General features: G+C 41.5%; 5 protein-coding genes across 10 annotated transcripts; 2 read left to right on the top strand and 3 right to left on the bottom strand.

The window, feature by feature from the left end:
* Positions 1-8,724: 8,724 nt before the first annotated feature.
* Positions 8,725-11,823, bottom strand: LOC144700217 (S-adenosyl-L-methionine-dependent methyltransferases superfamily protein). Its single transcript, XM_078571670.1, has 4 exons — positions 11,566-11,823; positions 10,849-11,077; positions 10,093-10,245; positions 8,725-10,013 (listed from the first exon to the last, which is right to left on the bottom strand). Exons 1-4 carry the CDS (start codon positions 11,767-11,769, stop codon positions 9,352-9,354), a joined length of 1,248 nt encoding a protein of 415 aa, XP_078427796.1. The 5' UTR covers positions 11,770-11,823; the 3' UTR covers positions 8,725-9,351.
* A 5,545-nt stretch (positions 11,824-17,368) lies between these two features.
* LOC144700216 (nuclear transport factor 2-like) lies at positions 17,369-20,955 on the bottom strand. 2 transcript variants are annotated; one of them, XM_078571668.1, is made up of 9 exons: positions 20,718-20,955; positions 20,501-20,638; positions 19,813-20,122; positions 19,002-19,252; positions 18,767-18,923; positions 18,578-18,699; positions 18,241-18,306; positions 17,797-17,872; positions 17,369-17,708 (listed from the first exon to the last, which is right to left on the bottom strand). In XM_078571668.1, exons 1-9 carry the CDS (start codon positions 20,772-20,774, stop codon positions 17,521-17,523), a joined length of 1,365 nt encoding a protein of 454 aa, XP_078427794.1. In that variant the 5' UTR covers positions 20,775-20,955; the 3' UTR covers positions 17,369-17,520. The 2 variants fall into 2 exon arrangements, with proteins under 2 accessions (XP_078427794.1, XP_078427795.1); XM_078571669.1 differs by having other exon boundaries at positions 19,002-19,249; positions 20,718-20,954.
* A 333-nt stretch (positions 20,956-21,288) lies between these two features.
* PRP39 (Tetratricopeptide repeat (TPR)-like superfamily protein) lies at positions 21,289-27,523 on the top strand. 3 transcript variants are annotated; one of them, XM_078571664.1, is made up of 15 exons: positions 21,289-21,409; positions 21,874-22,092; positions 22,156-22,230; positions 22,496-22,593; positions 22,922-23,151; positions 23,612-23,779; positions 24,886-25,243; positions 25,667-25,810; positions 25,925-26,077; positions 26,155-26,271; positions 26,357-26,437; positions 26,509-26,658; positions 26,845-27,108; positions 27,189-27,278; positions 27,342-27,523. In XM_078571664.1, exons 2-15 carry the CDS (start codon positions 21,915-21,917, stop codon positions 27,438-27,440), a joined length of 2,205 nt encoding a protein of 734 aa, XP_078427790.1. In that variant the 5' UTR covers positions 21,289-21,409; positions 21,874-21,914; the 3' UTR covers positions 27,441-27,523. The 3 variants fall into 3 exon arrangements, with proteins under 3 accessions (XP_078427790.1, XP_078427791.1, XP_078427792.1); XM_078571665.1 differs by having other exon boundaries at positions 21,293-21,356; XM_078571666.1 differs by lacking the exons at positions 21,289-21,409; positions 21,874-22,092; positions 22,156-22,230; positions 22,496-22,593 and adding an exon at positions 23,360-23,479 and having other exon boundaries at positions 23,011-23,151.
* A 71-nt stretch (positions 27,524-27,594) lies between these two features.
* Positions 27,595-29,761, top strand: LOC144700215 (Tetratricopeptide repeat (TPR)-like superfamily protein). The gene has a single exon (XM_078571667.1). The coding sequence runs from the start codon at positions 27,595-27,597 to the stop codon at positions 29,290-29,292; it is 1,698 nt and encodes a 565-aa protein (XP_078427793.1). The 3' UTR covers positions 29,293-29,761.
* Positions 29,762-53,478: 23,717 nt separating this feature from the next.
* LOC144700213 (uncharacterized) lies at positions 53,479-56,145 on the bottom strand. Of its 3 annotated transcripts, none has more exons than XM_078571663.1 (6): positions 55,943-56,145; positions 55,744-55,856; positions 55,564-55,641; positions 55,337-55,414; positions 53,866-54,650; positions 53,479-53,774 (listed from the first exon to the last, which is right to left on the bottom strand). In XM_078571663.1, exons 1-6 carry the CDS (start codon positions 56,033-56,035, stop codon positions 53,740-53,742), a joined length of 1,182 nt encoding a protein of 393 aa, XP_078427789.1. In that variant the 5' UTR covers positions 56,036-56,145; the 3' UTR covers positions 53,479-53,739. The 3 variants fall into 3 exon arrangements, with proteins under 3 accessions (XP_078427789.1, XP_078427787.1, XP_078427788.1); XM_078571661.1 differs by having other exon boundaries at positions 53,852-54,650; positions 55,943-56,144; XM_078571662.1 differs by having other exon boundaries at positions 53,852-54,647; positions 55,943-56,144.
* Between the last annotated feature and the right edge of the window lie 950 nt (positions 56,146-57,095).

The following is a 57,095-nucleotide window of genomic DNA, read 5'->3' as shown; positions in this document are numbered from 1 at the left end:
GAGTGACCACCAAGGAGTGATGAAGACAAACCAAGGGAGGGAGACAGGAGAAGAGAGGAAGAGACAAGAAGAATGAACAGAAAACTCATATGCATATCAATTGAGAACAGGTTTGCCCTCTATATATATAGAGGACAAGTTACATGTTCAGAGATATGAAAGGTCTGGAATATGAAGAGCCTTGAACCTTTTCATATTCCCCAAAACAAGCGTTTTCATATTCCCCACAAAGAGACAAGAGGGAAAGGGTTCAGTCTTTCCATATTCCCTTCCTTTATTGACGCTTGACTAGTCAAGCCCCCCCTCTTCACATTCCCGTAATGGGGGGGTTTACAAACCCCAACAATGTTCTACGTGAAATACATTTTATTGTGGTTGTTCATCTTTTCTACTCTCGTTCTCCACCTCTGTTTTTTCTCCAGTTCGTGAAATACATTTTAGTGTGGTTGTTGCAGACAGGGCGAAATTCCTTCAAGTGGTATCAGAGCCTGACCAGAAGAACCTGAGAAGATGCTGAGACGTGGAGAAGCGGCGGTTATGGGTCCTCCCTAGGTGCAGGCATTGTTGGCAGCGGCTCACTCAGGACGTCGAGTGAATCTTTCTCAATTTCTCTTCCAGTCCTCTCTAATAACAACTACCCTTTATGGGTAATGTCCACGCAGATGTTTCTGGAGGCTCATAGGCTGTGGGAGATGATCTAAGAGGATAACTTGCCAAGGAAGAAGGAATCGACAGACCCTGTCCTTTCTCTTCAGTGCATCTGAAGACATCCTCGTGCAACTTGACATCAACAAAACTGCCAAGAAAACGTGGGGAGCATTAAGGACAATGAACATGGGCATGGCTCGTGTCAAAAAGGGCAAGGTACAAGCTCTAAAGCAGGAGTTTGAAATTCTAGTTATGGCAGTAGAAGAACCCATATCAGATTTTGCTATTTTCCGGAGTTGTCAACTCAGATGAGAAGCCTGGGTGAGAAAGTTGAAGAAGGAGATGTTATTGCCAAACTTCTTCAAGCAGTTCCAGAAAAGTTTAACTCCATTGCTTCATCTATAGAGAAATTTGAACTCCATGACTCTTGAAAAAGCAATAGGGTCTCTTAAGATACATGAAGATAAGCTATGGGAAAGACAGATGCGCAAGGAGGAGCAGGCTCTGTATTCTGATGCTATGGGAAATTCAAAAGGCAGCGAGGATGGTGTTTTTCCTCAGAGCAGACAATGTTGTTGTGGTTGTGTGTGTGGGAGAAATAATGATGATTGTGGCAAGGCAAAAGAAGGCAGACTTTGAGACAAATCGAGAATCAAGTGTTACAATTGTAACGAGTATGGACATTTTGCTTCTGGATGTCACAATGAGGAGGAGAGAGCTCAACTTGTAGAGACCAAAGAGAAACCCAATTCTGTTCTTCTTTTGGTAAGTTATGATGGTGTTGAGGAGCTTCTTAGATGCAGGATGACTAGATGTGACTAAGCTAGGTGATGACGGGAACTGGATACTGGACGACTAGGGACGACGGGATAAACAGCACCACAAATCACACGATCGAGTTTGAAAACTAAATCCGGTGAAAATACTGATGATGCAGCCCCTCTCCTTGTCGAGGGCGGGAGTACTGTCTTACAACCACTATAGTGATGCAAAGCACCAAAATCAATAACTTCGAACGGGTGATCGCTAGAAGATTCAAAGGCCTATTCAATCTATTTGCTTGAAGATTCAAAATCCAAATCTAATCCGAAGGCGGTGGATGAACACTCAAAGAATACTGGACGAAGAACACAGCACTAAAGAGTGTAGAAGTACCTCGGCAGTCAATAATGCGTGAAGAGGCTACGGGGAATTCTCGACGTGTCGTTGGTGGGACGAATGAAGTGTGCTTAAACAGGGTGTCACAGATCCAACTGCGCGGTCACTTGGCGGGGGGTCGCCCCCTTGTGGGGTGCGGGGCAGCACCCCAACACCTAAACGGAATGCGCGGTGACTAGTGACTGCGAGGGCGTCCAGGGCACGACAGGTGCGGGTTGGTGGCCAGGGATTCTGCGTGCACAAGTAGATGGGGCACGGCAAGCGCCTGCGTGGGGCGGACGTCTATGCGGGCGAGCACCTACGCGGGACAGACTCCTGTGCAACCGGGCGGCCTATGCGGGCGAGCACCTGCGCGGGCGGCCTGGCGGGTGGGCGCCTATGCAGGGCGGACGCCTATGCGGGCGACCGGGCGGCCTGTGCGGGCAAGCGCCTATGCGGGCGGCCTGCCGGGCAGGCTCCTACGTAGGGTGGACGCATGTGCGGGCAGCGCTTGTGCGGGGCGGCCTGGCTTGGGGCAGCGGCCTAGGGCACGGGGCGGCCTGGGCGTGGGGTAGCGGCCAAGGGCACCGGTGGCCAAGGAACAGGGGCGCGGAGACCAGAGCGCTGGGCGTGGGCGGCCGGAGCACAGGGCAGTGGCCAAGGGCGCAGTGCGCGATGGCGATCAGCGGTGGCGGCGACCTGAAGGGGACAGGGAAGATGGGGCGAGTCTTCCAGGAAGAAAAACTTCAATTCTTGAAATAAACTCGCTAAGTGTTCTTTTGCAACATTGGCCTACATATAGGCCTTGGAGGAAAGAGAAAATAAGAACTAAAATAACCGTCAAGGATGAGGCGATGTGTCAACTCGTCACATCACGAATGGTTCTACAGTTGTCGTTGGCGACGTGTCATGACGGGGGATATGTCATGCATAAGTGGAGGCGCATCCATCGTCTGTGCGCTGATGTGGGCGTCATCATGGTGGTTCTTCAGTTGACGTTGATGACAAGTTAGGATGCGAGGCGTCTCGGATGACGGTGGCGGCGCATCCGAAGGTGGTGCATTGACGTCGTCGCCACCATTCTTCTTCAAGGTTCACGTGGCCGACCTCTTGAAGAAAACATGTGGTATCTTGATACTTGTTAAAGCAATCAAATGACTAGGGAAAAGGGCTTATTTCAAGATATTGAAGAAACTTCAACCCAAGCTGTCCAATTTGGTGATGGATCAAAGGTTGAGATCCTTGGCAAAGGTAACATTACCTTGCAAAGTGTTATCAAGCAAAAATCTGAAGCTTTTGAAGCATTCAAAAGATTAAAGTCATTGGCTGAAGCAGAAAAGTCTCTGAAGATCAAATGTTTCAGATCAGATCGCGAAGGGGAATTCACCTCAGATGCATTTACCAAGTACTGTGATGATCATGGAATTGACAACAGCTAACCACCCCTTACTCTCCTCAGCAGAACGGCGTTGTTGAAAAAATAAACATGACCATTAAGTATATGCTCAGAAGCATGATTAAAGAACAGAATTTTGGGAACAAGCTGTAAGTATCTATGTTTATATTCTGAATAGTTCACCTTCTAAGAGCCGTGATGCTGCCACTCCATTAGAAAAATGGACTGGTTCAAAACCAAGTGTTGAGTATCAAAGGGTGTTTGGCTCTTTGGTGCATGTAAAGGTACTTGGAAAAAGATTGGGGAAGCTTGATGATAGAAGTCAGCCCATGACTTTCATTGGCTATGAAACTAGAACAAAGGCATACAGGTGTTATGATCCAGTTCCCTGTAACTTTGTATCAGCAGGGATGTGATTTTTCAGGAAGGAAGTCAGTGGAATTGGGGAGAAGACAACAAATCCAAGAATGAAGGTACATATAAAATTTCCAAGTTTTTGGATCTTGTTGTTGATATTTTGAGCAGATTGTTGAAAATAAATCCGAAATGGAGCATCGAGAAAGAGTTGAAGCTGACTTTGATGAGAATCCTATCTCTTAAGAAGATCGGGCAAGAAAATTCAGAACTGTAAATCAGATCTACGGTGAAACATCTCAGTTGAATGTTAATCCTGAAACTTGTATGAATGTCACTGAAGAACTACTGAACATTTCAGAGGCCAACAATGACAAAGTATGGAGGCATGCAATGCAAGAAGAGATGGATGAAATGGAAAGGAGTCATACATGGGAACTTTTTCAACCACCAAATCTCTGCAACCCCACTGATCTCAAATGGGTATTCAAGACAAAGAAAATTACAAAGGTCACGTAATCATAAATGAAAAACTGGTTGTGAAGAGATATTCTCAAAGGTATGGCATCTATTATGATGAAGTATTTTCTCCAGTAGCAAGGATGGAAACCATCAGATTGCTGCTGGCTCTTGCAGCACAAGAAAATTGAGAAATACATCATTTAAATCTTAAATCTGCATTTCTAAATGGTGAAATTGAAGAAGAAATTTATGCATGACAACCAGATGGGTTTATCAAGAAGGGCAGTGAGCAGCATGTACTCAAGTTAAATAAAGCCCTGTATGGGCTGAAGCAGGCCCCCTGCTTGGTATTTGAAATTAAAAAAGTGTTTATCCCCTCTTGGATTCACTAGAAGTGTGCATGAGCATGCTGTCTCTTTCACCATATCTATATTGATATCTACACCGATATCTACGTCTATATATATATAGACGTAGATATCGGTGTAGATATCAATATAGATATAGATGTAGATATAGATATAAGTATAGGTATCGGTATAGATATAGATATAGGTATAGGTATAGGTATAGGTATAGGTATAGGTATAGGTATAGGTATAGGTATAGGTATAGGTATAGGTATAGGTATAGGTATAGGTATAGGTATAGGTATAGGTATAGGTATAGGTATAGGTATAGGTATAGGTATAGATAAGGATATGGATATGGATATGGATATAGATGTAGATGCAGATGCAGATGTAGATGTAGATGTAGATGTAGATGTAGATGTAGATGTAGATGTAGATGTAGATGTAGATGTAGATGTAGATGTAGATGTAGATGTAGATGTAGATGTAGATGTAGATGTAGATGTAGATGTAGATGTGGATGTGGATGTGGATGTGGATGTGGATGTGGATGTGGATGTGGATGTGGATGTGGATGTGGATGTGGATGTGGATGTGGATGTGGATGTGGATGTGGATGTGGATGTGGATGTGGATGTGGATGTGGATGTGGATGTGGATGTGGATGTAGATGTGGATGTAGATGTAGATGTGGATGTGGATGTAGATGTGGATGTAGATGTGGATGTAGATGTAGATGTGGATGTAGATGTGGATGTGGATGTGGATGTGGATGTGGATGTGGATGTGGATGTGGATGTGGATGTGGATGTGGATGTGGATGTGGATGTGGATGTGGATGTGGATGTGGATGTGGATGTGGATGTGGATGTGGATATGGATGTGGATATGGATATGGATATGGATATGGATATGGATATGGATATGGATATGGATATGGATATGGATATGGATATGGATATGGATATAGATTAATGATTTTTTGGAACTAATGAATTTATGGATAATATTTGAGAGACAGGTATATATCATACCAAATATACATGCAAACAAATGAAGTTGACGACATTTATTCAAGGATCACACACCAAAGTCTTCTATTTGCTTGCGTCAGGAAATTTTCTCCCCCATTGTAATGCCTTTAACTTGCACTAACTTGACTTCGTAGAGAAACATTTGATGGATCAAATATTGAGCTCTTTTCACTCTGGATACAATTTAGGAGTTTGGAATGTGCAAAATTAAAATGGAGAAATCATATATAACAATGTATGGCTTGTTGTGCATCAGTATGTCTAGATTAAAGCAGTCAACTATGAAGATATGTATGCTATGGTAGCTAGCCTGGATGATTTTTGAATATTATGACTTTTTATGATTATTAAAAAATACTCCAAATGGATGTAAAGAGTAACTTAATTAATGGAGAAATAAAGTGACAACTGTACGTAAATTTACTAATTTGTAATATCAAAAAACATCTGAGTGGGCATTGAAGTTTCAATGCAATAAGCAAGCACTTTCAGCCAGGTCTAAAAATTTATGTAGATACTCTTGGGAATCAAAGAGGCAGTGTAGACAACAATCTCATCATTAAAAAAGCAGAAATGAGCTTGATGTTATTCAATATCTACTTTATTGATATTATCTTTAGAATTACAAATCCAAATACAAGAAAATATATTTTGTGTCTCTTGCTGATAGATCTTGAGGTAAGCCTTCTAGGTGAACTTATCTACTTCATCAGACTTTAAACATTGGAGAAGCAGAATGGTAGTTTTATATGACAGATAAGAGTATACTATAGAATTGTTGAAAAAAATCAAAGTGGAGATTGATAACATCAAATAAAGTCATTAGATATATGCTTTTATACTTGGTTTTTCCACTTATCTGTAGGTTTACACACATATTATTCTCCATTTAGGGTAAAAATAAGTAAACATTGAATTATTTTATGAAGTCATATGAGATTCACTTGCTTTTAAACTAACTCACTTGACATCACTAGTAGTAAATCCATAAATATGAGACTTCATAAAATGAAAAAACTTCCCCTCTCTCAAAAGTTTTTTAATTTTTATCTTTTATTTGAGTTTTCAGTTTGACTCATTCAAGTCTATCGGAGAATAAAAAGGAGGCATCAAAATCTCTCTCTAGGAATTTCTAAAATTTCTATATCTCTCAACCATCATAAACCTTTTGTGAAAATAAAGTTTCATGTGTTATCATATTTTTAGGAATAAAATAGTTTTTAAAAATCTCCAAACACAAGCAAGTTCAACAGAGTATTTAAAAAATCCTTTCAAGCTTGGGTCACTTTCTTTCCCAGTTTTGTGGGAAAGAAACAAAACGGCGGTCTGGAAATTGTGTAGTCAAAGACCTACTTGGGAGTATTGCATGTTGGAAATTTGGGTGGGCCATTTTGAGTTCGAAATTTACACCAAAAAATATGATCCCATAAGACCTAGAATCAACTTTTTGTTATTGTTTCACGGAGCTATAGGAGAAATAAGATTGTCCTACTAAGACTTGGAGATGAGAGATCAATAGGGATATCAACTCTTGAAGCTATCTACTATTTAATTTTTAGTTTTTCATCAATTAATAAATTATATAAAAAAATTAAAATCCATAGGATCCAGATTAATGTACTTTGGTGTATAGGTTGTGGAGATGCATCAAGAAAGGTGACATCTACTAATCATACTAAGCTTTTTTTTAGGGCCTCTGTTTCTTTAATCCCCAAAATCTCAAAAGTAAAAAGGAGAGTAAAGAAAAAGAACGAAAAACCAAGACAACAAAAAGAGAGAAAATGAAGGATGGAACTAGGCGGCCAACTTAGAGAATGCTTTGGAGGCCATCTCAAAGAATGCTTATGGGCCTGAATCAAAGGAGATAGTGCTTTGTTTATTGGTAACAGAGTTTGGTGGTCAAAAAGGTCAGAGCTGAAATTATTTTTTTAATGATATCTATATTTTTTCCTTACTACCCGTTTTTTTTGGCTTGGAAACAAAGGTTAGGGCACATCACTTTTCTAGCCCGGATATACCCTAAATAAGAAAAAAAGGCCTACCTTTTGTCTTTATGTATATGTTTCCGATATTTCAGTTTCACATGCATTCAGGACAATCCTTAGAGCAGCTCAGGTGATTGTTCTTATGTAAATTAAAATTAAAATTTCACAATCATGTTTTTTCCTTCATATAAGGTACATGCATAAATATCATGCGCTTTTCTCACTTCATTCATATCATACATCTATGTTTAATTTCATCCACATTGAATCAATTTCAATCATGATATTAGAAGCTTAATCATGCACATATACAAACCAAATGGATATTAAACAAGTTGAACAAGGAGGCAGCCATATTATCTCATCTTTGTGAGCCCATCTGCTCTTTGAGAGGTAAAACATGCTAACATATAGTCCAGTGGAATGACCACGTTACGGGGTTTCTTCCCCCTAAAGTTTGTAAATGTAGTCATTAATGTTGACTAATGGACGATGAAACAACAGTAATGCACAAAAATGGTTTTCTAATTAACTAGTCAAGATCATAGAAATAATTTGATCACAGATCATTAAAACTGTTGTACACCATTAGTAGAAAGCAAGAAGCAATTTGATCGTTGCATATCGCAGGAAGAAGTTAGTTTTTTCTGCAAAAAAAAGATTGAATTACTCCAAGCATCAAAACAGGAGTAGCTTTTTATTCACCCTTCCCGTTTCTCACTTTCATCTTTGGATGCACTAGAAACAAGGCGGCTTATTATTCAGCCTTAGTATTCAAAAGAATGCCGCAAACAAGACATTTCAACTTATATGCATTATGGAAAAAGGGTATATGAATCAAAGATTTAATGTGGGTTCCACTTTCCTCAAAAGAACAGGTCTTGAACAAAGTATTTCATTAAATAAGAATTGTTGTGTAGGATAAAAAGGAACCTTGAAGAAATCTTATGTATATCCACCATGTCTCATTGATATCCATTTGCCTAAAAGGAGAAACTTGAACTTAGCGTGCGAGATAGACATTGATTCAAGTCCAGTAGCAAACTCCTTGCATATAGCCTTGACTTGATCAAGTAAAACAGTAAGATCAGTATGAGGGATTCTAATATGGAAATCAAGCCCAGTGAACTTGACAAGGAGATTCAGGCAAAAATTTGAAGACGTGATAAAACCCAAACACTTCACAGCCAAAGTAGACAAGAAGATGAACATCAATTGAGCAACAGGGGACCCAACTTGTTAGAGCAACAAATCCAACTTATTGCAACACAATTATCTTCGTCTTTCACCGGGAATGACAAACATGAACAATATCTTGTAATGCAGCAAAAGTAGACAAGAACATGAGCAATATCTTATTGCAAAACAACTATCTTCCTCTTTCACTGTGATACGATTCCTATAAAAACATGAAAGGAGAAGAAGGGCTGAAAGTTAGTATGCCAGCTGGCGCTGAGCTGGTCAACTGACTAACAGGTTCTTGAAAATAGCTTAGAAAGGAAATAAAGAGAAGGGGGTTATAAATAAGGGGAAGAAAAAGGACACGGAGGCATTGGACTTTTCTTGGAGCGGGTTATTCTTGAGGAGCGGGAGCTGTTTTCGGCGGAGGCTCTTCAGGGATCGTGGCTGCAGAGAGGAACAAAGAAGAAGTCTTGGGGGTTCCTGTACAGCAAAAGCGAGGAGCAGAGGATTCAATCTGTAAGTTACATTTTTCCAGAAATCTTTTACCATCCGATACGGTTGAGTATCAGCCTGATGGTCATGACATCCAGGACCAATGACGTCGAGGCCTCTCAGCTGTTGTAATGACGCCCACCGCCTCAGTCAATTTTAAGGTTTAGATAAATCTTTGGATCATAAGGATGACCCAACAACCAACTGCAGAGCTGCAAAAAAAACTACAACCATATATGGGATCAAATTGAATGAGAAATGGCGAAAAAAAGCCAATCCAGACTCTTAAAACGGTTTTCTCTTCTGTATCAATTAATCTCTGAAAATCCCCGTTTGAGATACTCCACACAGGGAAACGGCAGATCTAAGAGATCCTCAACGCGATTGCCAGCAGTGATGAGGCCGCTCATCAGAGACTGTGTTTCTGCAGCAGGCCTGTGGCGGCATGCCACCAATGAGATGTTGCAGAGCCAGGGAACAGAAACCTTGAAAGCGGTCCCAACGTGCCGTTTGTATGCCCTGCACACCTGCGACACGTACTTGCCCATAGGCAACATCTCGCCGTCCAGCCAGTCGGTGGCAATGCCACCCATTGCAATGTCAGCATCTGCGTGGAGGTTCACCACGGCGACACCATGAGCAGGGTGGAGCCGTGCCGCTAGAGAGCGGAGGAAATCACCGTCAGGGTCCCAGAGCTTTTGGGGAAATATGTCGTCTCCATCATAGGCATCAATGATCGCGAGATCGTAAGGAATGTGAATGCCTCCAAAAGCGAGGAAGTCACTGGCATCTGCAATGTGGAGGGAAAGCCTTCTGGGAATAGATACCGGCCAGATATCTTGGTTGGGCATATCAACAAGGTTGAAGGAACCAGCAGAAAGTTTATTGACTTTGCAGGCCGGGAAACCCATTGCTTGGATGGAGGCAGCCACCACGATTGGATCAATCTCCACAACGTCAATGATTGCACCTGATAATTGAAACTGCTTGAAGCCAACATGTTTTCTGAAAAGAGAAGTCAAATAGATACAAAGGAAGAAAATGATGACCTTGGAGTTTGCTGGCCAGGAAGAGGGGAAGGCTTCCGCCACCATGGCCGATGCACAAGATTCTCATGGTCTTGCTCCCCAAAATTGCACCGGGAAGATCAAAACCAAGTGAAGTTAAAGTAGATAATCCAGCTGACAGCATGCTCTTAAGATCTGTAAAAGAATGAGTACAATTACCAGAATATTTGGTGTTTGAAAATCCAACGCCACGCCAGTTGATGACCCACCAGGTAGTACAAGAAAATAAAAATCACATGCAGAGTATAGATGAAGTCCCAATCCCACAGGAAAGCAGTTTAATTCAGTACTACCTTTCAAAACATTTAAGTCTAATGAAATAATCACGACCAGGCCCTGAGAGTTTGGAAAATGGACAGTGGAGCAACCACGTTGTCAAAGAGAGTAAAATCCTTCAAGCTTTCTTTAAAGAGATGGAATCCTAGTCATGCAGCGGGTAAAGGCCAGAGAACTTGATAAATAGGAGATCGACTGACCAGGCTTAACAAGAAAAATCAATGAAACCCATGAAAACATACAATCTCTAATGTAGGAATCAAGGAAATTCATGCCCAGAGGTACTGATACAAGCTCCCTGGTTCTAGATTAGATAATGGCAATCATCTCAAAAGGTACTTAAATCTCCAGTGAACCTCGGTATTAGTTGATATAATCAAAGTGGTAATTCTAAGTAATCGAGTGTCCCAAGTGGTCTGACTGAGAGATTAAATGAGACAAAAATAAAAGAACGGATGTTACATGGAACTGCCAGGCAATGGGGCTCCTGCATCAGATACAGCGAGCCAGGTTTTGACTGTCGGTAGGCTGACATGACTTTTGCGGCACTTTGGCGGGTGTTATCGTTAAAATGTAGCACCCTCCATTGATAGCCCAGAACTCTGAATTCGGCATTTGGGTCTGATTCCGGATGTAATTTAGAATATCTCTGTTGAAGTCTTTTTTCTACTTCCGGCCACTGATCCGAGGACTGCAATAAATAAATTAAACAGAGGTATCGCGTTAAACGTCACTTAACCTTAAAAAAGAGAGAAAAAAGGCTGGTGCTACGTGGAAATCAAAGTGACGCACTGCCTTAAGCTTCTAAAAATTTACTATCATTATAATTTTCATCAATTCAGAGAGCACAAGAATTAAATGAAGAAAGATAAACTAGTAGCTAATATCCCGTGAGAACTAAGTAACGAATGCCAATTGAGAATTTTAAGAGAAAATCAATACAATCGCTCACAAATCTGGTCGATAAAGCAGTTGTTTTTCTAAGAAATTCAATGAGCTAGAGCAAAATACTCTCTGAATTTCAAATAAAACAATTTAAACAGTAACGGGTTCATAAAGATTAAAGATTTCCTGACATTACCGGTGGATTCATGCGGATCAAACCGCAGAATCATCACAGCACCATCCATTGAAGAAAAAAATTAGGAAATACAATCGACCAGGGATGGAGAAACGAACGGGTCTCGAAGATTGATGCGCGACCACCGAGACGACGCCATTTCCGTGATCTGAAACCTCACGAAACACAGTGGAGCCGCCTGATTGAGGTTCCCACCACTCCGGCGAGAATGCCCAATCGCCGGCATCTTCTTGCCGGCCGCGGGCAGCTACGGAGAGCCTCCGGATCGCCCTCCAGCTTGCCCTAGCTCCCTGCCGCCACATCCACAGCTCAACTTCACTCCCTCCGAAACTCTCAAAATTCAAATCTTTATTTCTACAATGATCTGATCGTTGTTATTTATAATGATCTGATATGATCTGAATATTTATTTGTTAAGTAGTGTGACATGTCCAATGGGCCGAGACTACAAGCCCAGAAGACTAGTGTTGGGCTTTCACGGTTGATGTCCTTTTGAATTTTTGTATAAATATGTTCTTCACGTCCTTGGAATTGAATGAGTTGATGAGCTGTTTAACTCAGGTATGATAGTTATTCTCTTTTATTGGGTATTGGGAATTGGGTTCTGCTTTGTATTTGGGTAGAATGAGATTCCATGGAAGGGCATTCATATGATTTGGCACGTCTAAGATGGGAAGATTGAGTATTTCCTGGAATGTGAAGCTTGTCCTTAGTAGGGTTTGGCACTTCCAAGATAGGACATGATGGGATGGATAACAAGTGGCGATGAAATCGAGTGTGATGGGTAGTTTTTCAGATTTCCGATCCCGTCACATGTCCCTGATTTTTAGAAAAATCTATCACTGTCCGTCAATCTACCGTTACATCATACAGACAAAGTCACCGACCATCGTGTAAGGACGCATTAATAAATAAAAAACCTTCTGTTTTTATATTTATATTAGGTTTTTTGAGACCTAAATTAAAGAGACAATTCTTTTTATGGCTCTCTCTCTCTTTTTCTCTCCCTCTTTCTCTTGCTCTCTATCTCTCTCTGACCCTTGTTTCCACCACAGCAGCCAGAGATGCCAATGCGGCGTGTGAACATGTGAAGAGAAATTCATAAAAAAGGGATATAAAGAGGGTTACAGAGAACGAGGAAGAGGTAGAGGGAGGGGGGAAAGAGGGAGAGGAAGAGAGAGTGACAGAGTGAGAGAGAAAATATCATCATCATCAGAATGTGAGGTCTCGTCACAACACTTGTCTGGACCCATGGTCATCTATGTCATCATCGTCCAGTGAACTTGTTACATCTTTTGTCACTATGATGGAATCCTAAAATCTTTTTCCATCACATCTTCATTCCCATCACACCCTCCCAGACGTGACAGAAGACTTAATGGAAGGCTCTTGTCTAACCCTAGTTCCTAGTATATAGCATGAGGTGTAGAGCTAAACGGAGGGAAGACCGATTCTTGATCGGAGATAGCTGGCGCAATGGAATGGCTGGAATACCAGACCAGAATGGCTGTCTTGACAAACATTTGAATTTCATTTTGAATATTTCATTTGAATTTCCTTCCAAAAAACCTCACACGAGAGGCTATGAAATGATATTCCCTAGATATAGAAAATGGTAAATTTTGAAAGAACTTTTATTCATCTTTCACCCAGGGAATTGCCTTTTGATCGCAACTACCTTCTCCACGCCAAGATAGCCCTCATACATAGCCAACCTATAGCAGATTCATGTCTATTTCACAATCTGCTTCCCTGTAGTGAGTGTTGCCCCATCTCCTCCTACACGTTGCTCACCTATAGCAACTGCAACACCCCACATCCCCTTGCCACCGCTTGCCTATGGCCATCATCGCACATGCTATCTAGCATTGCATCAACACATATCATTTGTCTATTTTACTGGCCATCCACCCAACCCATCAGTGTTGCCACATTATCCCCAGGGCAATTCTGAAACTGACAATGTCAGCATCCCTTTTGGCAGCATCATAGTCATCGCTGTCTTTTCTGTCATCATCATCAACCCTCGCACAGCTTTGTCCTACATAAATTCTCCTATGAGTCTGCATGATCTTCATAAATCTTCCAAAACATGTAATTCTACATGGTGATCATCTTATGCCTCCTCTTTCTAGTTTTTTATTATGTTCTATATTTTGATTTATATTATTATCATATATATGTCATATTCTTGAATGTTTTCCTTTTATATTTTTTCTTTCCCTTTTTGGTCATCCTATATCTCTCCCTCTCCCTCTCCCTCTCAATACCAAAACAAAGAACTATACCAGTCACTGCTTCTATGCTTCAAAATCACTAATCATTCCCGGATAGTAACAATACTATATTATTCAAATAACATCCCTCCCGATACCAACCATCATGGTCATGTCTTTCTTGTCACAATGGTCAACTGTTACTCACCCTTTTTTTTGGCTTGGTCTTCACATGATTTTTGAGTACTCTTGTGGCCCATCTAAAACCCAAGGTTTGTAAGACATGAATCATAATACCTTGATGCCTAATTTCGTTATCATTTGTTAATATCATTTTAAGGAGACACAATCAACCTACTAGGATTTTGGGGCCTCAATCAACTCGATCTGGGCTTGATCGCTCAGTAGGATATCAAATCAAATGCAGATGAAAACAAGAATTATAGAAAAACCAAAGATATCACATTTATATCGATTGAATATGTAATTTCTTGTTTCCTTTAGTGAGCATTAAATTTGATTTCCTCTCCATCCAGTCACAGCAAAAGCAGGGTCCCGGGAAGACGGAGAATAAAGTGGGTGGCACTTAAAATGACTCGCATAGGTATCAAACAAGGGTGTCTCCCTCTATTTTCATAAAAGCCTTTGATTCTTGAGCTTAAGCTTCAATATTTATTCTGCATGTTCTTTCTCGTAACTTTCCCTAGTTCACTCTTCCTTGATTCGACACTTATCCCCTAGTTATCCATTTGCTCCGATGGTAAACGGAATCCATTTTCCCATGATGATTACCTATATATATGTATCCTAAGATCTACTAGATCCTCTAACAAATAAACTCATGTAGCATGCAACTATAGATAAAACTGTACCAGGTCAAGTTGGTAAAAAGTTCATATGGAGCTTTTTGTTCTGATGTATAAGGTGATCTCCCATTGTGATACAAGGCTGCCTCTTGTTGTGCCTTGTCATGCAACGGCATATGATGCATATCCTTCCTTAAAACAGCATGATTCAATGAATCAAGAGAATGGAGCTCATTATATCGATTCCCTTCAAATATAAAATTCATTTTTTTTTTTCAAAATCATCCTCTTGTAGATAGCTGTCTAGATGGGTTTCATATCCTGCCAACCCTGGACTGTGATAAACCATCGTAAACCCTGGAAATAAAGCACATATTGATTAGGGTTTCTAAACTTCAGTGCTTGCTCATACAAGTATATATCATGCTCCAGGCATGAGCTGTGGATGCCTGTCTGCCTATAACAGTCTTATTCTCTCTGGCCTGTGGGCTGTGCCTCCATATAAAGGTGTGTGAATCCTGGTGTCACACTTGTGTGGAGCAGACATACAATTTTCTGCAAGTAAAATTCTGACATTTACTTGGTAGTTTAAGGCATATTTTATAATTCGAGAAATATATTTTTTAAATATTTCTTTTTGAAGAAATATTTATTAAATATTAGATATATTTATATATTTCGAGAAATATATTTTTTTACTTTTAGACCAATTATTTTTATAAATTTAGCATCAGCAAATTCCAAAAAAATACCGAAAATTGGGAAAATCCCAAATAACATTAAAAAAATAACATACCCCTAAAAACATGTAAAAAACAACAAATTATAAATGATGACTTGTAAAATTATTTTAGTTTATGGACTTTATTTATAAAATCCCGTAAAATACCATAAAACTGGGTATAATTAGAAATTCATTCTTGAAATATAAAAAAATTTAAAATTAAATAAGATACACATGAACTTATTTATGAGAATAAACATACTAATAATTATAAAAAATAGCATGTTATCTGTGATTATCATAATCTTACAGTATCTATTGCAATCTTTTATTTTCATAATCTTATAGAAGCATACAATATTCTTGACATATTTTATGGGTTTTGGAAATCACATAGTGTCTCTTAATGAGACACATTAGGTTTCACATCTTCTGTTTTACAAACATTACGATATCTTTTCAATGGTGATGTATTTTGCGCAATCCTCGACCTTAGTGGCTTGTGAGGTATGTAACTAGAGAAGAGCTCTTATGATTTGAAGATGTTTCCTTTTACACCGAGGGATAGAGGAAAAGAGTGGTAATGAAACTTGTTCAAAATTTCAACGCTTAAGAACTGAAATCCGTTTTCTTAAATAAATATCATTTAATCTCAGAGATGAATGCTCAAGGGAAAATAATTCGTGGTATGAAATGAGTGGAATGAATGATTATGCTTGGAAATGGTCACATCACAGGGTGCCCAGTAACGAGTGGCCAAATCTTATGTGACTAGATGTAGACATGTGCTTCCTATGAGCTGCTATAGAAGAGAACGTCATGATAAATAATACATCCATCAAGCAGACTGAGGAATTTGCATGAATAAGTCATTAGTTAGGAGATGAATGGTGAAATGTTAAGTGTAAAAGTGGTAGAAATGACAACGATGCTAGATCAAATACAACAGTTAGCACTAGAGAGAATACTTCTAAGAAACAGGTATGATAGACTAGGCATAGTGAACAGAAAAATAACGACTTCATTGCTTTGGTTCTAATCATGTCAAGGAGAATTGCCCAATTTTAGAAATTCAATGTCTGAGATATTAAAGATATTGTCAATTAAGTATCAATGTCGTGGGCTTAGAGCAAAGATCTACTGATTAGAATGCTTACCCAGTTATAGTATCGCCTTCTCTTGACAAGATACTAGAGGAACCCAAAGCAGTTCCATCATCACCCATCTTGCGATCATATGCATAGACTTGCACCTTTGGTCATGATCAGTACACGAGAAAGATACCAAAAAATATTTCGAGGAGAGATTATGAATTGAGAGAACTGAGAATTATCATGCAGTCAATTCAGAGAAGAAATCAGAACCTACAAACAGAAAGGCTGATTTATTGGCCAATTTACTAATACGAGAATCATTGAATCACAATCTCATAAATCCCTGAACTTGAACTAGTTCACGCTAATATGGATGAAATTGAAGACATACACAGCATCTCCATCTTGAGAAATGGCAAAGTATTGATGGCGCGAACAATACTCTATTGATGGATGTAGACCATGACGGAGATGATGAGCCTCAGCAGGTTTACAATGAAAGTTCAATCAAATATGAAAATCATCAAACTTGAGAAAAAGAAAAAATCTAGAACAATGGTCATGCAGGGCTGAATAGGCCCCCAACGCGTAAATGCTACCCTCCTTCTGGGAGGACCAAGCCAAATATGAAGAGGGATATGACTAGCCACTTTAAAGAATGTTAGATTACCATTCCACTGGCCAGTGCCACAAAGCATAAATTCTAATAAGGATCGTAGAGGAAGCAAAGACAGATTAAACTAATGGAAATAACCAGATCTATTCTGTTGAGTAAAATCCTAATGAAGAGGAGATATTTTGAATGCTTTGTTAATGTGAAAAATGGGGGTGAGACATTCACTTGATATCTGTTTGAATCAAGATAAATTGGTATAGTTTTTAATGTTACAGAGACCCTTTATTGATAGTGGATGAAGATCAATCTCCCTTTGACATTGTCGTTATCAATCATTGACAACAAAATGATTTGTTTCAGATGAGTTCGAAGATGTTATTTCGCTCTAATGTATTTTAGGGCATCAACAGGCTAATACTAAATGTTCACTTTCATGGGTCAAAAATGCGCAACCCAGGGCAGCGGATCTTCCATTAAAATAAAGCATTGACGCATTATCCACTGGGAAACAGTATAAGGGAAGCGAGAGAAAGGAGAGAGAGGAAGGGTGACTACCTGTCCTCTCTCTACATGGAGGGCAAGAAAGACGAACCAGGTTTAAAACTGCGTAGGCGCGTAGGACGAGCCATCGGCTGCATTCTTTGGCCCGTTCTTTAACCCTGCCTGTGGGCCGAGTATGCCTCTATCCTGCCTGTGGTAGCCATTTCCTTTCGCCCGGCCATTGGAACCTGCACGCCCCTTGAGAGGAGCTTCCGCTTGGTGCCCTCCCCTAACCCTGACTCTTCCTGCCCGATAAATACAAAATCCAAAAAATAAAGATTAGATGGTGCTAATTGAAAATTTTTGGAAGATGATGTAGAGATGAGGCCAGACTTCCTCGCGCAGTCCCACTTCCAGGTCTTCTCTCCTCTACGTAGATCTGACGGCCCCCAAATAGGATAGGAGATGCCTGGAAATTGTGAAAATATGGTCTCAGCTGCAATGCCACTCCAGTGCCACTCCTTAAAAATAAGGGATGGTAGACGATGACAATTAAGCCATCCTTATCCCTAAATATTGTCATCTTTATCGTCATCAGGAGTTGGATTATACGAAGTGGGATGCCAATGACAATATTGTCATCGTCCACTCTTCAAAAAAAATCATAATCATCCACCCCTCATCGTCATTGGCATCCATATTTATGCATGGAAGAATGATCAAGACGATTAGAAATGAACTGCCGCGTAATGACGACACTTCCCCAAGTCGGTCATTCTCTCTACATCGTCATCAGTGACACTGAACCCAACTTAGAACTAAGCTAATACAACTAACCTTGAGTGCATTCTGCACGCCAACCATGTCTTCAAACTCGACAAAGGCATAGTAGACGCCAGCCTCCTGCTCAACGACCAAGAAGAAGCTGTTACTAATGAGGAAAAAGAAAAAGACGGAGATAATGGTGATGAATAGGAAGACATTGATAATGACAGTGAAATTAAAGAATACATAAAGAAAAAGATGAAAATTACGATGTTGAAGAGGTAGGAGATGTTGATGCTGATGTAGAATAATAATAATAAGATGTCGATGGTGTTATGGTTGAATAATAAGAGAATGATGATGCTGTTGAAGAAGAAAAGGAAGACTGGCTGAATAATTGAAATATCACCTTGCGAGTCTTGATGAGAACTCCATCCGGTTTGATTCTGCCAAAGTTTTTGAACTCTCGTTCAAGTTCAGTCGCCGACACTGTTGAAGGCAAATTTCTGACGTAGACAGATTTCACCTCGCCTGGGGACCATTCGTTAAATTCTTATCAAAGCTCCTTTCAGAGGATACTTGCATAGAAAACACTCACCTTCATCTTCATGACCACCAAAATCATCTGGGCTGCCGCCAGATTTCTCACGAACTGGCTGTGGCTGATGCTCGACTTCGTGCAGTATTGAAGAAGCTCTTACTGTCGACGTCGGTGGGGCCGAGGCATACCCACCAGCAACTTTGGGTACTCTCAGCTGCCATTTGACAATAATATAATAAATAAAAGTACTTGGCATAAAAAAAGGGATTGAAAAAATAGAAGTAATATTTACAATAGAGGCGTAGGTGTGTCTCGTCAGGTCCCCAGAAGGCTCTTCTGGAGGAGCCTTCTGGTCCTGGTAGTTGGAATCCGCAATTTCCTCGGCAGAAGGCTCGTCTTCGCCTCCATCATCAGCCTCAGGAAAGCCCTGAGTCTGGGGCTCTGACATGTTGTACTTGTCGAAGGGCTCACTCTCTTCAACGTCGGCAGGAACAGGGAACTCATTCATGTGTGCTTCTCTTGTATGCATGTAGTTACCAACTGCTAATTCAAGGATTGCAAACTCATTGGTCATTTTTTTTGAAAAGTTATTTAAGGCGGTCACCCGACAAAGCGGTAACCACCCGGCAAACTTATTGGTCATAATACGAGCTATTCAAAAAGATAAAAAATAAAGTTAATCTAAGGTAAAATTGGGTTTCCACTCTACATGGAACAGTAAAAACCTAAATGAGGATTGACCCAAAAATTATCCAAAATACACTTATGCTCATTTTTCAACATATGGGTTACCATTACTCATCAGAAAAAATCGATAGACCATGCAAAATCATCGTCCATCAATCAGCATTCATAATGCGTCAAATTTTTCACCAACCAAGGAGCTAAGACATGAAAGGCCTGATGGGTCATCTTGGATCATCACAAAATCACAAACAGTTTACGCTCACTTTCAAACAATAGGGTCATCATTAATCATCATGAAAATTGATTAATCATCATGGCCGGCCCAAAATTTCTTATGCATCAAATCAAAACCGATAAAAAGTCCGAGATCTAAAAGGCATAACTTCTGATCCTCTTTCGCAGGTGAAAATTGGTACCTGACTGAGAGGCTGATGCTGAGTCATTGGTCACCGGAGTGTAGTCGCTATGAACTGAGATGGGGGCTTGTTCTTGATGATGAACCTGCTCTTCTTCATGGAGGTGGAAGATGTCATTGAGAATGAAGTATCCGTTCTCCTGAGGAGCTAAGAAAAAAGTCTGGGAGAATTTCCTCCATCCATTCGACTGCTCAGTAAGAGCAGAACCAGAAACCATCACCAAGATACCACCACTCCAAGATTCCAACGAATGCGCTGTTTTTATCTCAATCCCCGAAAAATTCAGAGACATGATGAGCTTATGAATTTGCTGCATAAACAATGGAAACATCAAAGAAGATGGCATGCAAAAAACACGGCAATGCAATACAGAAATCAGCGAAAAGTGTTCATGATCGATAATTATAATTGAAAGAGTCATGCTCCTAGGCACAGGAAATTATCAAACTTAGGCTAGGAAAGGAAATTAACGAAGATAAATTTGTTCGAGATGAATAATGCGACTATTTCATCCGTTATTTAGCTGATCTAGGAATTACTGATCGTTACTAGTTTGAATCCGTTTTTACATAAACCGGCAGAAATCTGCCGCTCCAGGATATCGTCGCAATCAGCAATGTACATTCCTCGTCAATAACCAGCGGATATAAAAAATTAAGGCAAGGCAAAAATCAAAATAAAACAGTACCAGCATTCCGCAAGCCGTGGTCTCCGACGATCCTCCATTGACACGAACAGAAGTGCTCAAATCAGTGTAAAACTGATGCACCAAGCTCGGCTGCTGCTGGAGGATCTGGTAATATTTCCCCACAAAATAACTCCCAACCTGAAGAAACGCATCATGAGTTCTCACAGAACTTACCAGATAATGCCATCCTGGAAAAAAGTTTGCAATCAAAATCTACCTGCACCGCGGTTACAGGAGCAAGGTAGGCAGTCGCCATCGTCGGCCAGCCGATCATTCAGGGGGACGCGAGCCCCCGCGAAGGCCAAGATCAAGACTCTCTCGAATAGCGGAAATCAAGAACAGAGACAAATCGAACGATTTGATCGAAGAAACCTTCGATTTCTCACCGAGAAACGAGAGATCGAAGTTATCTCCTTGCTCGGAATCTCGCTGCGTGTACGCGAAGCGCGAGCGGCGGCGGTAGAAACTCGGCTTTGGCAAGAAAATGGACCCACGTGGCCGCATCCTGGCCGTCCGATCTGGAAATTAACTCTCCATCCCCGCCAAAAATCCCCGCTTTCAAAACCCCCATACGCGATTCGTGGGAACGTACTATTGCGTATCTTAGGGTTTCATCCCCAGCCCTTGGATTCGATCTCGACGGTCCTCATTTCTCCATGATGACGTCATAACTGGTCCTACGTGTTCCCCGGTGACGTCATATCTGGACCCAACCGTCTTATTGGGCCGGGATATTTATATAGGATTTTGGGCTGTCGGGAGGCCCATTTATTGGTCCGATTTAAGAAACAGCGCGCACTGGTTATCTTTGATTGCGCCTCCGCTGCGAAGTTCGTACTTGGCCGAAGTCGAAGAGGTGAGAGGCGAGATTCTGTTGCGGTTGTTCTTAGCGTGATCGCATCGGGAGTTGTAAGTTATATGTTTAGTTTTCTTTGTACTGCGGATGAAATTCTTGTTCGGAGTTGACGCGATTTGATTTCTAGGGTTCTTGCTGTACTATTCAGTAGGAGTTTTCTAGCCTAACTATGACTTTTTGTATCACTCGTCGATGAAAGACTGACGCGCCATTCCGTTTGTTTTTGTTCGTTAAATTTCTGTTCCTCCAGTGGCATAATTTTATGAGTGAATGATTGATCCTTGACGTCTGCATAGGCCATTCTCGTTGAACAAACCAGTGTAATTTCACTGACAGTTTTAGGTTTTCATAATTTTTAGTCGTCCCTCTCCGCTGCGTTTTTTTGTAATATCTGACTGCCAAAGGTTTAGAGATCTCATGAATCGTATCGTGTCCATGTCATAGTTTGCGCAGATCCTGAGTTTAACTCCTGTTTTCGATAATGCATTTACTTGATTGTCTTCTCCTTTCGTTTCAGCTGCGAACTAGTTGCTTCAATCTGTTAAATAGTTCGCGAAAATGGAAGATCCCCACGTGTTGGCTGCGCCTGCGCCCTCTGTCCAGGAGTATCATAATTCAAGTTATGGAGATTACATGTCGGTTTCCGATCATAGTGCTGTATCAAGCGGAGATGGAACTGCAGCCCAGAGTTCAGCTCCTTCCGATGCCAACGTAGACCCTTCTTTTAGCCAGTCAGGTATGATATCTGGCATTGACCCCGCGAGTGTTGTCCACCAAGACTCAAGCTATGTAACTTCAGGTATCAATGTAAATGGAAGCGGTTCCATTGAGGCTGACACTGGAATGATTGAGCAGCGCTATAGTGGAGAAACGGGTCGGTCCATAGTACTTGAGTTTTCTATTTATGGGAATTTGAATCATATTTTTCCTACACTGGTTCGTCTATTTGTATTTTTTATTTTCACATCATTGTTATTTTCATCATTTTTTTCAAAACATTTATTATCTAAATTTTTCTATCACACTATGGTCCATTTTTCTCTTATTTTTTCTCCTTTCAGTCTGGCTGCATAATACTTACTGGGAATAATTTTTCCTTTTAAATTCTTTAATTTCATCGTTACTGTTTTTTCCTGCAGGCGCATCGACAGAGGAAGATAGATTATGGAGCATCGTGAGAACCAACAGCCTGGACTTTAATGCTTGGACAGCTCTGATTCTAGAAACTGAGAAAGAGGTCCAACATCGAGTACCTTGACAATAATTAAAACCTTTTCCGTGTAACGCTTTACTTCATCTTTAACTATACTTTTGCAGTTATGGTCCTTGCTTGATCTTTGGTTTTATTACTCCATGCTTGATTTGTGTCTAATCTTGCGTTAGTTCGAGTTTTCAACATTTTGGCCGAAAGAAAAGCTTAACATGGTGCATCGGCTTCAGTGTTCATCTTACTTGTTAACCATTGAACCGAAGTGTGAATGGACGATCTTTTATTTTATTATGGACGTTTTCTAATTGTCTGTTCCTGAAACTCATAATTATTTTGTTCCCCTCTATTTTATCAGAATAATATCCAAAAACTGCGAGGAGTATACGACCCATTTTTAGCGGAATTTCCCTTGTGTTACGGATATTGGAAGAAGTATGCTGACCATGAGGCTCGCTTGGGTGGTGCTGAGAAAGTTGTTGAAGTTTACGAACGGGCTGTTTTGGCAGTGACGTATTCCGTTGATATCTGGATACATTACTGCGAGTTTGCTATCCCAACGTATGATGACCCAGGCACGATTCGAAGGTAACTTTAATAAAGTATCACTTTTTGGGTACATCTTATTTTCCTTTTCGCGAATTCTTGTCCTGTGTAGGGCCGCATATTTCATCTTTTAACATGATTTCAAGTACTGTGATATCAATATCACTTACCGATCCATATGTTTTATCATGTTAAATATACTTGTGCTCCTCTTTTCTCCTCCGAATTTTCTCATGTATGAACTATATAGCCATGGGGAAGTCAACTTTTAAGTTATATCTATACACTATCGGGACTTCATGGCTGCAAAGCATCTCGGGAGATCGAGCTCTTTTCAATTGATGGACATGGTATTGATCTTGGCAGGAAGGTAAATGGGGTGTCGTGTGATGTTCAAATGTGTTTTCAACATCATTATGATCAACTTTAAAGAGAAGATTTGTGCTGAGTTTCAGATGGTGGCACATTTTTGCAATTAGATTTATTTGTCGCGGTGTTTCAGGCTATTTGAACGAGGGTTAGCTTATGTTGGAACCGATTATTTATCATCTCCTCTCTGGGACGAGTACATCAAGTATGAATATTCACGGCAGGCCTGGAGTCATGTGGCCATGATTTATACTAGAATCCTGGAGAATCCTATACAGCACTTTGATCGCTATCTGAACAGGTATTCTATTTTTTTTGTCCATTTTTACTTTTAATTTTTTTTCTTGGGTTTGTCTTGTCTTGGACGTGCTAGATAGTAGATGATGACTGGGGGCGTGCTAGTTTGTTATGTACTCCGTTCCGCCACACATCCTTGGCTGTAAGAAAATTGAATTACAGCTCATCATTGTCACCGCAGCGGTCATGTCTTGTTGTCATGTCATCCAGATTGCGTCACCAATTGTCACCTAAGTTCCCGTTCATCGATTTCTCTATCGCAGTCCCTCGATTTCTCTATTGCAGTCCCTCAAATTCTCTATCGCACTCCCTCTTTCTCATCTCACTCTCTCGTTCTCTCTTTCCTTCTCTCACTCCCCTTTTTTTCCTCTCTGTCTCTCTGCATCTGTTGCTCTTGCTCTGTTTCTCTCTATCAGTGGTTTACTCGCTATTTCTCCGTCCGTCTCTCTCTCTGTGTCTCTTGTTCTCTCTTTGTCAGTGCTTCTATCTCTCTCTCTCTGTCGTTTGGTCATGCTCTCTCCCAAACTCTCTCTCTCTCTCTCTCTCTCTCTCTCTTTCTCTGAGGCTCTCGGTTTCTTCTCGCGCTCTCCCAATCTCTCTCTCTCTCTCTCTCTGAGGCTCTCGGTTTCTTTCCCAGACTCTCTATCTCTCACTCTCTCTGCCTCCTCAGCAAACTCTCTCTTTATGAGTTCACAGGCGGTAATTACAGCAGTGAGAGGGGAGACAACAGAGCGAGAAAGAGAGATTTTTTTCGTTTTTTTTTCAGAAAAGTGGTCCTTCCTGTAATCAAGATGTCACATCCTGCTTCCTCTCCCGTCCATACCCATCTGTCATCTGGTAAGTCATCACGTCTCCTGTCTCCATGACTTTCCGCTAGCCTTGCCTTCTATCACGCCTTCGTCTTTTGTCACGCTCGTGAAGAACAGAAGACATTAATCAAGTCCTACATTTTCTCTTTCACTTTTTCTTATTGACTTGTCCTTTTTCTTTTCTTTTTTTCTGTATTTCTTTTTCTTTACTTGGTTAATTTAATTTTTGCCATTGGCCTGTGCTTCTTTGTTAATTATGTGGGTCTTCCCCAAATGACTCTTTGCATCTTCTATTATTCAGCTTGAAGGAACTGGCCTTATCTCGACCCCTCTCAGAAATTCGGACTGCCGAGGAAGCAGACCTTGTTACTGTCAGCGCAGTCCCAACCGATGGAGTTGAGGGCGAGGTTCATCCTGATTCTGTGGAACAGTCTACGAAACGCGTAAGTGAAGGCTTAACAGAAGCAGAGGAGGTGGAGAAGTATATCGCAATTAGAGACGACGTGTATAAGAAAGCTAAAGAGTACGAATCTAAGATCATTGGTTTTGAAACAGCTATAAGGAGGCCTTATTTTCATGTACGGCCCCTTGATGATCCTGAGCTTGAAAACTGGCATACCTATCTTGACTTTATCGAAAGAGGAGATGACTTCAACAAGGTGACTCAAATTTCCTTTTTTTTCCACATAGATCTTTTAAATAATCTGATGGCCCATGTTTTGAGTTTTATTCACTGGCTACATTTAAAAAAGGGAATATGATCTGAGGCTAAGGCATGGGCATTCGTTTGGTTTCCTTGAGGCTAAGTACTTCAAACCTTCATTTGTATGTGGACATTCTGGGCATAAGATCTGTGTTCTGAAGCCATTAATCCTTAAAATTCCCATCTGATACTCTGCAGGTTGGTTGTCTTCTTAGTGCTCATCCGCATAATGAGGTTCCCTTAATTGTATTGAGGGGCCTCCCTGATCAACCAATGGAGTACTCCTTGTGCACTCTTAAAATAAAATATTTTTATCAATTTCTCTCTTAATCGTTCTGTAATTAAGGGAGTACCCGTAATATCTTCAACTCATTTGCAGGTTGTGAAATTATATGAACGTTGCCTCATCGCTTGTGCTAATTACCCCGAGTTTTGGATACGTTATATGTTGTGCATGGAAGCCAGCGGAAGCTTGGAGCTTGCCAACAATGCCCTTGCTCGGGCGACCCAAGTTTTTGTCAAGGTACTCTTCTGTTTTTCTAAAAAAATAATATGCCGACTATATTTTGACTTAAAAAAAAACGTAAAGCTTTGTCCTGTGAAACTTCTTCCCTAATGCGTGCGATGATTTTCTCAGAAAAGGCCAGAAATTCACATTTTTGCCGCTAGATTCAAGGAAAATCATGATGATGTAGCTGGAGCGCGTGCAGAGTTCCAGCTCTTGCACTCCGAGATCTCGCCCGGTTATCTTGAAGCTGTAGTAAAGCATGCCAATATGGAGTACCGTCTGGTAAGACTGAAATTATAAAGGTTTGCTTATTTTTATTAAATACGGTATTGATCATCACTACGTGGGAAAATTCCCAGGGGAGTAGGGAAGCAGCCTTCTCCATCTACGAAGAGGCCATTGCTGCCGAGCGAGGGAAGGAGCTCTCCCAAGTCTTGCCCATGCTTCTCGTTCAGTATTCGAGATTTCAATTCTTGGTAAATGACTTATTTCTGCAAACTGAGAAATACCTATAATTTTTGTTTCTCGGATTAACTGTAAGTTCTGTATTGGTTTTTTTAGGTCATCGGTGATGCCGAAAAGGCCAGGGAAATACTCTCCGATAGTTTTGAGCAGGTGCAGCTTTCAAGACCGCTTGTCGAGGTGACTATTTCTCTGGGCTGAATTAAAATTAAACTTGAAGAGTATATTGCTAAAATTGTCCCTGTGCGCAGGCAATAATTCATCTGGAGTCTCTTCTGCCGCGGCCGAAAAGAATCGAGTACGTGGACTCTCTGGTGGAAAAATTCATCACTCCCAACCCCGAAAACCCCCATTCCCCCAGCACGGCAGACCGGGAGGACGTGTCCAATATCTACTTGGAGGTAATTATTAGAAGCCGATTTCGGTTCTTAAAAAGAAAGATAGCTTGTCAAGCTGGGCTATAACTATATAATCATAGTCTTTTAACCGGCTGTTCTTCTTTGTTTGTCAAACGCTATTAAGGACCTATTTCCTACTTGACTTATTTAAAAATTGAATTTCCTCTTAAATTAATTTGCCGGGCGCAGTTTTTGGATCTCTTTGGGGACGCGCCGTCGATCAAGAGGGCGGATACTCGGCACTGCACGTTGTTCCTGCGCCACCGAAGCTCGTCCATCTCGCGAAAGAGGCACGCCGAGGACTACATGGACTCGGAGAAGGCGAAGCTGGCCAAGACCTTTCCCAGCTCTCAGGCCCAATGGGCTTCTAGTTATGGGTCCACTAAGCCCTCTCCTTGGGCTCCTACCCCCGCAGCCCAAACTCAGCCATGGAACCCTGCTTATGGAACCCAGGTTAGCCTAAAATTTTCATTTTCAACATTTTTTTTAATTTCTCCAACAAATATTTCACCTACTCTAAACATCCGCCGCAGGGCGGCGCGTATGCCGCTGCTGGCTACGGCGGCTACCCCGGCTACGCTCAACCGCAGACCGCCGCTTACCCTCCTTCCTACCCGGCCGCGGTACGTTAATTAATATGCACTTTGGACTTTGGACTTTGGAAACTTATTTAATTTCCATTGAAGGGCTACCAACCGGCGGCGGCGGCGGCGGCGGTGGCGGCATACGGGCAGCAACCGGCGATGACGGCGGTCACTCCGGGCTACTACGGCAGCTACTACTGATCGATTCTCTCTTTTTGCTGCACTACATATTTTCCCTATTTAACTCTTTTTTTTTAAATATACAAACCGTTCTTTTTTTTTCATCATCTAAACCGTTGGTGCTGTAATATATCACGGGAGAAACCCTGCCGCGTGGGATTCCGTCCGAGGCACCATGGCGGCGACAAGGGTGGGGCTCTGCTTCGAGCGGGCGCGCGCCATCGACCGGCTCCGGCTGCTGCTCCGCCGCCACGACCCATCGGCGCCGCTGGACCTCCCGCCCGCGATCCCGCACTCGGTGGCCCTGCCGGCGCTCCGGTCGGCCCCCTCCCCGGACCACGCGCTCCTCTTCTTCGAAGCGCTGCAGTCGGCCTCCCCGTCCCCTCTCCCCGCCCCCTTCCTCCACACCCTCGCCCGCACCCTCGCCCTGTCCGGCCGCGCCGCGGACCTCCACTCCCTCCTCTCCCCCGCCGCCGCCGTCTCCCCCATGGACCGCCTCCGCTGGTTCTCCGCCGCCGGCGACCGCGCCGCCGCTCTCGCCGCCTGGGCCGCCGTCCAATCCGCCGCCGCCGCCCGCCGCCGCCGCCCCCCCACCGAGTCCTACAACCTCCTCATCTCCCTCCACGCCGCCGCCGGCTCCCACTCCGCCGCCGTCCAAACCTTCCACTCCCTCTTACACGACGGCGGCAACCCCAACTCCCGCACCTTCACCGTCGTCATCGAGCACCTCGCCGCCGCCGGCAACGTCGCCGCCGCCGCCGAGGTCTTCTCCAGACTCCCGTCCATGCGCGTCCAGCGGACTTCCAAGCAGTACTCCGTCCTCGCCGCCGCCTTCGCCGCCGCCGGGGACTCCGCCGCCGCCCTCAACCTTCTCCAGGAGTCATACGCCGACGGCATCCCCCCTCCCGGCTCCGACCTCGACGACGATGACGAGGACGACGAGATGACGGGGGGGTTACGGCCGTGGCTGGACGCGAGGGAGCTGGCGGCGGCGCTGGAGGACTGGGACGAGGAGGAGGTGGCGGCGTTGGAGGCGGCGCGGCTGGTCTGGACGCCGGGCCTGGTCCGCAAGTTCCTGCGCGGATTCAAGAAGGCGACCGCGGTGTGGAGGTTCTTCTGCTGGGCGAGCCGGCGGCTCGCGCCGGACCGGGAGACGGTGGGGAGGATGGCCGCGATCCTGGCTCGGGCCGGGGAGGCGGCGCTGGCGGCGCGGCTGCTGGACAAGGCGAGAGCCGACGGGCTCTCCCTCCCGTTCGCGACCGTCCGTCTCGTCATCGACTTCCTCGGCCTCGCCGGGGACGGCGGCGCCGCCGCCGGCGTCTACTCCGCGGCGGAGTCTCTCGCCGGGCCGCTCTCGGACGCGCAGAAGCGGCTGCTCTGCGGGTCCGCGGCGCGGGCGCTGGCCAAGTGCAAGAGGGGAGGGGAGGCGATGGAGGTGGTGGAGATGGCTGTGGAGGAGGGGGTGGTGCCCGACGCGCAGACCTTCGCCGGGTTGGTGGAGTTTTTCGCGGGGGAGGGGGACCAGGCGGGGCTGCGCAAGGCGGTGGCGGCGGCGCGGCGGTGCGGGGTCCGCGCCGACGGGTTCGTGGGAAGGGTCCTGGCGCGCGCCCATGTGAAGGCCGGGCGCGCCGCGCTGGCCATGAGAGTGGTGGAGGATATGCTGAACTCGGGGGTGGCGCCGGACGAGGGGACGAAAGAGTTGGTGGTGAGGGCGCTGTGGAAGGAGGGGAAGCTCCGGGAGGCGGCGTACGTGGAGCGGCGCGCGGGGGAGGTGCGCGGCGGGCTCCCCCTCGCCGTCTCTGGCCATGTCTGGACTGTGAGCACCGCCGATCTGCTCTCGGTTTACGACCTCTACCGGAGTAGCTTTTCTTGAGGCCTTTTCTTTGACGTGGGGTGCTCTGCTCTTCACAAGTCTTCACTTATGAATGAACACCAACAGCTGCGCAGGAGAGGCGATGGCTCTCTCCAAGCTCACCCAGTAATGGTGATGCAGGACTAAATGGACAAGCCAAAAGTTATTGGACATGGAGGAAATTGATGGTGATGGTGGTGGTGGTGGCCAAGATGATGACGACAGTGATGGAAATATTGATGGTGACAGCAAAGACAGTAATGGAAATGACAGTGACTGGGGACGGCCATGTTGTTCTGTTCTTTTGGTGCGAATTTGTGCGATCTGTTTGTTCTGTTTGGTTTTCCGAACAGAACAAAAACAAATTAGAACAGAACATCACACAGACCCGTGTGCGGTTCTTTTGTTCGCTTTGTGCGAATTTTGTTCGTTTTTTGAAAAAAAAAGAACATAACAAAGAACAAAACCCTGTGCGGATCTTTTGTGCGAATTTTTTGTTCGTTTACAACGAACAGAACAGAACGACCATGTCTGGGGACAACTATCTATTCCTTGAAGAGAAGAACTGGATATATGGATGCTTAAGCTTGAGCTTTACCCATCACCAGGAGTGGATGAATGGCATTGAACTCGTGTAGTAGCTCCAAAGGAGGACCAAAAGAAAGGAGATGTTGCTTGGATAGATGAAAACTGAAGGAGAATATGGCTTTAGCGAGAAGAGAGACAATGAGAGAGTGAAGCACCATGAGGCAGCTTGAGGTAGAATGGAGAGAGTAGCAGAAAAGAGAAATGAAAATGTTGTATTTCCCGTAGGCAACAAGCCCTACGGGCAATGTGATTATTGTGTCATTATCACTTTGAATCTGAATTTCATCTAGATGTGGATTATTGGCTTCTTGGCCTGTTGTGACTAGATACATATTATGATCAGATTGATCTGATGTCCCAACATAGAATGGAACATGTTCATGACATGTAACGTCCAAGGTCATATAATGTCTACAATCCTTATGGTCATAACAATGATATCCTTTTTGGGTCATAGAATAATCGATAAAGATACAAATGAGTGCTCAATGCTCTAATTTCTTAGTGGTATAGTGATGTACATACACTGTGCAGCCAAAGACTTTTAATGGAAGATGAGATCATAATCAAACATTGGGCAGGTGTAGTTCAAGTTCGCCAATGGGGATTTTATTTTCTAGTACTCTTGTAGGCCATGTATTTAACAAATGGGTATCAATCAACAAAGTATCACCCCATGGGCAATGAGAGACCCGGTAATGAGAGATGATTGCGGATGATTGCGGATAATGAGAGACCCGGTAACATCCAATAGGTGCTTATTCTTCTGCTCACCGACTCCATTCCGTTGAGGGGTATTTACACATGAAGTCTCATGTACCACACCATGTTCTTGAAAGAAACTATGTAATTCATGGTTTAAATTATCCATAGCATTATTTGATTGATATCGTTTGACTCTTGTGTTAAATTGTAAGTGGACTACTTTAAAGTATCCAATGATTATATGAACATAATTTGATTTTTGAGGCATTAAGAATACACAAGTCATTCTTTTGCAATCATCTGTAAAGGTGATAAAGCAACAATTGCTGCATGTAGTCAGACTAGCAGAGGGCCCCCATATATCACTATGAATCAATTCAAATGGCTGTAAACTTCTTCTAAGAGAGAGAGAGGGTAGTGAGCATACATGTGCTTAGCCAAGTGACAAGTTTCACAAACAAAATCCAAAGAGTTTAACTAAGTACAGACTTTGGGAAAAAATAAATGCAACGTTGAAAGATATAGGTGTCCGTGATGTAGGACGACTAGGAATTGGACGACTAGAGGGACGGAGAAATGATAAGGACGGATGGAAGACAATGGATGGATTGGGTGAGGGAGGAATAAAACAGACCACAGAAATCCACATGGTCGAGTTCGGAGTTTAAAACTGATGAAATACTGGTGGTGTAGCTCCGATCCTCGTCGAGGGCGGGAGTACTGTCTTCACCCACCGCGACGATACCGAAGCACCAAAATCAATACCCCAATTCACGTCATGATAGAAACTCTCGAAGAGAATTGTAGGAAAATCCAAATCAAAATAAATCTGATGGCGGTGGAGACTTCTTGTGGAATACTGGACGGAGAACACTACGACAACAAAGAGTTCAGGCGTACCTTGGCACCGTAGTGCGTGAAGAGGCTGCGGGGAATTCTGATCGAGACAAGTCCGGGCAAATCCGAGCGTTGAGCGGCCCACTGGACGAGAAGACTAGGCGTTCCAGGCATTGTACGGCCCTAGCGGAGAGCGAGACGGACAAACAAGCACGGATGGAGTAAGCTGGCGCGGGGCGGTGGCCTTGGGCGGCAGCAGCCCTTGGCAGCCTGGGCGGTGGCCTTGGGCGGACTAGGGCGGGCTGCCCTGGGCGGCCTGGGGTGGCGCCTTGGGCGGCCCTCCTTGGGTGGCCTGGGTGGCAGCCATGGGAGGGCGAGGGAGGGAGGGAGGGAGAGAGAGAGAGAGAGAGAGAGAGAGAGGGAGAGAGAGAGAGAGAGAGAGAGAGAGAGAGAGAGAGAGAGAGAGAGAGAGAGAGAGAGAGAGAGAGAGAGAGAGAGAGAGAGAGAGAGGGAGAGAGAGAGAGAGAGAGAGAGAGAGAGAGAGAGAGAGAGAGAGAGAGAGAGAGCGAGAGAGAGAGAGAGAGAGAGAGAGAGGGAGGGAGGGAGAGGGAGAGGGGAAGAGAGGGGGAAGGCCGGCAATGCAATGCGGCGGCGGCGGCGATAGCGGTGGCGGTGCTAGGGTTGGAGGAGGGATAGGAAGGCTAGGCAGTCCTCCAAGAAGAGTTAAAAAAAAACTCGATTCTTGAATAATGACTGCCTAATTATATCTTGAGACAATGGCCTATACATATAGGCCTTGGATGAAAGAGAAACTACAACTTAACGATGAAAAATTAAAGATTAGAAATTAAAGACGAGGGACGTGCTTCGTGTCACTCCAAGGGGCAGTTGTTGATCTGTCGTTGGCGACGTGCCATGATGCACGTAGGAGCGTGCGTGCGTGGAGACGTGCGTAACGCTGGTTTGTTGAGTTTATCAGATGACGGTTGCGGCGTGTCCGTGACAGAGGCGTTGACTTCAGTTGACTGTGGCGGTGTGTCCGTAGCGGAGACTTTGACTTCGGTTGATGGTGGCGGCACGTCCGGTGTCGATGCATTGGCGTCCACGCCACCAGTCCGAGTCATTGATAAAGCAATAATGGACGTGGTACCTTAAAAGGCCTTCATGATGGAATTATAATTGCACGGTTCAGCTCGCTCCTCAAGGTCGTGACATTTTGTAACGAGTCAAACCCTTTGCCTAGTAGTCTGATTCACAAGAAAAAGTTATATTTAGTAATAATCTAGTTGTTTATCATGGACTTTCTCAGCCGGCGTAGGGAAATCAAATTGGCTAATTAACACAGTACATTGAGGGTTCCTTTAAAGGAATAATATTTTGAATATGAATACTGTCAATGCTAGTAAATGGAATCATATGGCCATTAACAATCAAAACTTTATGAGTAGATGAGAAGGGACTGTAATCACTAGAGAAGTGTTTATGCAGAGTCATGTGATCGGTGACTCTTGAATCAATGATCTAGAGATCAGGTGATCAGTATGGTTCATCGTGTGCTTTTTGAGATCTTAAACAAGTAAAAGTATAAGGGATTGTACCAGATGAAACAATGGTGGGTACGATAGATGCATCAGCCATCATTTGACACATATGGTCTAGTTCATGTTTTATCTTTTAACCTCATCTATAGAGCTAGCTAGGGACATATTGGGGCTTTCCCTGAATGAAGATCCCTGTGACTGGACATCCATCCCACTGATTGTTTGCTCATGTGGAAGTCTCTAGGGAATCTTGTCATGCATCAGACCCAAAAAGGTTTTCTTCTGATTAGGTTGTGGATTCATGTAGACTTTCCAACACATATCCTTTGTATGGTGTAGTTGACCATAATGATTGCACCACATATGTGCCTTAAGAACATCTTCAATAGATATCATCTAGCCCCTCTAATTTGTCAAGCCACTACTTGGTGGTTTCTTTGTGAAGGTTTCGATCTTGAAGGCGATGGTTTCTTGGATATGGTCTATGATCATTGGCTGCAGAAAAATCTCTTCTCAGATGACCAGACTGAAAAAACTTCTTCAAAGGTAGGAGTTCTTCCTTTGTTAGTAAGGTCTTAAGTGCGTCAAATTATGCATTCAACTCTGATATAAGCTTGTGAACTTGGTCTTCTAGAACATGCAATCTTTCCTCTAAGTCAGGATTTTATACTGGTTTATAATGTTCTAATTCATTCCAGATTGCTTCTAATGCTGACTGTCACACGTTCAAATCTCGAGCTAGGTTTCTTGCTCGGAAATGGCGTGTGCCGGCCTCAGTGCTTGGAGCAGAACACTGAGCAGCCTTGATCTCTTGCAGCGGAAGCTTTGCAGATTGCTTAAGATCGCTTAGAAGGGGTTAGAGGAGATGGTGGTGCTAGGCACTGTAGGGAATAGGGTCATTGCATTCATATCATAAAGAGTACATCATCATTGGGGATAATTACATGGGGGAAGACGAGGGGTGATACAATGAACGAGACGAGGTGCCTTGTGCTGAGGTAATGTCTCCACACCACCTCAGGGCCGCCGCTCTGCGCGCGCGCGCCCGCTCTATCGCTACGCAAGTGAGCCGGGCTGGGCGCCGCGTGCCCGCGGGCCTGGCGATCACACATGTCACCCCTGCCTTGACGATCACACATGCCACCAGCACCCGTGTCAACAATCTAGCGCGTAGTCTGCGCGACGCCGCCGCATTCGATGCCCTCGAGCTGGGCCTATGCGCCCAGCACTACATGTAGGAGCGCTACGCACCCGCTGTTCCGTCTCGGCGCTCTCTGTGCGCCACATGCCTTTGTCTCCTGGCAGGAGGTCTCCCGGCCCCGTGCCCCGCACACGCAATGCGCGTGCTGCCCGCGCGGTCGCTGCGCGGCACCTCGCACAACTCCACGCGCTGCAACCATGGCACGCCGCCCGGCTTGCGCGTCCTGCACCCGCGCACAGTGCTTCCCGCTCCTGCGCGCAGCGCTCGGCGCTGGCGAGTGGCATTGGCGCGCGGCGCTTGGCGCACGCGGGCACACAACGATCAGCCCGCGCACCCAGCACGCGCAGACCGTACATGATCCATCTCCCCTTGGGCGTGGACGGACATGTGCACAGTCTACAATGTATCACCAGGTATAGTGGCAATGGCCTAAAAGATCAGGTATTTGGGCATCGCTACCTATAATGACTCAGTCCTTTAATGTCGTGAGCCGAAATAGAACGGACACACCCTCCCAATAAGCACGCAGGCCGCTGGGCAGGGAATGCCACCTAGTTAGGGGCCTAACACTGACACATACTCAAGCAATTGCATACCTCCTTGTCTGAGGGTAAGTGATTGCCAAACACGTACTGCTATGTAGGCTTTATCGACACTTGGAGTGGTCTGATGAAATTTTCCTAGACATCATTCACGTATAATTATCGTTGCTGACTCACATAGTAGATTCCATGGGCTCAATGCGCCATGCCTTTAAGAAGGCATCATCTTCCAACCCACCCTTCATAAAGAGGGTTAGAGGAATGATGGACAAGTTGTAAGATGTATGAGCTTTCTCTGTCCTTTGAAGATTCTTTCTCACATATTCTGACCACTCTAACAATTTGCATCCCTTCAGCTTGAATATCTCAAGGGCCTTAGGCAAGTCATAACATGACTTTACATAATCAGCAGAGTGTTAAGAAACGTGAGATGTCCCGTAACCAAGAAGATAGAAGTAGAGAAGAAGAAGAGAGAATGGGCATCTCACGATCTTCATCAACAAGCCATTTAGGCTGAAACAAAAGAGAGAAAAAGAGATAGACGTGGATAAGAGGATAGACAGGGCGACGGGCAGAGCCGCCGCCCTGGGAGACGCAATGTAGTAAGAAAAGCCTCATTGATCTAATGTATTACACAGTTATTTATAGGCCTTAATATGACCATTGTGCAATTGACCGTTGTTGATCCTCTGTTGAGAAATAGCAAGTTGACCGTTGTACTGCTATTTTGAAATAGCAGCAGTCGACCGTTATCAGCAGTCGAACATTGTCCGCCTCTTCAGACTGGTGCATTGTTATCTCCTTAACACAGAGAAGAGTAGGGGAATAGGTGAGAGTTGGACTTTCATGCTATCATGCATGGTCTTACTCATACAAATCAAGGGTTCAAAATAAGAATTGCATGTCAGAAAAAAAACTCTCCAAAAATGTGGCTAGATCCAACAAATATGCGCTCTCCCTTGGATAGGACTATGGCTCAAACCAATTTGGGTTACGACCAAAAAATATCAGCTCTACCTGGGATTGGCCTATAGCTCAAACAAACTAGGGTTATAGCTCTCCAAAAAAGGAATTAAGACCAACAAATGATCTCTCTTCTGAAAAAGGTCTACAACTCAGATCCCAAAATGATGCTTCAACATTTTCTGTAACACCACCGCTTTGAAGCCAAAAAAGGGAAAAATATTCTATTGTATAAAAATCATTTTCTAATGAATATAACATGTTTTAGTGCCAGATCCCAATTAACCAAAGCAAAGAGGAAAGGAGCAACATAAGAAACAGATAGTAGAGTACCCACAGATGGAATCCCAGATGTAGGTGGAAAAAGAATAACCACAGTTGGGCGTCCCTCACTGATACCATCAAGGAGAATATGGCTTCAGCTAGAAGAGAGACAATGAAAGTGTGAAGCACTGTGAGGCAGCTTGAGGGAGAATGGAGAGAGCATCAGCATATACACATCAAGTGGCCATGGGCGAGTAGCTTTGAGAGCTTTGAGAGTCTTGTTCAGCAAAAAAGAGAAACAAAAATGTATTTCCTATAGGCAAAAAGTCCTAACTTGTACAGAATGATTGTGCCCATTAATTCTTAGTGAGACACTTTAGGTTGTACAACAGTAAAAAAAGAGAAAAGGATTTAGAGATAATTATACTAACTTATAGAGTAAAGTAATAAAAGGTAAAAAATAAAAGGTAGCCTCATCAACAAAAACCATATCGGTTGTGATGTTAATTTCCAAGTATGACAAAACTAGGGTACCTCAACAGATAAGGGAAAAGAAACAAGAGATCCATCAAATGTTGGTAGGGATAAGGGTGACCTACTCACTATAAGAGAGTGGCATTGTGATGGCGGCTGCTGGTGGTGATTCACGGAAGCATCTGTACAAATTTATTTTCCTTGTCATAGACTTAATTGTGACATTTTTAAGGACATAAGAAAATAAGTAAACCATTCAAAGAAATGAGCTGGATAACTGGGCGCTTATGCCCGAATGTCATGCTCCAATTGCTCCCCATCACCATGAGTGGATAAATTGCACTCTAATGATGTATTCCAATGGGTGCCTAGACTTGAAAGGAACAAAGAAGAGATACATTACCCACATAATGAAAGTCATAAAAATTATGCTTCTTAAATACAATTATGAAAAACATGGGTAGCTCCAAGCAGAAGCAATTGAAAGAAGAGTTCCATCCCCCAAAAAAGAATATTCCTTACTGGAAACCATATCAATTGTGTCATTTAATTCCAAGTATGAAAAAATATAGCTGCACGTAGAAGAGTGATATAAATTTAGCAAAAGGATTAACTAATGTCAATATATATGATAAGAAATATATATTACAGGATGATTGTAACTTGGAAATTTATGACAAACATTTATTCCAATTCAGAAACACATTACATAAGGTAGCGGTAAAAGCTGCCATTATTTTAATTGCAATGAAATCTTAATAGTTTCATAGAATTTTAAAATATTTTTCTTGTCAAGAAGTAGAGATGGAGGTCCACTTCCATCAATGTTTTTCTTTTCTTGTTACATACTTTAGGTGCGTAGATTCAAAACTAGTCTACAGCCTAGCTCCTTACCTACAATTTGGCACCCATATGTGGCCTTTGTAGGTATTCAGGCTAATAATCCCAACTCTGCTTGAATCCTTAATCCTGATGTAAATCATATATAATGTGCGTATTCATTGAATTTGCAAATAATGGTACATAATCATTAATATATGATGCTTAAGTTAAACAAAGCTAGGTAGGGCTAGTCAATAATAATCATATTATAGTTGTAAACCAAGAAAATTAGTGAAAAGTGGTTGAAATCGACAAATGTAGAGAAAATAATAATGATATAAATAAAATATAATTAGGAATTTTAATAAATAGTACATTACTTGTGTTTATATTCGGTTTATCATTAGTCACCTTACAGTTTTCTTTGCATCATACTACAGCCCACGTGACTATAGTCACATGTGCCTATTGTAATTGATTTATTCTATCATATGAGTTAGATAAAATGAGTGAGACAATGTTATCTTAGGAAGGACAAGTATGTCTCACAAAAGATGGTGGATACTTGAAATTATTTTTTCTCTATAAACCTTAGTAGAACCAATTTTTCTCTCTATTATATAATGCAAACAATGTTTGTATATCCTATATTTCACTTTTTTATTTTTCAAATATATATCTCAAAATACTCAAAATAAAGCATTGTTTATTCTTTCTTCTTATCAGTATGGATAACATTCAGACCATTAGTGAAGAGACGCTAATGCCAGTGTCTAGTAGTATATTGCTCCCCTAGACTCATCTGGGGTGGAGACCGGACCACTTGAGGTTGTGCACAATGAAATATCTCACGGGGGAAGGGGAGAAAATCCAACCATTGTTGAACAAATGTGTCATTATAGATTAATTTGCATCAATTGATCATGGGTAATTTCTCTGATATTTATATATGTTTATGCATGACAAGAATTATAAATGTGTGTTATCACGATGAAAATGATGAAAATTGTTTTTATAGAAAAATTGTGATTTGTATGTATTTAAAGGTATTTAAGGATTCTTTGACATCACATTCTTAAAGAAATTAATTTTCTGATTTGAAATTAAAATTTCTGACATCATACTGTCAGAAACTGTTATGGATTTTTTGACATTATGTTCATGGAGATATCATTTTTATAAGTCAGAATAATTATCTATTATGTTTTTATGACTTAATATTTAGTTCACAAAGATTATTTAGTATATTTAAGATCTTAAAGTCGCACCCCCCTCGTGCTGCCATTTGATTCAACTGAATGGAGACCAATCAAGAGCTTCAGCAATGCTTAGTACAACTAATCATTGGGAAAATGTATCATCATGGAATTAAAAAACACAATGCCATATGCCCAATAATTGGCTGACAAGTTTTTTTTATTTTTGTCTAAGGGGACCTGGATCAATTGAAAAAGAGACCAGTTATATGGATAGAATATTCCTGTTTTGTCCTACTCATATGATGAGTATGGTCAATTTAATGGCCATTCCTGTAGAGACATTAAAGGTAGATATAGGTGTATGAATATCTGATTGATATTATACCTTGTGTTGATCAAATGAATTCATGTCACTTAGACACCAAAGGTGCCCATGAGATTAGACACCGAAGGCACCTTGTGGATAGATGATTGTGTTTTGACAATGACCTATGTCTCTATTGAAGGGATTTTAAATTATCTTAGTTCAGATGTAGTAACATGACCATGAAAATGATTGTGTGGTCAAGACTTGATCATCTACCCTTGTTATTTAAGGAGATTGACTGAAGGAAAATGCTGTAATTTAATCACTAGCCAGCATGGTAGAAAGATCATCGTAGGTATTATTTGAAAATTCGGGTTTGATAACTAACCATAATCTAAGTCATTTGGGAGTCTAGCATGGATGAAGGACTATATATAGATGGTGATTTATGATGGTGAAAGTTCCATGAGAGAATTGATATACCCCCTAGGGTTGGAAAATTGGCCGATTGATTGGGTTAAAGTCCTTGATAAATTAATCTATATTTGATATAGTTAATTAATAAAGTCATCCCAATAAAGGTTATTGGGACATAAGTTTTTTAACTAAACTAATGCATATTCCTAAAGAGTCACACGTAAAAGATTTTTGGATGTTGGTGAGTAGACTCTAAATTCATGGACTTTTAATTGAATATTTCTAGGTATCGAGATTTTTGTGGACTTTTCCCAAGGATTTTTTAGAAAATTTCTGGACATTGTAAATAGAAGGGGTACCCTCATTTGATACCCATATAAGTTAGTTTGAGGACCCCTTCTCTCCCTTTTCCCTAAGTGTTATTTCTATTAAGACTTGATGGAGAGGAAATCAAATTTCCAAAAAAAATGGACAGGGAAGGAGATCCAGTACTCTAAAGATCGTGAGGTTACTGCCAAGCTTTCATCAACCTTCTCCTTCCTCTCCAGCTTCTCCCTGTCCTGAAGCTCTGTTGTCTTGGGTTTTGGCCAAAAAACTCTTAACTTTGATTGAATGGGATAGCGCCTTAAAGGCCAGACAGAGTGAGAGGGGTGGACCCCATGTTACTTTAACAAAATGAGCTACTTATAACATATGGCCCATTAGTACATAAAGAAGAACAGAAACATAAATAAATGTCTTTCTAACATCTTCCCTCCCCCCCCCAAGTTGGGTGTGAATATTCATCATGCCTATCTTGGAGACGAGTCTCTAGAATTGGGGCTTTGGTGAAGATGTTAGGAACTTTCTTTTATGACCTGACAAACTGAGGTGTGATAACTCTTACATCATTTTTTGTTTTCATGAAAAGCCAAATATGGGTTTTTTGACAATTCCTCACAGCCTTTCTCAATGGAATTGGCCATCCTAGGTCTTCCTCTCCGTGACCAATGACTGCACCAGTTTTGGGAGTCCCAATAGATGGTTCAATACTTAACTATTTATTTTATATTGGGACATCGCCAACGTCAACTTCAACTTCACTAGACAAAATTGGGTCCTTCATTGTCTCTTGTACCTCCAATGTCTGTTCTTAGACTAGTGACAACATTTCATCTAATTCATCAAATCTTCTAAAGTATGACTCTGGCTGGCCACCTTCATGCACAATGGCTACACCACACTTAGAATTCCCATTGGCAGAGGTAGGAACCGGAAGTCTTGCTGCAAACTTTAGAAGTTACATTTGTGTCCCCCTTCTCATCGACAAACAACATCTACTTCTCCTTGAGTGTCACATCTGTTATGACAAAAAATCTTCTTGACCTTCAGTGATGGCACTTGTAAACCTTTTGAGTATTAGAGTACCCAAAAAACGCACACTTGATTACCCTCGGATCAAGCTTTCCTACATTCATGTGACCATACACAACACACCCAAATATCATGCACATCATTCCAGTCCTCAATGTCACCTGAAGATAGGTGGAGGACATAAGGTCAATTGGAATCTTATACCCAATTACCTTTGTTGGAGTTTTATTAATGAGATAGATTATAGTTGATACTACTTCTCCCCAGCATGACTTGGACATTCTTGGAAGAGTAGAGCCTGTATGTTGCAAGTATATGTCCAATTCTCTTTTCATCCACCCCATTATGTAGAGGAATGTTGACACATGAAGATTCATGAAGAATCTGGTCACAGTAGGTATTAACTGTGAAGTTGAAGCACTCCCTAGCACTATCTAATTAGAATCGTTTGATCCTTGCACCAAATTTATCATTAACTCTTTCACAAAATTTCACAATCACATATGATACTTCTGCTTAGACTTCAAAAAATATAGCCAGGTTAATCGGGTGTAGTCATCTGCAAAGAGCACAAACCATTTATGCCCCGTAAGAAAGAGTTACTGGGCATGGGCCCCACACATCACTATGAAAAGAATAAAATGGAGTCAAACTTCTATCATTTAGACTTTTAAAAGATACCCTTTGGTGCCTAGGCAATTCGCAAGCATCACAAAACATTGTACTAACATCAAGTCCTTCAAAACAGATGGAAAACAGAGTTTGAGTAACTCAAAAGAGGGATGGCCCATGTGCTTGTGCAGCAGCAGACCTTGATTCATGGCCAGAGGAAGCTTAACGAACATGAGACAATTGACAAGGTAGCCTTCGAGGAACAGCAAGCCATCTTCTCTTCTACCTGATGAAGTCTTCTTCCCGATTACCTTGTCATAGAGGAAATGCCCAATATTATCAACAAACCTCCATCCACTCTCATCAACTAACTTCTGCAATGAAATCAGTCTTTCCCTGAGGTTTACCTTTAGCATCTATTTTTGGTTTGATTTTCCACCTGGCTGAGATATTCCAGTCGGATCTCCATGGAAAGTCCTAGAATCACTTTTCTTAGTGGAGAATGCTCCAGATATTCCATCTTCCCCTAGTGCATCTGGAGTAAGCTCCATTCTCTTTTTTTCATCTAAGAGCATTCCAATAGCCTCACCAAATTCTGGAAGCCACCCATGATTAGACATGGTCGTTCGGTTCATTTCGTGCGAAGTGGAGTGAATTGTGCATTCTGTTTGGACTTCCAAATAGAACAAACTTGGAAACCAATATATTAATAATTAAACATAGTAATTATACCACTTATATTAAGAATTAAATATACTTATTTTATTTTCCAAATCGTATTAAAATCCTTCTAAATGTGCGAATTTAGTGCGTTGTGCGGTGGGCTTTTCCTCACAAAAGCGCACCACACTCCACACAAGCCATTTTGTGCATGCAAAAATTCGCACACTTGGTGCGAATTTTCGCACCGCACCGCACGACCATCTCTACAGCTCTAAGCCATACTCATAGCTCTAGAGCCGGATTCGGATGAGGATCAGAGTGAAGGCGGATATAGGAGGCGGGATTTTTCAAAATTTTAAGTATTTGGTATGTTATTTTTCTAAGAATTTGGTACATTTTTAAGTAGGACTTCAGTTTGTTTTCTCTCTTGATTTCACGGTCTGTGTCTTTCTTTAGTTCTTGAATATAATGGTTGATTGTTTTGTCCTCTTTTTAGTTCAATTGTTTTTGTTAGTTAGTTATGATTTTCAACGCATCAATATCTCCAATTGGATTAAAAGATTGTGTAACATCCCTTAAAGTTACCTAGGTGCTATGAACAAAAGGTAAACATTTTTTTTTCAAATTATTATTCGTGCAGTACCTATTATTTGGGATACTTATTTCCTGCATAGGTTTCAAAAAAAATTTAAATACACTAAAGGATTTACAAGTTATAATCTTGAAAACAAGTGATTTAATTGCAGACCCCATTAGTTCATCCTATAATATTAGCATCTATACCCTTGTATAGCACTATTTTAGCCATGCTCAAGGATCATATGAGGTCTAGTCTCCATGTGGATGACCTGGTTGAACATCATGAATTTTTTTTTGAAATTTATGTTTTGAATAATTTGCAAAAAGATCATTATCATTTGTCATTTATGAGCCGACCTACCCCCATATAAAGCTTGTGTACTAGGGTCCAGGATGGATTATTTTTATGTGGTTGTAGAAAATTGTAAGGAAAATCATTATCCATAAAGAAATTGTAACAGTAAAAAATAAATAAATTCATTCCCTCTAGGCCATAAAAATATCAGCACATATATATATGTGTGTAAATATATATGTGTGTCTTTGCACGTGTGTGTGTCTTTCCAGTGGTGTCAAAATATGAAGGTCTATATTTAATTTCTTATCTTTAAGTTGGGAAGACACATCTATAGATATTTTTATTACGAGGCATCTTATTTATGCATGAATATTTCATTTTTGTTTGAAAAAGTGACAGTACAACGACTCTTTCTGTGGCCGGATGAATGATAGAATGCATACACCCTCCAATGAGATGTAGATGCTGAATGTTTTTGTGGTTTGATATTTATTAAGGTGAAAAGTTATATTTCAATATAAGTTGATGTCCAAATGGGCTTTATGATTGCATGAAAATTTTAAATCAATAAATTGAAATTAAGAACATATTATGTAATCCCAGAAAAATCTCAATTCTTTCAGTCTGTACCTAATTTTAATCGCACAGGATCATTCAGCAAAATGGGTCCGTACAAGTCAAAGCTTGTCATGCAACAATATTGGGAAGTAAAAATAAACACACTGGGATATTACATGACCCTATATATTGAGGTTTGCCTATCCTGATGCCAATATCAGGTATTGTCAAGGGCAGGAATGATGTCCAATTTAACTATTATATGATGGGAGTGTCAAATATTGGATATTGTAATTGTAGCATTTGGGTTCTTATATAGTCATCTTGACGAATGTTTGATATTTAAATGTTGATATGGGCCTCACCAATTTGGTGGTTTGGATCATCCAAAATGTTGATCAGTCCACTGGACCCAAATGGCACCTGGATCAGGCTGATCCATATTCGAATTGGATCTGATTGATTTGGGAGTACGTTGATGGGTCATCTGATTGATTATTTGATTGATCAGATCGAATCTCTAACCTCTACCCTTGGTGGCTTAATGTCCAATCCCCTCTCTCAAGCATAACAAGTTAATGCAGTTCCATATCCAATGGATCCACCATTTTGACTGGCCTGCGTGTCCCATCCAGTTTGAGAATGGACTTGTTTATTTGCTTACTATGTTTCACCACTGACAGCATATGCCCCTTAATATTTTCTTTGCATTTATTTTTCTTTTAGGTAACTTTTCGATCTGTTTTCAATTTTGTTTACAATAGTTTGTTAACAGAAAGGCAACCCACTTACAAATCCAAATGCATGCACTGGTCTCGTTCCATACGATTATTTTGTAATAAATTTAGCGAACGAGTCCCAACACAACTGAGACTAAAACTAAAGCATTAATTGATGCGAACAGTATATCTCGTCTCTAAGACCTTGAAGTGTCTTTTCATTCATCGGGCATCCTCTTGAAGTGATACTATAAGTCTCTAGGTTGGAAACTTTCTTTTCTTGTTCCGTACATGAGATGTGTATTATTTGATTGAGGAAATAATCGCTCTTCATTGTATTTTATAAAATTAATGTTTTATTGTTTGTATTACGGGACTTTGACCTTGATGTGTTTTTTAGGTGTTAATATCGATTAAGTTCATGTGAGACTGTGCTTTCTAAGAGTTGGAATGATGAAACCTTTATTTTCTTGGTTGGTGCACGACATTTTTATTAAGTCATAGAGGAAATAATCAGTCTTGGCTGTATTTGGAAATTTTAGTGTTGTAAACTAGCTTGTTCAAATAGAAGAAATGAATCCTTAATGTAGTTTTTATATTTTAAAATTAGGACCCTCATCTATGGGAATCTTAACATCCCTCTACCTTTGGATACAAAGCTCTACGTGGCGTTTTGTCTTCTCCATAACAATAAGAGCAGTTACTGAATTTGCCCCAAAGGTATATTATAAGGTGCATACATATGTAATTTTTTGTCAGTTAAGTAGCATATATTTCACTTTTTTGCTTCTTTACCTACTCGGAAATCAGTTTGGTATTGGCTGAATGAGTTGAGAAATTTACAATTGCAATTTTAATTTAGGATGCCTAGAACACCTCGCTCGCATGCTTTTGGTTCCTTTTAGAGCTCTGCATCGTCCGAGGGGAGTGTTGGCCAAACCCAAAAGAAGAGAAAGAGAAAGAATGAATGCGCTGCACAGATACACTTCACAGAGGTGGCACCAAAGGTTTTCACATGCAATCTATGTGGGACCCGTAATCTGGGTCGTGTTGTGACAATAAAGCAAAATAAGTATAGTTGCAGTATGGTACTATCACGACATTTGGTAAATGTTCACCGTAAAGAGTATAACAAGTTGCTGGCTCAAGAAGGGAGCTCTTCTAACCAACCATCGATTGCAAACATCTTTGACCGACAAGGTAATGACAAATTGTACTTGACTGGTCGCACGTCGGAGATGACAAAAGAAGAGCTTGTACGTTTCATCTATCAGTCAGCCTCACCGTGGAACATTTTCTATAAAAAATACTTCATTTGACTGCTTCGATACATCGCATAGGAGGAGATATCCATTCCATCGACAAGGGATGTGAAGGAAAAAGCTTTCGAGCTTTACATTGAGTTAAAGAGCGGTATTCGTGACCGAATGGAGAATGTTGATAGAGTGGCATACTCCATCACTCTAGATTGCTGGACTTCTGTGAATCGAATCTCATTTATAGGTCTCACAGTCCATTGGGTAGATATAGAATGGAAAATGTGTGAATGTGTTCTCATTATACGCTAGTTGGAGGGCCCACACGTTAGGGAGTGCTTGAGCGAGATTGTGTTGGAATTTCTCGCAAAATTTAAGTTGAGCACAAATTTATGCGTAATTACAATAGACAAAGCTTTGAATAACACAACAATGATGGTGACATTAGAACGGGAGTTTCAACCAGTGAGTCCCCGTTTTACTGCAAAGAGACATGTTTTGTGTATTGCGCATGTGATCAACTTAGTTATGAATGCCGGATTGAAGGCGCTCAACGTCGTCGACGATGGACCCGAATCAAGTTTTATTGATGAAGTTGACCTCACAAACCTTGATTATGTCTTGGATGCGGAGGACACGGATCCTCCTGCTATTTCCTTAGGGGATGTTGTTTGGCGCCTAAGAGAGGTGGTCATCGCAAATACGAGGATTTTCGACGCAAGAGGCGAAGTACTTTTCCTATCGCAGACAGTTAAATATGTCAAACATGAGGAGGATCCCAATAGATTTCCCTATAGATGGAGCTCCACTTTCAAAATGCTACGCGGGTGCATCGAGAAGAAAATTGTTATTGATATGATGATGTCATCTGCTCTTCGAAGACATGCTTTACTTAACACAGAATGGGACCTAGTAGAAAAATTTGTCGACTTACTCAAACCACTCCAGCACGGTACCTCTGTCGCTATTCGGAGCAAGGCACCGACGTCAAATGAGGGTATAGTCATTATTAAGGGATTGATGAGGCATCTTGAGCGAATTAGAGTGGGAGTAACAAAATCCTCCATGCTTCCCGTTGGACACGCTATGTCCGCTAGGCAAAGGAATGCCTTATCTAATGTATGTACCACTATGCGGGCGAAGCTAGAAAAATATGTGTCCGTACTGACATGAAATTAGGCTTTCACTATCGCCTCTCTACTTGACCCATCTATGAAGCTTCACTTAGATTGATCCACAGGCTAAGAATGAGGTTCTATATACCATCCCCAATATCATGGAGTCAAATTCAGTATCCAGAAATGTTGGGAGTCAACCCACCGAACCATCTGCTCTATCAACGACGAGTGCTTTCATACAAATGGAGCTTGAAGAACTACTAGATCCACCTGAGCTACCACAAAGAGTTGATCCGATTGAAGAGCTCAATGTATATGCGACAGCCCCACCAGCTTTCGGTACAAAGGTGTTGCATTGGTGGAAGACGACGAGTACCATATAATTTGCATTTTTTATATTCCTAATCTCGTGCTTTCCTGATTGAATATCTGATTCCTTTTACCCCCATAACAGGTCAGCTTTCTTACCCCACGTTAGCACCGATGGCGAAGGAATTCCTAGCTGTTCAAGCAACGAGTGTGGCGTGTGAGCGTCTATTCTTAGAGGGTCACCATGTAATCAACTACAGGCGATCGAGGCTCATGACAGAGAGCGTTGAAGCCCTAATGATGTTGAAGTCATGGTACAACAACGATGACTTGCGAGCGGATGAGGACGAAGATGGTGATGAAGATGATGGGCCATTTGACATTCATGTGAACGGACCCACCGGTTAGACTCTGTCATTGCTCCTTGATTGGTGTATTGTAAAATCAGTTTATTTAAAATTAGAGAACTCTGAATTATCTTGTATTGATCCACCTTTGACAGATTTGATGTTAAGCTGAACAAGGCAAACCTTGCGGGAAAAAAACACTTACCAAAGTAAGAATAAAATTAATATTGATGTTTCTCCTTATCGTTAAATATGTGCATTATCTTTCACCGTGCGTCACCTTATTCCCTGCTAATTCTCTCTTGAGAGCTAGATTTTTCTCAATCAAGTCTATTTTATGAGTGCTAAATCTAAATGACTTGATGATTTTGTTTTTAATTGCATGAGTCATGGCATGTGACTTGATGAATACATCATTGGCGGTAAATATTTTACGCTCCGCCAATCAGTTAAAATTTTTTCAAGAAGGCTTTTCAGTGCCCATTGAGACATTCATTTAGATATCATTTTTTTTTTCGTTCATCTGGCTTCATCCTTTCCATTGGACTCTTTTTTTCATTGGACTCTTTTTTTTATCCATATTATGCATGATTGAGTTCCAATTTCAGGTCCATTGAAAGCCACTTCATTTTCTCTATTTTTAACCTCTTCTCATGGAGCTCCAACAATTGAATGTCTCCCTATCAAGAACAGAGGATGAATGCAAGGTGATAGAAGACACTACAAGCTACCTTACTTTAAGTAAGTCAGTCAATTGCCAACTCCATTCCAAGAGCTCGTCTCATTTTAAATAGTGTGATCTTGTACTTAATCTAGAGTGGATTTAAATATATTTTTTGTTTATCACTGGTCTTATTCTTCTCCTTCTGTTATTTTTCTTTCCTCCCTTCTTTCATTTTTCATCTTATCCTCTCTAGACATTGTTTAAGTATAATGTATAAAACGGATAGTCACTTAATACTTTGCCTTTTTTCAATTAGGACATCCTCTAATACCTAATTTATCCATTTTTGGATTTTTGTTTGCTTCTATTACCAAACATTAAATCTGGATCTATCAAATGATCATTGATAACAAAATCTATCCATGATTACATGCCTGGATTTTTCATGAGTTAGAGTATTCATCTGACACTTCCATTGACTAGAATAAAAATAATTTTTAAGGAATTTTTTATGGAGGGGAACCTTCTTTGGACTTTGGTGGCTAAGTTATACAACCCAAGAAAAGTCAGCAGAGAAGACTAGGTATAAATATTTAGAAGTTCATTCCCCTCTCCTCTCTCAACCATCTGTGAAAAATTACTCATTCCAGCCTAGAGCATACAATGCATGCAAGCCCACACTTTTCTTCAGCAAAAGTATAACTATGTTTTACAGTTTTTGCATCAATTTTAGGCTGTTACTTTCATTCTGATGATCATACATGTGATAGAATTATTAGAAATTTTTTTTGTTCTTGACATACCCCCCAGTAAACTTTTCCATTTTTGATGGTGATGATTCCAGCAAGCTGAAGCGACCCTTTCAGTCTCATCCGAATGCCGCTCTTTCTCATTTCGCATCTCCTGCTTCAAGATCCTTAAAAAACCCAAAGATCTCCCATATTTCTAGGCCAACAATCTTTTTTACATAGGTTAAATAATTCCCTGATTAGTCATCACATGTGCCCCCATGTGATGTCTCTTCCCTATCCTCCAATATTTGGGTTAATCCTCAGTTGTTATTTGCGGACTTGTTGATATATCTTTACTCTCCCACTTTCAAAATTTTGAATGGATTTACATTGATCAAATCTGACATGGGTGTCACTGCTTAGTTTTGAGCTTCATCTTTATCACATCCATTTCCATCTATTTCTATCTCTATCTTTGTTCTGCCTCACGACAGCATATTAATGAGCGCATTCTGCTTTAAAGCCCACATCCCCATGTCATCTCTATATCTATCTTTCTTGATGTTCATCCTCATCTCTCTCTCCCTCTATTCTCCATGTCATTTTTATCAACTGTTATTTGAATGAATGGACGCAGGAGCACAGGATGCACCTCGGGCAGAAGGAGATCCTCCGCATAGAAGGTATGGGACACATCACATCCTTGATTGTTTGACTGCCCACCATATTTTATTTTGATGATGATGATGACGATGGAGATGGAGAATTTGGTTTTTTATTATTTAAAAAATGGAAAAACGACTGGGTAATGCCAATTATTTGCACTCGGACAGCTTTTGTGGCCAAGTTCATGAGCATCTAAAATCGCTTCCTCATCGCCACCTTCGGCTGACATCGACATAAGTCACCATGTCTCTCTCTTCATGTAAGAACCTTGTCCCTCTCTTCCCATGAAACAACAAGGGATATCTCTCTCTCTCTCTCAGTGTAAGGACAAGCAAGCAAGAGCACTCTTTTATCTTCTCATCAGACAACAAAGAAACAGAGCTTCCAAGACACTCCATCCGGATACATGGAAGATAGATGGTTAGATGCATTATTCAAAATCAGAGAAGATGATGATGAAGTGAAGATCAAATTCATCAAGGGTATATATATATATATATCTATGTAAGAACAAGCAAAGAAAGAACACTCTTACTTTCTCATGAAACAACAAAGAAACACAATTTCCAAGGCGTGCCATCAGGATATGGGATGCATTGGCAAGCTTATATTTGGTGATTTCAGATTTAGTGATCTTAGATATTCGTTTTTGAACATATCTTTGATCGCAAATATGTCAGCGGCAAACTGTTACAAAGTGGACCACTTGAAGAGATAGAGATTAAAGATGCAAAAATTAAAAAAAAATACCTAAATATGTTATTATTGAATTCTAATCATTCCACCCTCTAACTAAATTCTAGAAAATTATCGAAGTACACCACTTTGCATTTAAGTCATTTTTAATGAAATTAATTCTTAAAAATCTATTAAATCCATTAATTCCATTCTTTTAATACGGAATGAATTCAGTAAAATAACCAAATTAATTCAAATGACTTACTAAATGAATTCAGTAAAATCCCCTCTTCTAATTAAACTACCAAATGAATTCAGTAAAATAATCTAAACTTTTTTTAGTAACTTTTCTTTAGTATTCTTTAAAACTACATCCTGAATAATATAACATCTCAAAAAGTAAGACAGAAGCCCCCAAATATTTATTTTACATTTTAGTGTGTTTGTTTTTGTCCATACCTCAAGATAATTCTGAAATTGAAGTCTTGTCTACCTATAGTTTGCCCTATATATTACAGAGTATTTATATATATAATAATTTTTCTTTACTCTAAGTTAAAACAAAGACATAAACCCCTGACATATCAGGTACCATTAAACTATAAATGCCATTATCCCTGGATTCAGTGAATGTTAGATTTGTACTGATAACTTTTCTACTGAAGATGGTGTGTTGTGAATTAGTGTAATATATAATAAATTAGAATATTTTTAGCATAATATACTTTGGTAGATGCATAACATTTGTGTAATTTATGAACAATTTTGTGCAATTTTTGACACTATGTGCGAAATTTGTTCTCTCTGAGCGAATTTTGTTCGGTTTGTGCCAATTTGTTTGGTTTGTGCAAATTTGTTTAGTTTGTGCAAATTGTTCTAATTGTGTGAATTTTTCTATTTGTGTGAATTGTTCTAATTGTGTGAATTGTTCTAATTGTGTGAATTGTTCGAATTGTTCGAATCCACCATTGTATTTACCAAAGTCCTATTTTTTGAAATAAAACTCCAAGCAGTATATGAGAAACCTAAGCCATACAATAGATAATGAGAAGAGGCCCAATATACAAGAAGCTCTCTTTATGAGCCTATTCAAACATCCTTAAGGACTTGGTCAACTAAATGCAAGAATTGTAGAACTAACACACAATTTGAATTTGAAATGCCTGTTTTCAAATCTGAGGAGGGAAGGTGGGTCTAGTCTGTAAATAAGGAAATCCTAACCCTCCAAACTCTTGGAATTAAATCCAATGGTTGAGAGAATAGAGCACTTTTATTTATTCTCTCCTCTCCTCTCCTCTCTTTGTATCTTGTCTTAGATTTTTGTTCCCAATTTTTTGTTGGTAGCCTAGTGCATCAATTTTCTTTGATCCATTCTTGTTCTACAAGAGTATATGAGAGACATTTCAAGTTTGAATCAAGATTATTGGAGAAGGAACACCACTTGGCCCTTGGGGGAAGTGACAACGAGGTTCGTGTGATCTCCTTAATGTTTGATTTTGATTTTATCACCTTTTTGATAGGTAAACATTCCAATGGATATCATAGACTTTAAGCTTTACAATACATCAAATGTCAGTAAAAAATTCCTCATGTAGCAAAAGTTACAGCTTTTTCAGTCTACTTCCCATTGGCGCCCAATTCTCCTGCCAAGCAGAGCTTTGCCACTAGCAAACTGCGGTCAAAGGTTCACTTTAACATTAAATCTTATTTCTTATCCTAAAAAACCCCTAAAAGTCATAGAAATCATATTTAATTATTATAACTTATCTAAAACAAAATAAATGTGTATTTCATTTATTTAAAATAGTTTGGCCTAGTTTTCATTTATTTCATTGACTTTCTATTTATTAAATACTTAAAAATCCAGAAAAATAAAAAATCACCTAAAAAATATTTTATAATGATCCATCTGGATTCGACCCTTACCCTATTCTAAGTAAGGAAATTTTATAAATATTATTGCATAAGTTAAAGCCTTAAAAAACTTATTTAGCACAAAATCTGGTTAATCAGCTGCGGCCCCTGCAAAGGTGGTTTTTGTAAAAAAATGATGCAATTAATATAGTTTCGAAGAAGTCTCAATATGAAAGTGAATTCGACAAAAATATCAAAGAATGAGTTGGAGTTCCCACGATAGTGTTGACACATTTTGGGGTGATTTTTTGTGTCAACTGATCATGCTAGCAAGACAGAGTCTCTGGCCATGTGTCACATGGTCAAACCCCGAGCTAGGTTTTTGGTTCGAATCTGGCATGTGCCGACCTCAATGCTCGGAGCAAACAACTGAGCATCCTTGATCTTGTGCAGCGGAAGTCTTTGCAAATGCTTAAGATCACATAGAAGGGGTTAGAGGAGATTGTGGGAACGCAACCCCGTCAGGGAATAGGGCCATTACATTAATATCGTAAAATAGTAATTCATCATTGGGATCATTACATGGGGGAAGACAAGGGGTGATACAACGAACGAGACGAGGCGCCTTGCACCATGTAGTGTCGTCTCACCACCTCGAAGCTGCCGTTCCGCGCGCATGCCCGCTCTACCGCTATACAAGTGCCCCGGCCCGGGCGTCGTGTGCCCGCGGGCGTGGCGATCACACACGTCACCCTTGCCTTGACGATCACACACGCCACCAGCACCCGTGTCAACACCTTCGTGCGCAGTCTGCACGACGTCGCTGCATTCGACACCCCAAACTGGGCGCTGCGCTCCCAACACTACCCGCGGAATGCTATGCGCCCTCTGTGTTGTCTAGGCATTCTTAGTCTCCTGACGAGATGTCTCCCCGCACACTGCCCGTGCGGCCGCTGCGTGCCACCCCACACAACTCCGCGCGCTGCACCCGTAGCACGCCGCCCGGCTTGCGCGTCCCACGCCCACGCGTAGCACTCCCCGCTCCCGCACAGCGATTGGCACTCGCGCGTAGCGTTGGCGCCCACGCATGGCGCTTGGTGCTGGCGCGTGGCGCGTGGCGCTTGCTGCTGGCGTGTGGCGCTTGGCGCTGGCGCGCGGCGCTTGGCGCGCGTGCACTCACACGCTTGTCGGCCCGCGCACCCAGCACGCGCAAGCTTCACCTGATCCGTCCCGCCTTGGGCGTGGACAGGCATGTGCACCGTCTGTAGTGCATCACCACGTACAGGGGCGTTGGCCTGAAAGATCAGGTTCGGGCATTGCTACCCATAATGACTTAGTCCTTTAATGTCGTGAGCCTAGCACACGGACGCACCCTCCCAATAAGCATGCAGGCCTCTGGGCAGCGAATGTCGCCTAGTTGGGGGCCTAACACCATGTGCAATGTGGTTTTTATTGTTGTAGGTATCCAACCGCACATCAAGAATGAGCTTACAAAATTTGAGCAAATATTTTTCTCATGTGTGGAGTTTACATGAAGGGAGCATTCAAACATGGCTCTTGCATGCATGGTGATGCAATACAAGATTGCACAATGTACACCTCTTTGCGGGCAAATAAATCCATCATTACATCAGCATTACTGAACCGTTCCCTAAAGGTCAATGCTTTGTGAGAGGGTAAAAGAGGTTACAGTCACATATTTCTGATATCTTTGGGCTTGTGACTCATCAGTACATGTTATGCCTCATTTTATTTAAGGTGAGAACTCCCAAGCGAGTTGGATAGTTGGTTGCTGAGCACTGTTCAGAAAGCCCTCCTCCCCCAACTTATGTGATGTCTACTCGCCTCCAATGGTGGGCCAACACTGGAGAAAAATGACTCCAACCGGGCTCCCCCTCACAATTCAACCGGGGTATTCTATTATAGAAAAGAACAAAGGAAATACCGACCAAGCAAGATTAATTCTCAAACTGGAGACACACTACATACATGGTCAGAGCCATCTCTAGACTAGACTAGACAGTGAAGCCCTATCTTTTCCAGTTCAGAAGTTTCTCTGATAGACGAGACACAATATTTGTTCACTATTCTACAAAAAACAAAAAATGGGTGATCTCGGTCGCACAATTTGAACTATGGAAGAAAGCCCCGCTGTCAATAAGCTTCAGCGTCCCCTCTGTTCAGTGTCCTCTCCAACCTGACCTCAAAGGGGGTCAAGTGATAGTTTACTCTCCGATCCTGCAACCCGAGTTAAAAAAAACCCAATATTGACATTTTTCCATTACAAATTTTGAAAACTAGAAAAAGTTACCCACCTCTCTGTACTTACTCGAAGTATTGGGAATTCCTTTGATGGCGCAGTCGGGTTTGCCCAGCAGTGATATCTCATCTGGGCTAAAACGGCTTGGAGATTTTCTCGGCAATGGCGAAGATTTCGGACTGTTCTTGAGATCTTCTACGGTGAGAGCTCCCAAAATGGGTCTTTCCTTGTTATCGCAGGGACTATTTTCCTGATTATCGCGCGACGGTAGCCAGTTGGATAGACTCGCGTCGATTCGGATAGTATTATTATTATTATTATCCTTACGTGGGCTTTTCTGAGGGTCAGAATAACCCGCCTTGGCGACGGACTTCCACTGCGAGAGATTCTCCACTGGGTTGAGAACCGATAGAACGTAGTCTTTTCTGTCCCTTGCGACGCCGGGCTGGGCGGCGGCGATGGGCGGCGCCGCCGCCGGCTTGGCGGCGCTGGTCACTTCATTGCACTCTCTCTGCTTCTCTTTCTCCAATTGCAAGGAGAAGTATGAATCGTAGGACTCGTCTTCTTCATTCACTGGAAGTTCATCGTCATCATCTTCGTCTTCTTCGTCGGAATCATCGTCGTAAACGTAGCCATCTTCGTCTTCGTCTTCGTCGGCGGCGCAGTTCTTATATCTGTGGTTCGAAGGAAGGCCTTCCGATATATTGTCTTTGCATGTTTGTTTGTCTTCTTCTTTGCGTAGCACAAGAGAAGAATCGATAGCTGCTGGGATCTGCTCGTACGTGGTCACGTTTAAGTCGAATGTCACTTTTTTCTTTGGGCTGCTGAAAGTTGATTTATCGCTTTCTTCCCTGCTACAGATGTTACAAGAGAGATGGAGAAAGAAATAAGAGATAACAGAAGAGATTGCGATGAACATAAGGATAATGATGGAGACAAAGATCGAGATAGAGAAGAGTTTGAGCTTCCCAATAATATGTACTATTTTAGATTCTAAGCTATCATATAATCCCACAAAAGTGATTCAATTTTAGTAATTATGGGATTTAGACATTTAAAGTAAACGCGGGCATTGATTATTGGCAGCGGCTAAGTTATTTTTAAATATGCTGATGGGATAATTTAGGATGGATGGACAGAAGAGGATTAAGTTTATTCAGATATAAGGTTTAACTTGGAGAGAATAGGTAAAGTTCTCGCTGATGCCTAAAAAAAGACTGGCCCTTAAGATCAATTAATCATCATCGGACACAGGTATGTCCTTTATGTTCTTCCAATCGATTGATTCATCTTTAAGAATTCTTCAGGGGATGGAAACAACAAGAGAGAGATGGAATACAGATTATGCGAAAGGGATAGACACAGAAGTAGAGTCAAAAACAGTAATTGAAAGGATATATATATACACACACATATATGTATATGTAAAATACATGGAGTAACTGATTTTAATTTTCGCAGTTGAGCTAAGAGACAACCCATTGAAATAGAATAAGAAACAACACATTGAAATAGAAATAGAGATGGGAAAAAACTACACCTTGAATCTACGAAGGGAAATGCCGACTTCTCGTCAGAAATCTGCTTCAGAGTGGGTTTCAACACGTCTGCCGCACATCTGTGTGAGATATATATATGTATATAAATATATGCAAGAGAGACGGAGTAACTGATTTTAATTTTCGCAGACGAGCTAAGAGACAACCCATTGAAATAGAATAAGAAACAAAACATTGAAATAGATATAGAGAGGGGAAAAAACTGCACCTTGAATCTACGTGGAGACCTGCGGACTTCTCGTCAGAAATCTGGTTCAGAGTGGGTTTTAACGCGTCTGCCGCACACCTGTGCGAGAAAACACGGTCGATAAATAACAACCGAACATCTATTTAGAAGAAACCTCAAGAAAATGATACAAATTTTACAAAGGAATCGTTGATGAGCTACCGTTGCTGAAAATTAGAAGCTGGCGGAGGGGCTTCCCCCGCGATCGACGGCGGCGGAGCCTTGAGCGGAAGAGCGATCCCACTATTCTGTGATTGTGGAAGCCGGAAACTCTCCTAAGAAATGAAAAAACAAAAAAACCCATTTAAATCTGAAGAAAAACCGATGGAAAATAGCCGGAGACAAATCGTTGGTGGCGGACCTTCGTTCTTTCTCTTGACGGGATTCTATGAACTGCCTTCCGCCGCTTCCGCTCTTTGGGTCCTCTGAAGCAGCCGAGGAAGCAACCGCCCATCTCTCTCAATCTCTATCTCTATCTCTCCTCTTTTCTATCTCCTTCTCTTCTTCGTTCTTTCGCACTGACGAGAGGAAGGGGACGAAGCCAGGAGTAAGGATTTTGAAGAATATGACCGTTAGAGACGCCCTCTTGTTATTATCACGACACGTTCTTTATCGTTACCCCTCTGGTTCAGTCTGGGCGTGGAGAATAAGCGAAAAGGGTTTGATGAGTGATGACCGTTGGAGGAATGAATGCAGAGCCCCAATGTGGGACCCATGTGGTGATCAGTTTAAAACATTAATTGCGAAATTTGCTACCCCCAAATGACCCCAAAAAATTTAGGTTTCGTCTGACAATTAAGTATTATGTTTGCCTGACCGTTGTTTTATTTTGGACCATCATTAAATGGGTCGTTCAAGGTCTTTTATCACTTTGTTAATGACCTGTGAAGGTTTCCTGTGATCTCAAACACAGATCATGTGAGGCCCTGCAAAACAGCAAATTGGTCAAAATGACACATTGGGCTAAGATTTGTATACTAACATCTATTCAGAAATAACTTCCCTGCATTGCGTTCTAAAATTGTAATTTTTGCATGCAGGATATTTTCTACAGATGAAATATACACAACAATAGATATGGGAAATGAACCATGTTGGAAACTTTCTAAAAGAATCTTCAGATTTTCCAGTCATAAATTTGTAGTTAAAAGATTACTAGATAGAAAGGTTACTATCTTTCTGACTGCAAAAGGGGTAAAGATAAAGAATGTTGTAGTTAAAAGATTCTCGCACAAATTAATGGCTTTAAGAACATAGTGATTAACGATGCAACAGTTCCATGAAAGAATTGATATACACCTTTGTACCCTCTAGAGCATGACGTATAGCTAGGCACCCCTAGGGACAGTAACTTATAGTCGGTTCAATACATTTGTGTTTAATAAATATATTGATTTAGGTTTTAGTAATTTAATTAATGTTGACCAATAAAGGTTATTCGGTAAATATAATAATTAATCATAGTAGTACATGGGTCTAGGAGATCACAGATATAAGGTTTATTAGACATCAAA

Source organism: Wolffia australiana, chromosome 2 (genome assembly GCF_029677425.1).
Source record: "Wolffia australiana isolate 7733 chromosome 2, ASM2967742v1".
Classification (NCBI taxonomy): Eukaryota; Viridiplantae; Streptophyta; class Magnoliopsida; order Alismatales; family Araceae; genus Wolffia; species Wolffia australiana.
The sequence above is the reverse complement of the archived record's forward strand: the minus strand, read 5'-3'. Positions and strand labels throughout refer to the sequence as shown.

Coding starts and splice junctions, on each gene's coding strand:
- LOC144700213 (XM_078571661.1), bottom strand. CDS start 56,035: ATGGGCGGTTGCTTCCTCGGCTGCTTCAGAGGACCCAAAGAGCGGAAG. Junction 54,651..55,336: donor TTTCCCTTCGTAGATTCAAG/GTGTAGTTTTTT, acceptor TAACATCTGTAG/CAGGGAAGAAAGCGATAAAT. Junction 53,775..53,851: donor CTTCGAGTAAGTACAGAGAG/GTGGGTAACTTT, acceptor CTCGGGTTGCAG/GATCGGAGAGTAAACTATCA.
- LOC144700217 (XM_078571670.1), bottom strand. CDS start 11,769: ATGTGGCGGCAGGGAGCTAGGGCAAGCTGGAGGGCGATCCGGAGGCTC. Junction 10,246..10,848: donor CCATTGCCTGGCAGTTCCAT/GTAACATCCGTT, acceptor ATTCTTTTACAG/ATCTTAAGAGCATGCTGTCA. Junction 10,014..10,092: donor CCTGGCCAGCAAACTCCAAG/GTCATCATTTTC, acceptor TTCAATTATCAG/GTGCAATCATTGACGTTGTG.
- LOC144700216 (XM_078571668.1), bottom strand. CDS start 20,774: ATGATCGGCTGGCCGACGATGGCGACTGCCTACCTTGCTCCTGTAACC. Junction 20,639..20,717: donor CTCCTGTAACCGCGGTGCAG/GTAGATTTTGAT, acceptor GCGTTTCTTCAG/GTTGGGAGTTATTTTGTGGG. Junction 20,123..20,500: donor CCACGGCTTGCGGAATGCTG/GTACTGTTTTAT, acceptor TTGTTTATGCAG/CAAATTCATAAGCTCATCAT.
- PRP39 (XM_078571664.1), top strand. CDS start 21,915: ATGGAAGATCCCCACGTGTTGGCTGCGCCTGCGCCCTCTGTCCAGGAG. Junction 26,659..26,844: donor TGTCCAATATCTACTTGGAG/GTAATTATTAGA, acceptor TGCCGGGCGCAG/TTTTTGGATCTCTTTGGGGA. Junction 27,109..27,188: donor ACCCTGCTTATGGAACCCAG/GTTAGCCTAAAA, acceptor CATCCGCCGCAG/GGCGGCGCGTATGCCGCTGC.
- LOC144700215 (XM_078571667.1), top strand. CDS start 27,595: ATGGCGGCGACAAGGGTGGGGCTCTGCTTCGAGCGGGCGCGCGCCATC.